Source organism: Salvia splendens, chromosome 14, assembly GCF_004379255.2.
Source record: "Salvia splendens isolate huo1 chromosome 14, SspV2, whole genome shotgun sequence".
Taxonomy (NCBI): Eukaryota; Viridiplantae; Streptophyta; class Magnoliopsida; order Lamiales; family Lamiaceae; genus Salvia; species Salvia splendens.
Window position 1 is genome coordinate 4,643,634 of NC_056045.1, and position 70,808 is coordinate 4,714,441.

At 39.8% G+C, this 70,808-nt stretch overlaps 5 protein-coding genes and 2 long non-coding RNA genes across 10 annotated transcripts; 4 read left to right on the plus strand and 3 right to left on the minus strand.

Moving 5' to 3' along the window:
• The first annotated feature begins 8,107 nt into the window (after positions 1–8,107).
• Positions 8,108–14,976, plus strand: LOC121763436. The gene is made up of 9 exons (XM_042159446.1): positions 8,108–8,654; positions 9,313–9,413; positions 9,503–9,875; positions 12,441–13,268; positions 13,360–13,411; positions 13,582–13,643; positions 13,740–13,846; positions 13,917–14,004; positions 14,349–14,976. The coding sequence occupies exons 1-9, from the start codon at positions 8,511–8,513 to the stop codon at positions 14,652–14,654; spliced, it is 2,061 nt and encodes a 686-aa protein (XP_042015380.1). The 5' UTR covers positions 8,108–8,510; the 3' UTR covers positions 14,655–14,976.
• A 1,577-nt stretch (positions 14,977–16,553) lies between these two features.
• Positions 16,554–23,989, minus strand: LOC121765553 (E3 ubiquitin-protein ligase makorin-like). Of its 3 annotated transcripts, XR_006042843.1 has the most exons (8): positions 23,825–23,988; positions 22,286–22,373; positions 21,417–22,201; positions 21,277–21,346; positions 18,671–18,759; positions 17,845–17,911; positions 17,618–17,690; positions 16,554–17,021 (listed from the first exon to the last, which is right to left on the minus strand). XR_006042843.1 is itself a non-coding variant. In XM_042161751.1 (7 exons), the coding sequence occupies exons 1-6, from the start codon at positions 23,833–23,835 to the stop codon at positions 17,642–17,644; spliced, it is 1,092 nt and encodes a 363-aa protein (XP_042017685.1). In that variant the 5' UTR covers positions 23,836–23,989; the 3' UTR covers positions 16,554–17,021; positions 17,618–17,641. The 3 variants fall into 3 exon arrangements, 2 of the variants coding, with proteins under 2 accessions (XP_042017685.1, XP_042017686.1); XM_042161751.1 differs by lacking the exon at positions 17,845–17,911 and having other exon boundaries at positions 23,825–23,989; XM_042161752.1 differs by lacking the exons at positions 16,554–17,021; positions 17,618–17,690 and having other exon boundaries at positions 17,842–17,911; positions 23,825–23,989.
• Positions 23,990–26,807: 2,818 nt separating this feature from the next.
• Positions 26,808–28,553, plus strand: LOC121765474 (splicing factor 3B subunit 6-like protein). Its single transcript, XM_042161653.1, has 2 exons — positions 26,808–26,905; positions 28,001–28,553. The coding sequence occupies exon 2, from the start codon at positions 28,009–28,011 to the stop codon at positions 28,387–28,389; it is 381 nt and encodes a 126-aa protein (XP_042017587.1). The 5' UTR covers positions 26,808–26,905; positions 28,001–28,008; the 3' UTR covers positions 28,390–28,553.
• A 279-nt stretch (positions 28,554–28,832) lies between these two features.
• LOC121765475 lies at positions 28,833–29,273 on the minus strand. Its single transcript, XR_006042835.1, has 2 exons — positions 29,241–29,273; positions 28,833–29,126 (listed from the first exon to the last, which is right to left on the minus strand). It is a non-coding gene; the product is annotated as an uncharacterized LOC121765475 (long non-coding RNA).
• Positions 29,274–33,638: 4,365 nt separating this feature from the next.
• LOC121765473 (ADP,ATP carrier protein 1, mitochondrial-like) lies at positions 33,639–50,872 on the plus strand. Its single transcript, XM_042161652.1, has 5 exons — positions 33,639–33,746; positions 45,218–45,721; positions 45,817–46,188; positions 46,285–46,556; positions 50,506–50,872. The coding sequence occupies exons 2-5, from the start codon at positions 45,224–45,226 to the stop codon at positions 50,528–50,530; spliced, it is 1,167 nt and encodes a 388-aa protein (XP_042017586.1). The 5' UTR covers positions 33,639–33,746; positions 45,218–45,223; the 3' UTR covers positions 50,531–50,872.
• A 563-nt stretch (positions 50,873–51,435) lies between these two features.
• LOC121765472 (pheophytinase, chloroplastic-like) lies at positions 51,436–54,716 on the minus strand. 2 transcript variants are annotated; one of them, XM_042161651.1, is made up of 6 exons: positions 54,563–54,716; positions 53,006–53,774; positions 52,529–52,755; positions 52,255–52,446; positions 52,005–52,161; positions 51,436–51,826 (listed from the first exon to the last, which is right to left on the minus strand). In XM_042161651.1, exons 2-6 carry the CDS (start codon positions 53,756–53,758, stop codon positions 51,608–51,610), a joined length of 1,548 nt encoding a protein of 515 aa, XP_042017585.1. In that variant the 5' UTR covers positions 53,759–53,774; positions 54,563–54,716; the 3' UTR covers positions 51,436–51,607. The 2 variants fall into 2 exon arrangements, with proteins under 2 accessions (XP_042017585.1, XP_042017584.1); XM_042161650.1 differs by lacking the exon at positions 54,563–54,716 and having other exon boundaries at positions 53,006–54,468.
• An 8,358-nt stretch (positions 54,717–63,074) lies between these two features.
• Positions 63,075–65,610, plus strand: LOC121764598. Its single transcript, XR_006042570.1, has 2 exons — positions 63,075–63,319; positions 64,974–65,610. It is a non-coding gene; the product is annotated as an uncharacterized LOC121764598 (long non-coding RNA).
• The last annotated feature ends 5,198 nt before the right edge of the window (positions 65,611–70,808 follow it).

Sequence of the window (70,808 nt, forward strand, 5' to 3'; positions counted from 1 at the left end):
AGTGCAAATCAAATCGTCAATATGTCATTCAATCCTCTTTCCGCAATTCTCAAAGAAAATAAACTCGAGGGCCAAAATTACATAGAATGGAAACAAAATTTGGACATCGTTCTCACAGCAGATGAGTACATCTTTGTGCTCACCACCCCGCGACCTCCAGTGCCGGCGGCTACCGCTGCGGCAGGAGTCAGAGATGCACACAGACGGTGGCATAAGACGAATGAGATGGCTAAGTGCTACATGTTGGCATCTATATCTTCAGTATTCAAGCATCAGCATTCAGCCATGGAAACAGCCGCCGAGATTATGCAGAATCTCAAAAATCTTTTTGGTCAGAATCGAACGGCGAAGTCTCAAGCCTTTCGGAGTATCATGTCGAAGACAATGAAGGAAGGCTCATCTGTGAGGGACCATGTCCTCGAGATGATGGGCCACCTCAACCAAATTGAGGTCTTGGGAGGGACGATCGATCTCGAGTCCCAGGTGACTATCATCCTTCAAAGTCTTCCCCCTAGCTTCCAACAGTTCAAGCTCAACTTCGAGATGAACAAAAGGAATTACACCTTGGCAGAGTTGTTGACTGAACTTCAGTCGGCAGAGGACCTTATGGTCCAGGCTAAGGCGGCCATGATAACTTCGGCGCCTCGTTCCTCTGGCTTAAAGCCTAGCAAAGGAAAAAGGGAGGCACCGAACTCAGGACCGGCCAAGATAGCTAAGGGAAAGAAGAAGAAGAGGGCTAACAAGAAGCCCACGGAAAAGTGTTTCAAGTGTGGAGAAAAGGGGCATTGAAAGCCAGACTGTCCTAAACGGGGCAAGGCTACAGGTATGCACCAAGCTCTAGTTGTCGAGTCTTGTTTGACTTCGACATCAATTTGCACTTGGGTTATTGACACAGGAGCCACTGATCATATTTGTTTTGATCCTGACTTAATGCAGGTGACAAGACGGCTACATGATCGTGAGATCGAAGTCCAGCTGGGCGACGCTAACAAAGTGGCGGCCGTTGCAGTGGGAGACATTTATTTGCGTTTTAGTAGTGATAGATTTTTTATTTTGAAGAATGTTTTGTTGATACCTTCTTTTAGAAGAAATTTAATTTCAGTTTCTAAATTGGTTTATGATGGATATTCGATTTCTTTTAATGACAACTGCGTTATTAAGAAATATGGTTCTTATATCTGTCGTGGTATCATGAAAAACAATCTGTACACAATCACTTCTACACAGTTTAATAATCGCAAATCAGAACTCAATACAACATCGAAAATTTCAAAGAAACGAAAAGAACCTTCAAATTCAATGAACGAAACGTACTTGTGGCACCTTAGACTTGGTCATGCCAATGAAAGGAGGATCCATTCTCTTGTTCAACAAGATCTTATCAAAGGTCTAGAGGAGGAACCTTTTCATAAGTGTGAGTCATGCTTAGAAGGCAAGATGACCAAGAGGCCTTTTAAGGCTAAGGGCAATAGGTCCAAGGAAGTACTTGAGCTCGTTCATTCCGATGTATGTGGACCAATGTCAACTGAGGCAAGAGGTGGTTTTCGATACTTCATCACATTTATTGATGACTTCTCGAAAATTGGATATGTCTACTTGATGCGTCACAAGTTAGAGTCTTTTGACAAGTTTAAAGACTTTAAGACTCTTGTGGAGAAGTATCATGGGAAGAATATCAAATGCCTACGATCCGATCGTGGAGGCGAATACCTCAATGCCGAATTTTTGGACTACTTATCGGAAGTGGGAATTCAATCCCAACTGACTGCGCCGGGCACGCCCCAGCAGAACGGCGTGGCTGAAAGAAGGAACAGGACCTTATTAAACATGGTTCGATCGATGATGAGTTATGCACGTCTGCCTATTTCATTTTGGGGACATGCCTTGCTTTCCGCAAGTCACATTTTAGACAATTTACCATCAAAATCCGTACCTAAAACTCCATATGAGTTTTGGACTGGGCGTAAGCCCAATCTAGCACATCTCAAGGTTTGGGGTTGCCCGGCTCATGTATTGGAAAAGGGTCCAACTAAGCTAGGATCTAGGACGGAGGTATGTTTGTTTATAGGTTACCCCAAAGGAACGAAAGGTTATGAATTCTTTAGTCTCCGAGATAAGAAAGTCATTGTGAGCACTCACGCGACATTCTTAGAGGAAGACTATGTAATGAATCATAAACCCAGCAGTGAAGTGGCTCTTGATGAGCTAACTTCAGTCACAAGTTCCATTAACCAAGAACAAGTACCAAGTGTACAAACAATTCCCGAAACTTTAACTTCTACTCAAAATATTGTAGTGCCGCGCCGCAGTGGGAAGGTCTCACATGAGCCCGATAGATACATTGGTTTGGGAGAATCTATGGATCACTCATCGGACAACAATGTATTAGATCCCTGGAACTTTGCGGAGGCGCAGACAGATATCGATCATTGCGAATGGGTAAAAGCAATGGATTCGGAACTACAATCTATGATAGACAAAGACGTCTACGATTTGTCCGTCCTACCCGAAGGTTGTACTGCCATTGGGAGCAAGTGGATATATAAACGTAAACGTGGACCCGATGGACGAGTTAAAGTCTTCAAAGCAAGACTAGTGGCCAAGGGGTATACCCAAAAGGAAGGCATCGATTATGATGAGACCTTCTCCCCAATGGCCATGCTCAAATCGATCCGGATACTGTTGTCTATTGCAGCTTATATGGATTGGGATGTATGTCAGATGGACGTTAAGACTGCATTTCTAAACGGCAGTCTTGAGGAGACCATCTACATGGAACAACCCGAAGGATATGCCATAAAGGGCAAAGAACACATGGTTTGGAAGCTTAAGAAGGCCATTTATGGCCTCAAGCAAGCATCCAGATCGTGGAACCAATGTTTCGATCAAACTGTTTGCAAGTTTGGATTCGAAAAGTGCCCAAGTGAGAGCTGCGTGTATAAGAAAGTTGATAAGGGGAATGTGGTGTTCTTAGTTTTATATGTAGATGACATTCTTCTAATTGGAAACAATAAAAAGATGTTGTCATCAGTTCGAACATGGTTATCAAACCAGTTCGAGATGAAGGATATGGGAGACGCGGGACACATCCTCGGGATCAAGGTTCTTCGGAATCGAGAGAAGAAGATGTTGTGCTTATCTCAAGAATCTTACATCGAAACAGTACTTAGTCGTTTTAGCATGCAGGACGCCAAGAAAGGTTTCTTACCTTTTAGACATGACATCCATTTATCTCAAGAGATGTGCCCTAAAATGCCGTCTGAGATACAAGCAATGAGAAGGATTCCATATGCTTCGGCAGTTGGAAGTCTCATGTATGCTATGCTTTGTACTAGACCAGATATTTGCTTTGCTGTTGGCATGGTGGCAAGATATTAGTCGAATCCAGGCCAAGGACATTGGACTACCGTAAAGAACATACTCAAGTACCTTAAACGGACTAAGGACTATGCTCTAGTTTACAATGCAGTCGAGCTATGTCCTTTGGGATATACTGACTCAGACTTTCAAGCTGATCAGGACTCGAGAAAATCTACTTCAGGATATGTGTTCACCTTAGGAGGTGGAGCCGTAATTTGGAAGAGTGTGAAGCAGAAATGCATCGCGGACTCGACCATGGAAGCCGAGTATGTGGCCACATCAGAGGCTGCAAAAGAGGCTGTATGGTTAAAGAACTTCCTTATGGATTTAGGTGTGGTTTCGAATCTGCCCAAGAGCATCACTATTTATTGTGACAATTCTGGTGCTGTGGCAAACTCGAAAGAACCAAAAGCTCACAAAGCGAGCAAACACATAGAGCGGAAGTATCATATCATTAGAGATATAGTGCAGAGAGGAGACATAAAAGTGGTCAAGATTGCGTCAGAGAACAACCTGACATATCCTTTTACAAAGGCTTTGGCGGTAAAACCGTTCGAGTGCCACATTGAAGGGATGTGAGTTCGACTCATTCAAGACCTCAACTCGCTTTCAGTATAAGTGGGAGAAATTTAGACGTGTGCACGCTACTATTTTGTATACTCGAAAGCTGTTTTGAGTATAAGTGGGAGATTGTTAGGGTTTTGTATACTAGAAATCACCTTTCGAGTGATTGGATACTGTAAAACTCTAATGGTTATTTTCCAATAAATGCAACAGATTATTTTTGTCATAATGTTGTTATGTTTTACATTTAATGGTTGTTTATTGCATATTTAAATGTATGAGCAAATGTAACAAAGTCTAAGTCTTTGTTTTAGTAGACCGGTTGTGGGCGTCGTCCAATTTAAGGTAACACGGTCAGTTCTAAACAAAGAAAAATAAGAATTTCACAACCTAGATAGGCCTAGACTACCTATCGCGAAAGGTTGCAATGTCAGTCCGATTATTTCTAAACCTTATTGAAATAAGATGACGTTGGTGTGGTATAGCACTGAATGGATCTAACAGCAAGACGAGTCTTTATGCTATCTACTGAAAGACGAGGTCTTGAGAATTAATTTCTTAATCAATGTACGTTAGCATTGAGCATACGATATTGAGTATCCACTACTTTGACTTACCAAAGGTGCGGGTTTTTTGTAACCCAACGATCCAGGTATATTGGGTAGTGGTGATCATTATCTAGAGGTGCTAGGATTGCTATTATGTTGAAACGTGCGCGAGGAGAGTCTCGTTTGATAACATCCACAAGAGGAGCTCGAAACGAGGTTTTATTATTCGGAACCTAGCTAGTTGGAGTTTGATTACTCTATGAATAATAAATAAGAGTTTCTTGCTAAGTCCACTCTTGGAATTCGAAATATGTTAATTAATTAAGTCTATAACAGACATTAATTAATTAATGGATGTTTCCATCTTAAGCGCGGGAAATAAATCAAATACAATTAAAGGAAACCCGGAATACTTGTAATTTCGGATTTGGAAGACAGTGCAATATTACTTCTGTAGTGGCTACTCGTAATATTCCAATATAAGCTTATATTAAATTGTGGGTTCAATTTAATTAGTAAAAAGCAAATTGGGTGAGGCTTGTTCCAGATTCTTCCTTAGATCCCTGACTGGGCCCAATATGTGACTTAAATAAATAGGAGAATAAAGGAGACAGAAAACACAACAATTATTTTGTCAAATTTTCGTCCCCCCTATAAAGAGTGATTTTCAAAAATTGTGCTCTCCTCCGTGAGCTGAGTTCTGTCTTCCATTATTCGAGTCCTAGTACGTTGATGAGATTTGCCCACACAAATATCAACGTATAGTCCGGGACACCAGTCAGAAGATCCGAGGTCTTATATTGAAGATCTTCACGTGGAGACGGAGCAAGCCATCATCGATTCTTGATTGAATCAACGAGGTAAATTGGCTAATTCCGTAGTAAGCATGTTTTAGGAATTTTATGTGCTAAAGCATGTTTTAATTCAAGTTATGAGCATGATACATGTGATAATTACGCGAATAGATTTTGTCTAAATAATCTGCTAAATAGATCAAATTCATGTGATCCGTTTTGTCCGCACGCTTCCGCTGCCAGCCCCTTCAAAGTGAGTATAGTATATACCTTTTGCTGATCACTGATAATTGTAATGCCTACTCTTTCACCCAATGTCAATTCCTCAATCAGAATTTTAATAAACCAAGTCCAGCATACTTCATTCTCAGCTTCAACCACAGCCCGAGCAATGTGGTACATTTGATTATTTCCATCAGTCCCTACGGCGGTGAGCAATATCCCACCAAGATATGTCTTGAGGAAAGCCTCATCTAGACCAATTACAGGTTTACATCCCTCATTGAATCCCTTTCTCGGGCCACTAAAACCAATATACACAGCTTTGAAAACAACACCTACATCTACATGTAGTTCAAACCTCCATTTTCTGTCAGACTTACTCAGCTCCAGAATATAGCTCCCCATCTTTGCATAATGAGCGTCCACCGTTCCCCTCAGCATGTCAATTGTCTTTCTCTTGGAAAGGTATAACCTCCACTTGGTTGCATCAAAGGCAAACCGTTGCATCAAGTCCTTACCCAACCCTTTACAATTGAACTCTAGCCTGATCCTAAACACATGCAAGTATTTTCTGGCAATCCAGTTTGAGGTCACAATTTTGTTTCTCATAGCCCTAGGACATGTGTGCTCTAGTTCAAATTTCTTAATCACTACAGAACCATTCATCTTCACTAGGCTCCCAGAACAGAACCACTTACAAGGACTTTTGCAAGCTGCCTCGAATGCCTTCCTACTTGCTCTTTTGAAGTGAATCTCCCAACCATTCTCCACTGCATTGTCTGTTAGAGCATCCCTTGCTTGAAAGCTATCAACAAATCCCATTCCAATGCACAATTTCAAATTTTTATGATCACACCATGGATCATACATCACTTTACCATGCCTTTCCAACCTTCTTCTCCCTTCATCTTGAGAATTAGTTGAACTAGAGTATATGTCACCTTCTTCAGAATTGTCATCCTCAGACACATAGTCACTTTTTTTCCCTCCACTGACTAGGCCATAGAAGATGTCATCAGTAACAACAAACTCTATTTCTTTATTTTCTTTTGCCTTCTTCCTCCCCTGTGTGTATTCCTCATCCTCAGACACTAACTCCTTAGCATCCATGTCATCATCAGTTTCCTCATCATCAGAAGATGGTATATAACTCTCATCCTTCTCACTGTCATATCCCATACCCACTCCCATATTTTGATCAGCATTATCTCCCACACTCTCAGGATTACTAGCTCTCATTCCCACATCACCCAACACCTTAGCATCAGAATTCCTATCAGCCGCATCCTCAACAACACTCTTACCCACATCCTTAGATACATAATCACTAGCTCACACATCTTCACCCACACTCTTACCAACCTCCTCAGCTGCAGAATTCCTAGCCCCCCCACTCTTACCCACACTTTCAACCACTGACTTCTGCGAAGACTGGAACAACCTCTTCTTCACACTGCTTTCAACACTCTTCACCACACTATTTTGGGAACATACTGACGGTAACTTGCCAGCCTTGGAGGTTGTTTACTTTCTACTCCTGGTGGTACACTTTCTATTATTCACAGACTCAACATTACTCATTCTGACTGACTCAAACTCTACCACTCAATGCCTGACAGCTTCATCATCCATGGTGTCTCCCCCACCCACGGATTTATCTTCATCAATATGCTCTAGGCCACCCTTCTTCCCACCAACCACATACACATCACACACTTGAACTTTAACTGTGGTTAGAAACTTCAACATCAACATCAACATCAACATCACCTCTGCATCACCTATGATGTTAATAAACTCCATTCCCCACTTCCTCTTGAAACAAAGTCTATCCTAGGTATCTAACCCTAGCTTGTTCAGTTCATCTACTAAGTCGAAGTAGCCAAATCTTTCTGGATCGAACCCACTACCTTTCCACATTTCCCCACCTATGTATTTCTCGCAAATCCTCTCATGTGGAATGAAACTCCCCCCATGGTAAATCCGAAGCCGAAAAGGCTTGCTGAAAAAATCAAAAAATAGAAACAAAGCATGTTTAAGCTAATGTAAACTAAATTGATGCAAAATGGTGGCCAACCAACGCTTTTGCAGTATAAAGGGCAAAAATATGCTTACGGGTTCACAATCGGCTTGTCTGGGAAGAAGCCCTCCCACATATCCACGTCGAAGAAACCTTACGCTTGGTCCGTCGCCTTACGCAGTTAATGGTCTGTCGCCTTAGCACAAATCGTCGTCATTTGCTCGTCGTCGCCTCAAGATTCCTTAGCGTTCGTCGGAAGTCGTCGATTTAGGTTTAGGGTAATTCAATTTGGGGATGTGGCTGATTTCATCCCTATTTTGGTATTTGTTTTTTTAAAATTTTGTTTTTAAATTTATTTTTTTAATTCTTCACAGTCACTAAATTGTTGCCCATGTAAGCGGCCACGAGACGCCACATCATTTAAAAACGACACGTCAGCTCACTCTTTCACCGGAAAAACAATCATGGGAAATCGGCGACTAAATGCAAAGTTGATGACTTTATACTCTAATTTTAAAGGTCGTGGGAAAAATCGGAATTCGGGTTTCGTCCTTAAAATAAAGTTAGGTTATTTTTCACGTAGTCACAGTTCGCAATTGCGTAGGGTTTCGTCCTTGTCATCACTACCCACAACTGCTCTTCATTTGCCGGAGAATCGGACTGTGTATCTCCGCCGCCATGCCGCAACCACTTCCATCAACTTCTCTCCACAATTCCACGTTAATCAATATTGAAATTGGATTAATTTTTGTCTCTGTTTCCTGAAAATATTCCCCAAATCAATTTCATTCAATACTTTTATATACTCTCTTCAAAATAAGTAGTATATAATCTCTTCATTCTATTTCTATTAGGTTCACACTCCATAGACATTTCTTAATTTAGCGAAAATAGACAAGTTACTCCTTTTTCCCTTCATTTTTCGGTTTCTTGGATGGCCCCCGATTGAGCACTGTAGCGACTTGTTAGCGAATTGGTATTAGGGTTTAGGGGCGAAGTTTTATGGAATTGCAGAGTGCAGTGATGGAGGGAGATGATCAGACATTTAAGGCAAATTTCTCGAGTGAAGGAGTTTCTAGGCTTCGTGGTGTCGTTGAGGAGAAGCTCAAGGAGTTCATGGGTGATTACACCGATGAAACTCTCGTGGTAGGAATTGAAGTTTATTGGATAATTTAATTGACAGTTTTTATCCGAAATGTGTGTGTCTGGGGATTATAGATGCAAGCTCTGTACGTGGCTTGTATCTTAAATATGTGTGGAATGTGGAAGAGATGTTGTAATTTTTTAATTGAATAAAGTGAGTTATGGGCTAGTATAACGATCATGTAAATTAGTGTTATTTGAATGAGCTGGATATTGGTACTATTACCAGATTCTAGTTTCATTCATTTACCAGCTTCACAAAGATAGCGGAACTCATTGCTGCTTGTTTTAATGAGACTTGAGCATTTGTTTTAGTGTATACATTTCTTGCTCTGGTGTAATTGTCTATTGGACTACTTTATTTTGCTCTCTCCCCTGTCATTTTTCAAACTTTGACCTCTACTCTGTTATACACTGAATTCCTTTCCAACTTATTGAATATATTCATTTTGAGTATGTATGTGTGTTTTCTATGTTTTAATTTGTACCTTGGATGTGTCAACTTATATACCATTACAAAATTTTGAAATGTTTTCTCTTTTTAGTTTTTATGCAATTTGATTCTGCTTGTGTCCACTCAGACCTGTGTGTGTGTGTGCGTGTGCGTGTGTTTCTTTATTGCATCCTACATATAGCTGATCTTGTATAATTTGTAATCCAGGAATATGTAATAGTCTTGCTAAAAAATGGTAGGAGTAAGGATGAAGCAAAGAATGAGCTGGATGTCTTTTTAGGAGATGACAGCGACTCGTTCATATCTTGGTAAGATTACTTCAGTTTGCATATTACGATGATATGCATCTGTTCTAATATTTGATAACGCTTCCCAACTGTTGTGAACTTTTTGCAAGGCTATGGGACCATCTGGGATCTAATTTGAGTGTATACGCCCAAGCACAAGAACTTCAACCAGGATTCCCCAAAACAGAACCTTCTGCAGGGGATCAGCCTGGGAATGCTGGATCTGATCAGATGGAATCTGAAGCTGATAAAGGAAACTATGTTGAAACATATGGGCACCATAAAAATCGGGAAAATAAAGGGCACCTAAGGGGTGGTGATGAAGCCCCCCTTCCTCGATCAGAGATGAAGTCTGTGGCCAAAAATGTAAATATCAGAGATGAAGATCAGCCTAGTGATTCTCAATCTAAACCACACCGTGTTCTTCGGTCAACAATTCATAAAAAAAGAAGGCGAAATGATGAGGAGCAACATCAAAGAAAGGTGACATTTTCATGCTTTTTGTACAATTTTAGTATGTACTTTTTGCACTAGTAAAGTTCTTGTGTCCTTCTATGTGAGATATTTCAAAGGGGTCTAGAACATTATTTGGTTTTGCAGTTTTGCACTTCATGGCTCTTGAGGACAGTTATAAAGTTGGTTTTAGTGGACCTTAGATATATTGACCGTATTCCTCAGTCTGCATATTTTGCCTCCCCCTCTGCTATCTATTATTTATTTGGTATCTGCATATTTCACCATCTGGGTATGCACCTGAGAAGGAAATCCCTTGAAGGAAAAGAAAGTATACTTAAATAAAACATTAGTCAATGATTCATCTGTGTTATGTTGTTTGAGACTGTTTGTACAACCTGTGAGACATTAGCTGTCATTATGTTGTACAATCGGCATTGTGTATTTTCTGATACTATAGTTATCTTTTTATTTTAGGAAATAAAGGAAGATGAATGCTGTTGGTGAATGTTTGTGTATCACTGAATATAAACATTCAAATGAATCCTTTCTAAAGTGTTGTGTACAATCTAAGAATAGTGTGTAGTTTTCTCTCTTTCTTGTCTACGTCAAGTACCTTGGCTTTGCAATATAACTAATTTATATACTACCCTTACATATATTGAATTTTGAGGACTCTAGTGATGAAAAGAGCATGCACATCATGGGATATATTACTACGATTCATTAATACCATAGACTTACTCTTGGTTCATTTACCCGAGTTTGTATTTCTTCTGAATCCTGTAAACTCTGATGTCTTAGGGTAAGTACTCTCTGCATCTACCTCCCAATTTTATCATATACTCCCTCCGTCTCATTCAAGATGACCATCTTTCCTTTTTTGTTTGTCCCAATCAAGAAGACCACCTTCTAATTTTGGAAATAACCTCCTCTCTCCTCTCTCTCCTCATTAAATTATTCAACTACATTTTTCCTCTCTACTTTATTCCACCTAACAACACTTCCTAAAATCTCGTGCCACTCAAGAACGGAGGGAGTACCTCGTTCTGGGCAATTGAGTGGTCTGGTTCCGTCCTAATCCCTTGCCCTGCCTTTCGAGCGAGTTTCTTCAGTAGTGAACAATGTTATCAGTTGGGGGTTATGGTGGGTGCCGGTGGCAGTTTTTGAGGATTCTGCCACCACCACCCAGTGCCCTGGTGGTTTTGAAGTGGTAGTTATGGATGTCTCGCCCGCATGTCCTAACTTTTTTTATTAATAATTGACCCGAGAGGACCTTACTTAGAAGTTATGGTTGAGTTCTTTATCTCAAGATTCATGGCTTCTCTTCCCACTTTCCAGTCTTAATCCTTCTAATTTCTCGTCACACTCTCTCTGTTCTTCATTGACGCCCACTGAGACATCGGGCGATCATAAGCTGCATCAGTTCTTTTTTGTTTTTTTTGCACAGTTGCACACAGATTGAGTTTTTTCTTTACAAATACTGTGGTATTTCATGTCTTCTTGTAATTAATTATACTTCAGGTAAAATAAAGATAATTATCTATTTATATATTCTGGTCTATGGCTTTGTGGCTCAATATTGTGTTAGAACTTAAGATATACTCCTCCGTCCACGAAAAAATAGTCTCATTTTTCCATTTTGGAGTGTCCACGAAAAATTCTCATTTAAAAAATGAAAACTTTCGCATACTTTACCCACTTTTTCTCTTCCTCTCTCTTACCTTTTCCCCTTCTCTCTCTTACTTAATCAATTTCTCATTAAAATCTGTGTGTCCAACAAGGGGCCTAATTTTCATGAATGAACGGAGTTTAATTTTCTATTTTATTTTATCAATTTCCGTAGTTTTAACATCTTGATCCTTAAACTTGTAAAATATTTACTCCCTCCGTCCCGCTTTAGCATTCCCAGGCACTTTTAAGCACTCATTTTGTAAAAATGATAATAAATAATGTAAGTGGAGAAATGGTAAAGTAAGAGAAAGAATAATGTAGAGAAAAGTCTTATCTACGTTATTCTCTCTCTTACTTTATCATTTCTCCACTTTAACTATTTATTATCATTTTTACAAAATGAGTGCTCAAAAGTGGCTGGGATTTAGCAGGACGGAGGGAGTATTATTTACGCTGCATGCATCCACCCTTGATGAAATTGGTAGGGAGCATACTTCTCTAGAGTCCATTACTTTGTCATTTGTGCAATGAGCTTCTTGGCTGAATTTGACAACTCAATTGCCTTAGGAACCAGACACGGCCCTTTACAAAGTAAGGTGCACCTTCTATCATGTCATGTGGGCTATAATAATCTGTATTTAGTATCTTCGTAGTAGATAAGACTTCATTGAGCCTGACAGAAATAATTCCCAGCTTAAGAAAAATTATTTAAATGCTGACATTAACAACTATCTTGAAGTCATAATCTTCTACCATTCTCTTTTAGAAAAAGATTGAGATCGCATGTGGAGAAGAAACTCATTTTATTGTTGCTTTGATATGGAAACTGGCCTTTGTGTGTTCCTTGATCTTTTATCTTGAAAAGATCTTAAGTCCCTGTGGTGCTTTTCGCTTCACTTATTTGTTGCTTCAAATTGGCAGAGAGAAGTGTCCCAGTCAACTGTTAGTGCCCCGAAAAGACTACTGCAATTTGCTGTACGTGATGCTGTTGCTACTTCGAGGCCACCAAATGCAACAGCAGAGCCTTCAGTCAAACGTCTACGCTCAGTGGTTTCAACAACGGAGTCATATGCAGAAGCACGCCCTCAGAGGATTCGTCACGCTTCTATGTCTGTGGCTATTAAAGCTATGGCTGAAGCAGTGAAGGATGTAGCTAAAGTTAGGCCTTCCCGTAATGTGTTTGATAGGCTTGGTAATGCTATGAATGGCCCAAACACTAGCAGTCACTGCCAATATGGAGGTGTTACTGAAGATGCTGTTGATGGAGATTTTAATGTTGAGATGGAGAGTCTTCACTCTTCTTATTACCCACGAGATGATATCAGCGTGCTACAAGAAGGGAACATGCCATCTTTTCATGAAGAAGTCATGGATATTGCTCGGGGATATGACAGAGAAAATTATGATGAAAGGGGACGAGAAGGCACAGATATTTATCCATCAGGCTCATCTAGTGGAAAATGGGTAGAGAGCTCCTTGAAGTTTCAATATGGTGCTGCTGATCACGTTGATGGAACAGCATACAGACCACGTAAAGATATTATTCGACCTGCGGCAGTGCATAGTGCAATCCCCACGGATTCTTCTTCTGTAAGCATGAAAATGAGGAAACCTCAATACCAGGAAGAAATAGAGGCAGCTGAGATGGATGATCATGAAAGAATGCGAGGTGCTGATGCTGTTTCTACAAACTCTGAAGTGTGGTTGATGAAAACAAACAACAATCATACAGTGCCTTTTAATGGAAATGTAAGAAATTTAACTAAATTCATGCAATTTAATGGAAATGTAAGAAATTTTTTTATCATTAACTTGATTCCTCTGACTTGCTTTCTAACAGGCAAAGCCTGATGCTACTCTGCACGAATCTGAAAGGAGTCAGGGACCAAGTGGTGAGCCTTCTATCGCTCCTTAAGTTTCATTTTTCACTCTATATTTTATTCTCTAGTTCAGTGGTATTCTTGGCCATAGATGATATATCTCTTCCGATGCATTACCAACTTGAAAAGAATTGCATATTTGTCATGCTCTTGTCCTCTATCTTAATCCATATTGTATGCAGGTTTACGTAATACTGGTCCACCAGCTGAAGACGCTGATTCCTGCACCATCTTTGTTAGCAATGTAACTCCCTCATATTAAGCCCCAAGTTTTCTTTTTGGTCGATTCTGTCATTACATTTTTTCTAATATCCTCCGTTTTTATGACCAACACATTTAGGTTCATTTTGCTGCCACTAAGGATAGCCTATCTAGACATTTCAACAAGTTTGGAGAAGTCTTGAAAGTTATCATCTTAACTGATCCGGCTACTGGGCAACCAAAAGGGTAAGGTGTTTCAGATGCTTCATTCCCTTAATCCAGTTTGTAGTATTTCTAAATAGTTCTCCTTATTCAGATCAGCATATATAGAATTTATGAGTAAAGAAGCGGCTGAGCTTGCTTTGTCTTTGGACGGCACATCCTTTTTGTCACGCATTTTGAAGGTATGTAATTAAGAATAATACAAGTTTTAGATGTACGACTTGCATAATGGTTTTTTGAAGCTGGGATCAGCTTCTTGCATCAATTTGTTTGATTCTGTGGTATGCCTCTAAATGCTTAGATGACTTATTTTACTTGAAACTTAACCTTACAAACATTCCTGATATGCCACTTAAGTTGTTTGCTGGGCCTAAAAAGAGTGATGGGTATGTAGATGAGCATAGGTTTGCAACTTTGCTTGAAAAATGTTTTCACAGTTAGTTTGAACATAAAGTCGTAAACATGGATTAATAACACAGGTAAGAAGAGTTAATTACTTTGAACTAAAACTTAATCTTATCTTCAGATTGTAAAGAAGACCTCTGCTCAACCTGATGTTGCATCTGCTATGACATGGCCTCGCGTTGCTCGGGCATCTCCTTTTGTTGTTCCAAGATATGACAGAGCTCCTTTCGCTAGAGGTATGCAATACAGGGGTGGTCGTGTACCTATGATGTTGCCGGGTGCAAGGAGTTTCCAGTGGAAGCGAGGGTCTGACTCAACTGTGCCCGAGACTTTAGGCCAGGCATCGAACAGCATGATTTTATCACCAACTACACGTAGTCTCACATATGTCAGAGCAGAAACCAAGACAAATGTGAGTTCAGGTTAATTTGTTTATAACTCAGCGCCGTGCAGGGATATTTTGAACACCGGCATTGTTTTTGCTTTGTCGACATGATCAGCCAATTGCAGAGGTGCATGAGTTGAGGAATAATATCCGCTTTACATTATTAGTACAGTGAAGACGGGGTGATTCTGGGCGTTGTGAGGGAACAGAAACCACCTGATTTTGTGAATGTATTGGACTGAATGCAGCCAGAGTAGACATTATGCTCTCAGAATGTTTTTGGTTTTGCACTTATCTTTTTATGATCGTTTGAATACGAAATGAAAAATGAAAAAATGGAAATAAATGAAAAATGTTTGCTGAATATCTCCTTTCACTCTTTCTACAATTGTGTTCTTTTCGGTGATACTGTAAATGATTTTATTCTCAGATGGTTGAATTCTTTACTTGTGGGTTGAAATAGTTGTCTAATTGTGATAAATTAAAGAATTAATGGACATGAGATTCTAAATTGTGCAATTATATAAACCTCTTAAACAGGATTGTATCATATTCATATGCCATGCCAAATAATGGATCTATAAAACTATGGAACCAATAACATATAGTAAAATGTATATAGTGATGTAAATAGGTAAGTAAATTCTTATTCCATCGTATATCACATAAAATGAAAATATAAAAATGGAAAGAAAATTACAATTATGAATCCATATATTAACCTCTAATGCATGTAGAGGGCAAAATAGGATATTAACGCAGTCGCGACGGCAGGCAAGGCAGCAACAGCAACAGCAACAGCATCGCTGCTAAATACAACGGGGGTTGGAGCTGGAGTGTCTACGACTGTGGAAGCAGCAGCTGCTGCGGCAGCGCTCATGGCTGAGGCGGCAATGAGGAGGCCACAGCAAACGATTTTCTTCATCGTCATTTTTGTCGATGAAGAAAAGCTGTTGCCTAGCTCTCCTGATCGAATGATATTCCATTTTTATAGTAGTTTCTGTTTCTAACATAATTTTGGCAACATCTACCATTAGTTAATTTGAATGTTTTCATGCGATGCTCCTTTCATATCGGCTAACCCTTTTCTATCTCATTTAATTAGGGGTTACAATTTGGTTTTGAACTTCATGTTTATAATTAGAATAAGGGGTGACTTAAATTTACTATAGTTGCGTTGTTTTATTTAATTTCTCTCATATTTGATGAAATCTCGGTTTTGCTTTATGAAACTATACAAGAAATTACACATCACGTTGAAGAAATGGAAGTTGAAATTTGCTAACATCACATTATATGTTAAATAATTGATTTAATATGACAAAATACTCTTTTCCACAATCAACCCTTTATTTAACTACGTCTTCTTGGATTGACTTCTAATCGAATTTGATGTAACAAATCAGATATGAATGCGGCAAGTTCAGAAATATTGTGGTTATTTTCCTGTTTCTTGATTTGCACGAATCAGGTGCTATTTTATTAATATTCATTTATTCGACTATATTTTAAAATAAAACTTTTACTAGGCTAAGTTTGTAGATTTGGCACCCAGAAAAATACTAAGTACTAACTCTGTCAATATTACTCCATCGAGCAACTCAACTACTAATAGTTATGCTAAGTTGCTAACAGTATTATTAGATCAAATAAGGTCAAATTATTGGTGTTTGTCAATAAATACGAAATTGAACAAAGTTGATTATATATCTAGAGCGAAAATTTATACCGAGGAGAATGAGGTGTGATAAAATGAAGTGCAATATTGTACTATATGGAACTGAAATAAATAAAAAAATTCAGGACGATTCTCACTCGATGCGCAATAGGCGCTGTCCCGACAGCCGTCCCGCTTGTGGGACGGCTCCCTATTGTGAGCGTGCTCTTAACAAAATTCAATCCAAAAAAAGCAAAAACGGTGATGGAGGAGGATACATCACATTTGCTACGCCAACTTTTATCACCACAATGCTAAACAATTAGTGTCTTTAAAATGCCAAACACACTTAATTTACAAAGTCTAGATAAATCTGGGGGGCATAAGTTAATTAAAAACCTCACAGCCCCATCAAAAAATGTCTTACAATCCACAATTCCGCAAGAAATGTTACATTTTTACCACCTGTAACAACACCCGCAGTCATGTGCTATAAAAGATTGCAAATTCGGCGCAATCTCAATGTCATCGACAACAATGAATGTTTATTTTCAACCAGGTGTCCAGGTCTATAGAGTGCCGATATTGCATGGCATTCGTCACCTCTAAACCACACAATTACTACTACCCCACACATCGATGTAAATTTCATAGATTATTTCAGTCTTTGATACACATTCAAAATTCGGTATATGCCAACGAATCTCTGAACCTGGAACTGGATGCTACATTTGAGGGGAAAACTATTATATCTGAAACCACCAAGAAGGAAGAGTAGTTTGTTTTCAGCATCAGAAATGGGAAGAACTTGCAACTGAAAATTGGTTCTATTACTTAAAAGAAATAATTACTTGAATGTATTAAATCCACAAAAGATAATCCAAGGCGGCGATGAATTTATACACGAGTATTTTCCCCCCAAAAATGTATCAAGGATCTCAAGTTTTATTACCGGGTATCTTAATCCGTTTTATAAAAGCCATATCTACACATTCAGGCGCCTCGCCGCTCATCCCTCCTCTCACAAACTTTTAGTTTCAATAAGTATTTGTCGTGCCTTTGGCACTTCTGTTTGATACTCTCTCTCTCTCTCTCTCACACACACACACACACACGGACGGTAAGAACTTATTTTTCTTATAAACTCAACATGAAGCATCATTAATATCTTTAGCCACCATCAGCGTGAACAGACTAAAGTAACATCCTACTACTTTGTACTATCATAAAGAATTGTATATTTCTCTCAGAGCGAGTAAGCTCAGATAGAATCTGCTGAGTAGAAATCTTAACTGAAAAATAAGTTTTCTCAAACATCCACACCAAATAAGAGTTTAGATCTACTAACCTTAATAAAAGCAATCTTAATCCATCAACTTAGTAGTTTTATGCTGGATGCATGAGAGAATGATACAAAAAACCTGGGATATACAAGTTTATATATTACTAAAACTGAAGCAATATGAAAAAAACAATAAACTGAATTGGATTTAATAGAAATATCAAGAAACACAAATAACGCATAAGTCCAGTTACAAACAACATGTAAGGGGTTGAGGATAGAAGGATACCAACCTGGGCACTCTAGATCTCTCAAAGCTTTGGTCATCTTAGTCGCATATTACTAAGAAAATCGGAGAGCCTAAAAGTATATGCAATGCAGCAAAACATAAGATGATAATGAGTGGATAAATGGAGAATTATATTGATGAAATTGGTAACAAAAGAAGGCATATTGGATGAAATTAGGAATTTGAAGGAATCATAGAAACATGATTTATAATGTTTGGTGCATTCAAGGAATGAAAGAATTGAGTAATAGTTTTTGTCTCAATATTGATAATTAAAAATATAGTTGATATTTATCAAGACTAAATTATTTTTTAGCATGACCTTTTAGATAACCTTTTCATTTGATATTATTGTCTATTGGTTTGTAAGAATTCAATAATTTGCACTTGACACATTACAAGGATACATATCTAAGGATGATAGAATATATTAGATGAATAATTTTTCTATTTTTAAGAAGCTGTTTTTGGTTGATTAAATTTATTTTATAAAAAAGTTAAAAATCACATTAGTTAATATCAAATTTATCTTGGTGATAACCATGTTCCCACAAAACACAATATAATTAAAAATACATGCAGATTATGAAAACAGTGTTGATATCAAAAGTTTATATTCACTCCTCTCTTACAAGAATACATAATATCATGGAAGGAAAAAATAGCTAATCCCATGCTTTTGGGAATGGGAATTCTTTCATAACATGGATTTTCAGAATGTCATTATATCAAGTATGAGACTAGAAATGAATGTAGAACAGTCATCCCATTCCTACGACGAAAAAATAGGCAAAAGGGAGCATAAAAAATCAGGGCAAGAAAAGGATTACCTAACATTTTTGGCAATAACTATATTTCCATCTTCTGCTCCAAGATGGCGAAGGGAAACTTCCTCAAGACGACCATCACGATAAGCATGCTGTAAAGCAGAATACTTATTATTTATTAGATATAAACATATCCCCTCATCGTGTGAACTCAAAGTAGCAGTGAAGGGTAACTAATGTTACAATGTTAAATTCATCCTGTCTACACGAACCTACACCTTGCCTCAATCTCACACTCATGTTTTTTTAAAAGCAATGCCTCCTCACACCCAGTCAAATTTCCTAAATAATTTGGAAAGGAAAAACATTCTCATCTAATAACACATCAGCAGTAGAGCATGTCCCAGACCATTTCTTTTTCAAAGTACAATCTTGTTTGGTACTTCACAACGTGGATTGAAAATTTCAGCAACTATTTAAACAAGGAACTCATTGTATCATACCAATTTGGTATATACTCAATCATATACCAATCTCAAGAGTCCAGTATCACTAGCCCTACTTCATACTCTTGGATGGCACAGGAAATTCTATCAACACTTTGAACCCAACTTTTCCAGCTTCATGATTTAAGGAATATCAACATTTTAACTATTTGTATCACTTTATTCACTTGCATCAACATCTTGCAGCATAGGTGACAATGGCAGCATCCATATGATTATGTTCTCCAAATGCTCATTATTACCAATATCAAGTTCTTTAATTTGTATTGAAATGGGAGGAATCTAGAATTTCTCCAAGCAAATTTATCAGCCATGCATATTGATGTTGTCGCTTCCCTTAATTTTTGAGTAACATTTTTGCAATCCAACAAAAGGAGCATTTTAGAGTACTCCAAAGCACCAGAAAGTGGATATATTAATTAGAATTACCCAAATAATCCAAGAATGACTAAATTAGAACTGCAGTAAGAATAGAGTAGTAGTGTAATAATGGTTGGATTTGGAAAAGTTAGGAGTTCCCATTGTCAAAATCCATCAGCACTCAGCAGAATATATAATTTATGTGCTCTACATCAAATAAGTTATTTGGGCAATAATTAGAGTTGGCGTTCTGAATTTTCTGGCACCAGTTGGATGCTCCTCCAGCAGCAATAGTGTGCTTAGTTTCGTCGAGCCCCTCTCATATAACAGGTTTTTTTGGTGGTGTGTTAAGACCTTAGTACAATTTTTTAGACTTAATGATGAAAGTCCAAATTTTATCATCAAGTTGAACATGGAACACAAGAAATGATCATGTTGCAAAACTCTTCATGCTGAAAATGATCGAAGATTAAAAAGCAACACGTCAACACACATGGCACAACCAAGGGTGCACTCACTACACTGCATCTAAATTGGCCACAAAAAAGAACGCATTGAGTACATTTCTTATCAACAACTCCTAAAGAAACATCGAACATTTTGCTAAATTATAGTGTTTCATATTTAAAATAAAGTTATACTTCAATAATTACAATAGGACTACATATAGTTGTGCACCACACCATAGAGAAACAATCATCTCTTTTTCAGTACATCAGCCTGAACTGGGCTCAAGATAGCAACATATGCTATGAAACATGTGACAATGGGGAAGAGCAAAAGTCAATATAACTGTACTAAACACTCTTCAAATGAAGGACTAGAAGAAGTTGGAGGAAAGTCGAGATGCAAAAATTGTATATTCCTGTCGCGTTGAATAGGATTCTCGATGAAGAGCTTACCATGCAGGCAAGGATTTTATACAGTGATAAGAAAGCAGTCTTTTTCAGTACTAGGTTAAAACAAACACAATATCTTTTCCACTCAACTTGAATAGATGTTATGTAAAGACTAAAGCTTTGCAACTACTGGACCAGATTAAAGGCTCTTTGTTGTGTTTGATGGCTGCACAAAGAGGCCTAGCCCCTAGCATGTAAAAATATAGAAAACAGAACTGCACAGATACAGAGAATGGCAAGTCTACAAATGATAATTTAAAATATGGGTTGAGCACATCAAGAAACTGAAGATGGGAATAGAAGAAGAGGAAGACATTAAACTAGAATATCATTGAATAATATAAAAAAAGGCCACCAATAAGGTTGCACACTTGCATCTTATGTCAACAATGAAAGTGACAGACACTATGAAACTATGGTTTATCACACAATTTGAAGCAAGTATGCAATGAAGATGAAAAAACAATTCAGCTATAATGTGATAGTAAGCTGTGTGAGTGTCTGCAAGTAGTAAGCAAAAAGAAATTTGATTGACATCTACAGTAGCAAAGATGCCAAAATCAATTCTCTGTATTTTCAAAATAAAATTAAGGTACTTTTTTCCACTCTTAAAATTATGGCACCATCAAGCCAACTTCCTGTAGCAAAATTATCATAACCGCTAAAGCAACTATAGTAGTACTAACGAAATTTTCATAACTGATCTGCTAAAACACAAAACTACCCACAATATCTCTCGCTCTCAGGAAAGTTTAAGTTGGAAATTTATGCTAGAAGGCTAGTGACACACAGGTGAGTTTGCAATAAAATAGTATACAAATCCAATTTGTAAGAAAGTTTCATCAATGCAGCAGACTTTCTGCATACCTTTTTTTATTAATGGAGTAGGAGAAAATGCACGCACCTTATAAAAACAACTGGTGCCAAATGGGCAGGTCCCATTCCCAAAGTCAAAGTGCTTGCAATCAATAGATCTGAAAGATGCTTCCTCTCAGTGTGAGGAATAGAAGAAAGCAGTAAAGCAAAGAGGGAGCTGCACTGTACCTCAGCTTGGACTTGTAACTGTCAACAATTTCTTGCTTATCATCTTTTGAGGAATACCAAATGACACTAGGAATCACAAAGTATGAAAGCTTCCGACATATAGGGCAGGATCTTAATGCAGAATTAGCATCCATGCCAGATGATCGTGAAGTACTACGCCAATTCCTAATGCATGCTATACAAAATGGATGATCACACTCTGACAATATTCCAAATTTACGTTCAGCAACCGTAGGTTTTGAGAGGATCTTCTCAAGACAAACACTGCATTCTATTTCTTGACTATGTGTTAATGCTTCTAAATGTTTTTGCCTTTTTTCACATGTGTTCAAGTGTTCTTCTCTTTCTTGAGGCCTAAAAGGATGCAAGCAATGCTTCCCACAGGTAGGACAAAGATCCCCATGAACTCTAGGGCAACTCACACCATGTGGACAATCCCCGGCAGCAGCAAAAGAGCATATTGGTTGGTCAGCAGGATCTACATCCCTAAAGTCTGCCAAATCATCATCGCCTTGTAGAGTTACTAGATTATCACAATTCCCAGAATTCTCTCCCCATGCTGGTATACTAGGAGGATGAAGTGGAAAGTTATAAGATGAATGTTCAACACTAACACCAGTAAAAGCAGTGGAACCTAATGTCACAGCTCTAGTAGAAACCTCCTTGGCTGAAGAAAGCTCAACTGATGAAGGTAAAGCCGGCGACTGTAACCGAGAAACTTTGATGTGATCATATCTACATCGAGTGCCATAAGCACAAACTCCTTTCTGGTAGAACGTACATATCTACAGTAATATGCGCATCCAAAATGAAAGTCATATAAAAACATTAAAATGGCCAATACTTCTAGCAGGTTAACAGAGACTCACATTATTAGGTGGGGCCTTCCAATCATGTGAATACTCACAGTGTTCCCCTTTTAGACATGCACCATTAGCAAAGAATTTGCAGAGAACCCTGAAGGAACAAAAATCATCATAAACAAGTTTAAAAGTTTTATTAACACAGTAATGGATCTTTCTTGTTATTCAATTATAAATGGCTAAAGTCAATGACCACCAAGACAAAACTAGAACCTTATTATTAAGACACAGAGCCCTGAAGGCACAATAAATCATCAACAATCAATTTAAAGAGAGCTCTGTCAAGTGATGCAAAGGCTCCAAGATAAGTAAGTCCCATTTAACAAAATAAACTTGATGCCAAGATGCATTAAAGGGTTTAGCATAAAGGTAGAGTTTCATGACTGCATGTGATTAACCACTCCAATAAGTATTCCAGTGAAATCAAATTTCCAAAGGAAGATGACAATGTGTGTCATTTCTCAGTCCAATAAGGTGTTTGTAACTTCCTTCCTTATGACTGATAAAAGTTTTGTATTCGTTCTCTTTATTCTCAAGACAATAAAAGGAGAAGCGGATAATGAACTAAATTATGGAAGTGATAACATAAATTGTGCTATCTTGAAATCAATCATTAAGTAATAGCAATAGTCCTAGCCAAAGTCCAGTAGAAGTTCAAGCAACTACCTCCGTATTGATACCAAGGGAGGGAAATGCAAATATTCAACCTAGTTGAACCAAGTTCAGCTCTGAAAGCTTTATGTATCCATGAAAAGAGAACAAATGCCGGGACAAAGGCTTATCTAAGTCTACAACTATGCCCTTGAACACAGAAATATATATAAATAAACCAAAACCGAAGCATAAGGTCTTTACTACATTAGATATCTCATACTTTTGTGGGTCTACTTCAGCAAAGACTTGGGGCATTGTACACTCTAAAATGGAAAAAAAAGGTACATGGAAAATGCCATACTAACTACCTCCATACAAACTTATTGATAGGAAACTCATATAGCATATAAGGGAACAACTCAACTTTCAATTGCAACTAATAATTTTTCATAGCATGTATACAACTACTATATGCTGGAAAATATGCTCAGATCATATTCAGAAAGATCAGAACAGCAGGCTACTTTCAGTTGACAATCAATCAACACACAGTGCATAATTTCCAATCAAGTCTAACAAAAAAACCTTTTCCAGCTTGGATCAATCCTATTCCAATTTACAGTATAGACCAATCAAACCTTTAAGAAATAAGCTCATGATATATGTATACTGAATAACTTTGGTTGACGAAGTAAATTTATTGCTGTTCTACTAATTTAATTAATTTTTTCCTTCTCTTTAAATTTATCTACCTTCCACTCAACCTAATTGGTATGAACGAATCCAAATCCAAGAAATCAATGAAGAGAACATCCAAATAGTTTCTATACAATCGGCGTAGGTGTAATTTATGAAAAAATATCAATTGGATAAAAAATCATTAGAAAATCAGAAGAAATAGGAGTAATTAATAAATCCAGATAATAGGATACGGTTTCAATATCTGCTCACCGTTTAGACATGCTGCTGCAAATCCTTTACAAATCTACGAAATTTTTTATGATAACGATGAGAACTTTTACTCGGTGAAGAAAAATACGGCGATTCCGGAGTGAATTTAGGGATTTTGGCGGTTCGGATGTTGGGTGAGATGGTTGCCGCTATGGTCCTCCAAATTTAAGATTATATCTCGAAGGCCCCAAAACGTGCAAATATTTTATTTTGGGGAGATAATCTGGAATAAATTAGTAGCAGTACGGTTTAGAGCATCTCCTATGGCGCCCCTCCGGTAGGACGTCCGGTCGGACACCGGGAAGGGCGACGGGACGTCCGCCGTTGGGAGGTCGGAGGTCGGATACGGACGTCCCGTGAGGACGTCGGGTGTCCTCGGACGTCCCCGGGAAGGGCGGGTGGACGGGCGCCACTGTGGCGAAGGTCGGACGTCCCGGTCGGACGTCCGATATTTGATTTTTTTTTTTTTTTTTTTTAAATTCTATATATACGGCTCGTTGAACTTCTTTTCATTTGCACCACTTGTGTTAACAAGTTTCTCTCTTCTTTTACTACAAATTTCATTTCTACTTAATGGAGAACGATAGGAACTCCCCGGCCACGAGCGAGTCGCAGACTCCGGCGTTTCCCATAGATCTGGAGGGAAACGTTAGCGGAAGTGCGTCAACGGTTCCGGGAATGTCGGGGATGGGTGGGATGGGTGGAATGGGTGGAATGGGTGGGATGATGTCCCCTTATATGTACAATTGGATGGGTGGTATGGGGGGTATGACCCCAAATATGATGATGCCGGGTATGAGGATGGGGGGCATGACCCCAAATATGATGGGTATGGGTGGGATGATGCCGGGGATGATGCCGGGGATGATGCCCGGGATGATGCAGGGGATGATGCCGGGGATGATGCCCGGGATGATGCCTGGGGGAGGGGGGTGGCAGGGGTCATGAACCAGTAGCGGACGATGTGTATCGCCCGGTGATGGCTACGCTGTCTACGGATACCCCCTCCACTTATGTTCCGGAGACTCAGTTCACCGGCTTGGAAACTTTCTCTTTGAGGAGTTGGGGCTATCTCCAATCAGGGAGACTCCCGATGATGTGGGGGCAGCAGCAAGGGGCAGGGGCAGGGGCAGGGGCAGGGGGATGGGACGTGGCAAGGACAAGGGGAAAGCCCCGGACTCTTCCTCTCGAACGGTGGCAGAGGAGGAGGATGAGGAAGAGATGGGAAAGAGGACGGTCTGGAGCCCGTGGGAAAACGTTGCGCTTGCAAAGGCTTGGGTGGCAATAGTCGAGGATCCCTATGTCGGTGCCAACCAGCATATTGACAGACTGTGGCATCGTATCGCTGAAGCCTACCACACACACAAACCGGCTGGGGCGAAGCGTCGCGTTCCGGAACAGTGCCGGAAACAGTGGGAGCGGTTGAGGCCTAAGCTTAGTCGATTCGCTGGTATCTACCAAAACAACCTCCGCCAGGCAAGCAGCGGTATGTCCGAGGAGGATGTCCGGAGCCGTTCCTTTTCTCAGTACCCCGACAGAGCCTTGAAGTTCAAACAATTCGACCAGTGGGAGGCCTTTCTCGTGGTGAAGGATTCCCCAAAGTTCTGTGGGGGTGTCGAATCGGGCTGGAAGCGGACGAAGATCAACGCTTCCGGTGAATACAGCAGCAGTGCTGGTTCGCACGAGCTCCCAGAAGCCGATGAGGTTTCCCCGCTACCTCAATCAGACGCTCGCCGTCGTCGTCGCCCGGTTGGGCAAAAAGCAGCGCAGCGGAGGGGTCGGGGAAGCAGCAGTGGAAGCGGGTCGTTCGAGGTCGAATCGGGGGCCCCTGCTGAATCGGAAGATTTCAACCGCCTCGCCCGCGCACAAATAACCCAAAATTATATCCGGACCATGCATAGGTGGCATGGCGCGACCGATGCGACGTACAAGAGGATGCTGAAGGAAATCATCGATGGATGTCGGCGCGATTTGGGGATGCCACCCATTGGAGATGATGGCGCCGAGATAAGCGGAGGGGACGACGGGCCAGGCACGGGCGACGGGGGCGGCACTGGTAGCGGCGACGGCACGGGCGACGAGGACAGTGCGGAGTGAGCCGGGGATGTTGGACTATGTAATTTTTTTTCATGATTATGTATTTTTTCTTTTTTTCCTAAATTTGTTTTTTTTTTTTATGTTTTATGACTTTGTATGTTTGCCCTTTTCAAGTATTTCCCGTAATTTTTCCGTATTTTGCTTTCCCGTACTTTTTGTTTATGTTAAAATTAAATTATTGTGATTTTTTTAATTGCGGGATGTCCTAGTGGGAAGGGCGATGGGAAGGGCGGATATGCAGGGGATGTCCTAGTGATGTGGCAGTGGGGTGGGATGTCCTAGTGACGTGGCAGGAGGTGTTTTTGGGATGTCCTAGTGGATGTCCGAGTGGGATGTCCGCCCACTGGAGATGCTCCTAGATAAATACTTCTAAAATATAATTTTGGATTGAGTTATGGATTTATTTTAGTAAGATGTGATTAACTATTACTAATTATCCTATGATTATTAAATTATGAGATTAAATCTTAGGAATCTAATACACTACATATTTGATTTCGGGATACAATCGTGCAAACCGAACACATAGAGGGTGTTCGGTTTGCAAGATTGTATCCGAGATTAATTTGTAATGTGTTTGATTCATGAGATTCAACCCCACAACTCAATCCTAGATGAATAATCATGGGATAATTAGTCATTGCTAACCCTCCATTAAAATAATTTCACAACTCAATACTAGATTGTATCTTGATATTATTTTATCTTGGAAACCGAACACCACCATAGAGTACTATAACTATGCCTCTAATGCAAAAAAAAATCCCTTACTTTTTTATTATCATCTTATTTCTCTTACATTATCATTTCTTACTACTATTTTTTAGTAGTATTACAATTTAATAGTACTCCTAAATGCTAATATTATTGTGCTATAAATATATCCCTCGATTTGCTCACTCCGCCGTTGATGTGTGTGTTCCAATAGCGTTAGGTCAAGGCGGACTACTCTCGATCTCACATCGTCTACGACTCTACGCTTAGGTAACTTCTCTACTCATTTCTCCCAAATTCCTTGCTTCAATCATTTCAGCTCGATTGATTTCGTAATTTCCCTCGATAGTTTAACTTTGTGTCAAATGTTGTGTTTCTGCTGTTTACTAGGTAATTTTCGGCTTGATTTATGCTCAACTTTCATATTCTGTACCCAAATCTTAGATCTGAAGGATGTGTATGCAATGATGCAGTTTTTTTTCACGATTTAGTATCTCTCTCATCATGATAGCATCTTTACCTAGTGATTGATGTTCATGTGCTGTCGATTACAACAAAACTTGATTTCATGAAGTTGTTATGGTTGAATTTAATCGATTAGCTTCGTCTATTCAGTTTTGTAATGTTTTTGATAAGTAAAACGTGTTGGAACTTTCCGTATATTCAGTATTAGTTCTCAGTTTGGCAGGTTCTAGATATAGCAATGGTCATATTTCTCAAGTGATTACTCAAGATTGTGTTTTTTGTCTAAATTTTTTTTGGTGGTTTTTGGTGATTATAGGGATATAACAAATCTATCTTTGTTGCTGGCTTATCGAAGAATGAATCTCAAGTAATTTATTTGAGTCGGGACTTGTAATTTTCATAATCATGGCATTTTCTATTCAGAATTTGAAATCAACATTGCAAATCCATCACATTTGCTTTGATGATTATTCTTATTATAGTAGTATATCATAAATCATTTTTGGATAATCATTTAGCTGGTATATGTTTTACATAATAATGTGATTTTGGATATTCACATCCACGTCCACCCCCTCCTTCCTCTTCTGTGCATTGTGCACGCATGGTGTGTTATACCTGGATCTCATATCCAGTTTTGCATTTTTTTGCTTACGTAAAACTTGAGAAGAATCACAGGGCTTGAGATCTTGTTCTTGTTCTTGTTCTTGTTTTGGTATGTCTCTATATAACAACCTTAAGTGAATCATACTCCAAATGTCAAATACAGTTAATTTTTTTTATCTTTGTTGCTTTCTTTTTGTGGTGATACTCTGTACCATGAACGCACAGGTGGATGTATATCTGTATGAGTGGTATTGTTTTTATTTTGCTTAAAATCAGTTTCTATTATTGATGCAGGTGCTAAAATGGCGGCAGCAATCAGCCTCCGCAAAGGGAACACCCGGCTCCCGCCGGAGGTGAACCGCGTGCTCTACATTCGGAACCTTCCGTTCAACATTACGAGCGAGGAGATGTACGACATCTTCGGCAAGTACGGGGCGATAAGGCAGATCCGCATTGGCACCAACAAGGACACTCGAGGCACCGCCTTCGTGGTCTACGAGGATATCTACGACGCCAAGACCGCCGTCGACCACCTCTCCGGCTTCAACGTGGCGAACCGGTACCTGATCGTCCTCTATTACCAGCAGGCGAAGATGGGGAAGAAGTTCGACCAGAAGAAGAAGGAGGAAGAAATCCAGAAGCTCCAGGAGAAGTACGGCATCTCCACGCCCAAAGATAAGTAGTAATTCGTTTCATGTTCTGTGGAAAATAGATAGCTTAGGAATATTGAATATGTGACTTTGTAATATGCTAATTGAAGCAAACTTTACTTTTTTGTGTTAATGATGATATGGATTTCTGATTCTTGCATTGATGAATCGAAGATTATTGTTGAATTTCGATCTAATCTGTGGAATAATTACAGTTTTTTGATGATTAATTTCAAACTGATAGATATGTAATTACAATCTCTTTGTTCTTGACAAACTGATAATGAATCACAATCGCTTTATTCTTGACAAGTAGGCAACTCCATTGCAGTTTTATAGTTAAAAACCATGATTTCTCCATTGCTCTCTACAAAGATGCCTTAGTGAGAGAGCAAGAGTGCTTGTGCACGAGCTCTAAGGGCATGTGCACCCTAGTGGCATGCGTGCATAAGGTGTTAAGTACGAAGATGACGCAGTGAATGGAAGTGAGATAGACTGGATTCTAAAACAAAAATCCAGCTTTGGAGATGAAATATCTACTTAAACGAAGCAACACGCACGCAAGAAAACGTGGAACAGTAATGGACAAAAACTGAAACGACTAACACTGGAAACAATATATACGAAGGTAGAACTGCTTGAATGTGCAATGTAAAGATCGAAAAATCAATATTGAGGCATTGGTTGAGGGAAGTATCGTGGCTTTCTTTCTGATAACCAAGATCAGTTGCTGATTTGAGTGCTCTCCCGTAGGTTTGTTTCATTGCTTCCTACAAATGCAAATCATTTATGTCATGGATGCATAGAGGGACGTAACAAAGTATAAGTGTCCCCAACTTGGTAGCAATAGTGCCAAGAAAAGGTTTAATTGCATTGGGTGTTACCTGAATTTAAAATCTTCAGTTGGCCAATTCTAGTTGTGCTCTTTTAGTTCAAATCTTCAGGTGACCAATTTAAGGTACACTCTTTTAGACACGAAAAGGATGAAATTGCATCATCTAATTTCGTGAATACAATTTTTGCAACAATCTATATTTCTAGAGTTAAAAGGCATAAAGGGAAACCTAGATTTTGCATTAAAATCCGTGTCGGTTTTAATAATGAATCAGTTAAGGAAAGTCTCCTTACTTGGCTTTCTTTTTGATAAGGCCATCCACAATAGGAATAGCCTAACCACAAACTTCTCCTGCCACATCATCAACACTAGAAATCCTCCTGCCACATCATCAAAACAAGCAAATAGTTCAGCCATAGCCTAGCCACATCACTCAAAATTATATAAAACAAATAATTAACAATCACACAAAATACGGAATTAAATTTACCACACACATACGGGAAAATTCATTAATAATATTAAAATTTTAAAAAGTACATTAATTAAAAAAATACACTTCATTAAAATTAAAATAACATTACAACATCCTCATTAATGAGTTTGTCCGACATCGAAAGTGGAATATAAAACATTCAAGGATGTCTCTATAAAAGAGAAACAACCAAGAATGAGTTTGTCCCACATCGAAAGTGGAATATAAAACATTCAAGGATGTCTCTATAAAAGAGAAACAACCAAGAATGAGTTTGTCCCACATCGAAAGTGGAACATAAAACATTCAAGGATGTCTCTATAAAAGAGAAACAACCAAGAATGAGTTTGTCCCACATCGAAAGTGGAACATAAACCATTCAAGCGCACCGCCTAGCTCCGTGAAACCGCCGAGCGCTCGGCGGTTTTTAGTTCCGGAAACCGCTAGGCGGTTGCAATAGATCGCCTAGCGCCGGCGCTCGGCTAAGCGGTGCGCTAGGCCCTATTGTGGATGCTCTAATCAAAATTAGTTGCTGACTTGAGTGCTCTCTGGTATATTTGCTTCATTGCACCTAACATGAGGCGGACTGATATTATTAAATTGAAATGTTTTGCTAGCATTAATTAGACTTAACCTTATATATTGAGGTTAAAGGAAAATGCTACAACAACAATGGTAGTAGAATTAAAGATTTGTGTTTATCACACCAACTAATTCAGTAGTAATAGAAGAAACAAATAGAGATCACAAAATGAATGTAGCTTCGTAAATAATCATACCAGCTGCTCGACTCACAAGTAAATCTAAACATTGGGACATCAAATATGAAGTCACTAGATTACATATCCATAGTCAATCAATACCCAGTAAGCTAGTCGAGTTATAGCCAAATGCCAAGCGAAAGCAAGTCTGTTATATACCTGAGATTGTTATAGGAAGTGCACCATAAGCAAAAGCTCCTCTAGCATGGGCATCGATGTCTTTCCAGAACCACTAATTGCGCATCGCATCTGGGAGAAGAAACATGCTTTTAAAGATACTAATATGGTCAAGCTACATACTTCTCTTACTCAACCAAGGCATATGCTAATACACATAGCATAACTCTCTTGAAACTAGAAGTTTTAAGTGTTTCAAGATCCGAAAAGAAATTTTCTTCCCCATTTGATAAGGTTATATATTTCTCACTCGATTTCCACAAGTAAAGGAGTTAGCAGGTATAAACATGCCAGTTACATTGAACGTAAAAGTAGTGTGGATAAGGCCATGGACACCAGATAGTGATGGAGAAGAGGAGTTGAGGAAAAGCAAAAACATGTGATACAAATATGCATGATATTAAGCATGGTAAGCTTCCACAATGTAATTGGTGAAGAGTTTCACCTTAGTCCTTTTAGTTCTCTATTCATGTCAGTAAATATAAGTTGAGTGAAGAGTAACTGTAACGTAATGCAACGAGCGAGAAGGTACTGTTACAAGCAAACTAAGAGTAAACAAAAAGAATAAGTGAGTGCTAAACACCAATCCATAGTTAGTAGCTTCGGTTGAGTCTATAGCCAGCCAGACATTAACATTTCTATAGTTTGGTCAACTCACACACGCAATGTAAAAATGTAATTCTATATACTCCCTCCGTCCCGCACTACTCGCACTTATTTCCTTTTTGGGCGTCCCAAGTTACTTGCACTCTTTCCATTTTTAGTAAAAAATTTCACCTACAGCCGTCATTTTTGACTTTCCTATACACTAATTCCTTAATCTCCGTGCCGAAAAGGAAATAAGCGAGTAGCCCGGGACGGAGGGAGTATAATTTAAGTAATTACAGTAATATTAATTGATTAATATTTTAATAATCTTATAAAATAGAATGACTTATAAAAGTAGTCTATGAAATTTGCATGTTGCACTTTGATATCTATAGAAAAATATCACAAAATTTTTCAAAAATTTGTTTTTTTCTAGACACTTTAAATTTGGCCTAATAGTCTAATATAGAAAACGGTATATTAGTCTCAATTCATTCTTTCATTTTTTTGTCTCTCTCCTCTACTTTCTCTCTTTGATAGTATTTTTAATCAAAATAATTGTGTTAACTTTTTTTTAATCAGTAATCGTACTATTGGTTAATTATAATTTTCAAAATATTAATTACTAAGAGGATTATGATTAATTAGATTGAGTTGATTAGATTAATTAAGAATCTAATTAATTATTCACTCATATGATGCTTTGTATAAGTTAAGCAAATATACTTATTTATACACTAATGTATTCATCTTTGCAAATAAAATAATATGGAAAATATTATACAATCTTGATAATATATATAGTCTAAACAACTTAAAGCACATTGAAATTAGAGTATAAAATAATCATTGCAAACTTTCAATTCTTGATCGAATCATTGTATAGCAGTATTTGTTATTTTTACAGGAATCATATAAAAATTTACTACTACCATAGTTATTGATATCATAACATTTGTTCAGTAAAATTTGAAAAAAAATAATAAAAGAAAAATTATTTCAAAACAACAATCCTAAGTTAAATTATCTTTATACAAATTATCTTAATAAATTTGATTAATAATCTATTCTACACGTTTGGTAGACTATAGGATATATTTGTTTTATTTTTTATGTTGTTTGATAGGATTTCAAAATAATAGAATAAAATAGGTAAATGACAATATTATCCTTTTAATTAACTTTCATAATAATTAGAGTTATTTTTAAAATTAGATAAAATGATGTGTTCTAGTCCCCATCTCCGTTATGCAGTCTCCTTCTCCATTGCTCCATTCTTTCAACTCTCAAGTCTCCATTACTCATTTCTAAATATAGTAAAGAAAACTGGGGCTCCTATTCGCGGACGGACTGAAATGGCAAAACAAGACTCTTATTCGCAGGCGGAGGGAGTACTCTGCATTGGTATATCAAAACACATTTTATTAGCCAAGTGATCCGAAGGTTTCAAGAATGCAATAATGAATGAGTTAGGCTGCAGAGAAATAGATCTTCTACTTCACTATTTATATTTTTAATAAGCAAAGTCCACCGATCTCTACTTATTTAATAGAAGTCGTTGGGAATTTTAAATAATTTCGGATGATCAGTTGAAGACTTGAACTAATCTTACGTAGATTCATAGCCCAACATATGTTAAACAAATCTTGAGACTCTTTTGCATGCGAGTATATCTCCTTAAAAAAATAGCACTCTATCATTTAATTAAATAAGTCAATAAACTAATTTATATAAAGACTATTCATAGCCTAACATATGCTACAGTCATTAAAATAATGTAAAGTAAATTTTCATGAAATTTAAAAGGATTATACGGATGTAGAGAACTGAAAACAAGGGATATTTATGTAAAAAAAATATGTTAATATGAGAGTATATGTGTAAAAAAGAGATTTGTCAAGTTTTAAAATTGATGGTGATAAATAATCAGACCATGGAGACCAGATTATTTATCTATAATATGAGAGTATATTATATCAGACCCATCATTAATCATAGGCTTTAAAAATAAATAATTTATACCACCAAATAATCAATAATGTAGAAATACCATTATCATGGCTATCAAACTATGCCAAAACATATTATAGTATATCCTGAATTTAATACTTCATGTAATATAACATAGCTATGTTATCATGGAGAATAAATCTTTTGGAATAAGTAGAAATTTTATTAATCAAACCTTTTGGAATAAGTAAAAATTTGACTATTATATTTTCTGTTAAAAAAATTAACACAATTATTTAGTTTAAAAATTGCAGAGAGAAAAAAGACAAGAACATGATTTATGTTAGAAATAAATTTCCTCTTCCTGAAAAGAGATCAACTTATTAACCTTATAATGGCGTATTAGCAAAAAAAATAATCCCTTAATTTTTTATTATCATCTTATTTCTCTTTTTTATTCTCTTACGTTATCATTTCTTATTTTTTAGTGGGCTATAAATAAATCCCTCGATTTGCTCACTCCGCCGTTGATGTGTGTGTTCCAGTAGCCTTAGGTCAAGGCGGACTCCTCTCGATCTCGCATCGTCTACGACTCTACGCTTAGGTAACTTCTCTACTAATTTCTCCCAAATTCCTTGCTTCAATCATCGCAGCTCGATTGATTTCGTAGTTTCCCTCGATAGTTTAACTTTGTGTCATATGTTGTGTTTCTGCTGTTTACTAAGTGATGGTTTGGCGAATTTTTGATGGTGATGAATACAGGAAAATACAGATCACGACACAGAGATTTACGTGGTTCGATTTACTGAGGTAAATCTACGTCCACGGGAAGAAAAGTGGGCAGAGTTGTATTGCTTGATCTGTTTTCTACAGCTTACAATACAGACTTGCTATTTGATATTTGATCTCTCGAGAACTTAACCCTTCTTTATCTGATCTGAGTTCTATTTATACATTGAACTAAGATCGTGGCTTGCATCACCACTAATGATGGTTGTGAATGTCGTGGAGGTCATGGAGATCCTGCATGGGTCCACTATCCTGCATGAGATCCTGCATGAGTCCACTATCTCTGTGCTTGATCCACTATCCTGCATGTGATCCTGCATGAGTTGACTATCTTCCAGTTCGGTCGAATACTGAGACCGAACTTCTGAACTATTGCCGAGCAGCTTTTGCCGATCTGAGAGTAGAGCTTGATTGGTCGGCTTTTACCGAGCTGTAGGCTGGAGCCGAACTCTTTGGTAATGCCGAACTGATTGGTTGGCTTTTACCGAGCTGTAGGCTGGGGCCGAACTCTTTGGTAATGCCGAACTGATACTCTTCCTTGGGCTTTGGGCTGATGGGCCGTCACTGCTATTGGGCTTGTTTAGTACGTACCCCATCACTACCCCCCCCGAAAAGCGAAGTGAATCACTTCGGCGAAGCGAGTCACTTCGGCATTCTGGATAAAGGTACGGGGGAGGCTGACGTCAGGGGACGTGCCTTGCGCGTGACTGCATTAAATGCGACAGTAAAATCCGGCCGTTGAATCCTGAAAAGGTGGGATTCGAAACGGTGCGATGATTTTGAAATCTTCTCCGAATCTGATAAATACGTCCTTTCTTCATCAGTTGAACACTTTTGCTATTGCTTCTTCTGCAATCTCTCTTTTTTGCGTAAAAATTTCCTTCCGCTTTTGAGAATTTCTTCAGAATTTCTTCAAACTTTCAAAGAGTAAGAACCATGTCTTCTTCTTCTTCTTCTGAGTCAGGTAGCGGTAGGAAAGGGGATAAGGGGTCTTCTCGCCGGAAGGAATCCGGGGAGAAGACCGTAGAGTATTTTCACAGCATCTTGAGTAAGGATACTGTGATATCCTTACACGAAAAATATTTTTTTCCTGGGGGGAAGGTTGCGATTCCCGACGACCTTCATAGGGCTGACTCGCCGCCGGAGGGTTACGCCACCGTTTATGAAGCCGGCTTGGAATGCGGGCTTCGTTTCCCTCTTCCCCCTGCCTTTGTAGAGCTGCTAGATTTTTTTCAACTCCCTTTAGGTCAGGTGACTCCGAACTCTTGGAGGCACTTATCGGCCTTTGCTGCCGAACTGCGTAGGCTAGACAAGGATCTGTCTCTGAGGGCAATCCTTAATTTTTTCCAGTTTAAGAGAAAAGGATCTTGGTTTTACTTGATCCCTTTACAGCCTTTTAGGGCCTTCTGCAAAACCAAGTGGCCAAAGTGGCAACATCGCTTCTTTTTTTATAATAGGACAGCGGCTCCGGGCTTTCCTTGGAGAGGGCCGAAGTCCGTGATTCCTCATCCTCGGTTAGAACCGTTGGACGAGCTCGAGGGCGAGCTCAATAAGATTCCTATGATTAGGAAGCAGTACCTGGAGTCTGAGCTCGTCAAGGGCGACTTCGTGTTCGACTCCTCGTATTCGGATGAAGAGACCGAGGGTGAGGAATTCTTTTTTGTGCCTTACTGCTTTTGTGGCGAAAACTAACTTTGCTTTCTTGCTTTTTGGCAGTGTATATGCTGAATAAGATTAGCCGCAAATCCTCCGAGCTTAAGGAGCCGGAGAAAGAGAAGGCTACCAGCTCGGCGCCTGATGCCGAGAAGAATCCGAAGAGGCAAAAGACCTCTTCGGATCCAAAGAAGCCGGAGTCGACTTCGGCAAGTAGGAAGGGGAAGACCCAGAAGCCCCCGAGAGCGCCAGAGAAAGACGTGGTCTTGGCGCCTCCTTCGGAACATATCTGTGAGCCCTTTTTATGGCCCACGGACTTCGCCGAGGTGAATTCTCTTCTTGATTTTCTGGCCTTGCTTTTTTCTTGTATTTTTTGTGGCCCCTCTGTTGACTTTTTGCTTTTTCCATTTTCAGAGGAACGATATGCTCTCCAAGCTCGTCGCCGTTGAACTCTCCAAAGCGTCCAACGACTATGCTGAGATGCAGAGGAAGTTGGCGGCTGCTTGTCACCGGGCCGAGCAGGCTGAGGCAAACTTTGAGAAAGCCAGAGCTGCTAGGATTTCGGCCCAGGATGAAGCTCAGTTTGCCAAAAACCAGCTCGTCATCCAGCGAGAGCAGACGAAACGGAGGGATGCTGCCGCCGTGGTTGCCCAAGGAGAGGCTCTCCGTGCTTTCGCGGAGAAACTCTTTCTGAGCAACCAATTTTCAGCCTTTGTCGGTGATCTGCTGAAACTGATGACCGATAAAGCCGAGCAGGGTCCCGAAGTCATCCTGCCGCTGTACGGCCGAGAGATAGCAGCTCGGCTTCAGAGTCTGCCGGTGCTTGAGGAGCTTGCTTCGTCCTCGGTCCTGCTTTCTGCAGACCAAGTTCGTAGTTGCCGAGCTGACCGCGATGAGAACATGGAGGCTATCTTTGCCTCCATAGGGTCAGTTTCACCCGCTCCAATTTTCCATGGAGAGGGTGAGACCGAGCAGCATGAGCGGCAGACCGGCGATGAGCAGGCCGAGCAGGAGGCGCAGCAGATCGGCTACGGTGGCGCCGAGCAGGCTGGGGAGAGCAGGGAGGCCGAGGCTGAAGCTGAAGTAGACAAGGAGAAGGAAGCTGAACCTCACCGAGAAGGCGGAGACGAAGCTGGCGGAGTATGATTTCGTCTCCCTTCTCTTAGTTTAGTTTCTTCCTTCTTGTAAAACGGCCTTGAAGCCCTTGTGTAGAAAAATTTTTTTTCTTATGAATGAAAAAATTCTTCTTTCTGCTCTTGTGTCTTCGTATAGCCTTTCGTACTCTCTTTTACTCCTGTTGTGGTTTACTACCTGCTCAGTAATCTGAAATGCCGAACTGACATAGCTGCTCTATATTCTGAACTCTTAAGGAGCTGGAGGTACTTCACTGGAAGCGGCTGTACTCTTCGGCTTTAGACGAAGCTGAGAAAAGAGCCATAGCTGACCAGGTGAAGAATGACGAACTCTTGGCTCGTTCAGTGAAGCTGGAGGCCGACAATAAGGACTTAGAGTCCGAAAAGAAAGATCTGGAGGCCGAGCTGAATACCGCCGTCGCTGAGAGGACTGCGTATGAGGATTTCATCTGCAGGCGCGGGGGAATGACCATCTCTGAAGTTCAGGAACGAGTTGACGAATTGTGGGAGGAATATCATGTACTCCGGAGGAACAATGCGCTGGAGAGCTCGGTTTGCCAACAAGTCGTGAATTCATTGCGGCGCTATGCTTCTCGGTACGACATCATTCTTTCCCGGCGTCCTTCAATCGAGAGATTCCTTAGGCATTTCCCGCCAACAGATGCTCGCACTCCAGCTCAAACTTCTGATTCACTTGCTCAAAATCCTACTCCAAGTCAGCAACGAACTCAGGAACAACCGGAGACGTCAAGTCGAAGACGGACTGAAGTTCGCAGAGGAGCGGTGACTATGAGTGAGCAAGATCGGCAAATGATTCGTGAAGAGACTCTTCGCCGCCGAGGTGCTAGAGCTTCTCGGGCTCAGGGAAGAGGCGGCAGGTCGATCAGAGCATCTCGTCAACCTGCTTATTCTTCAGCTGCCCGGAACGCCCGAACTCGGCTTCATGGGGATTTTGTGAATAGGTGGCTCAACTTTAGCAACCCTGGACAGTAGAATAGTCCTTTGTAATAGCGTAACGCCATTTTGTAGGGTAGCGGAGTTGTATGCCGAACAAGATTTAATAAATGAAATTTTCATTTCGCTTCTAACACTGCGTATTAACAGCTCAGCGAAATAATTTCATCGTACTTGTCCTCGGTCTTATGAAGTAAACTTCTTTGACCGGACTTGGTCCTCGGTCTTTATGAAATAAACTTCTTTGACCGGACTCGTCTTTGGTCTTTATGAAGTAAACTTCTTTGACCGGACTCGTCTTTGGTCTTATGAAGTAAATTTCTTTGACCGGACTAAGCTTGTGTCCTAATTTGGCGAGTTTTATCGCTTGGATCGGACTTTCCCTTGTCCTAATTCGGCGAGTTTTATCGCGTGGATCGGACTTTCCCTTTGTTGCAGTTCGTTTCAGACGAACTGCTTGTTTCTTAAGCCGAATTGTGGTCTTGTATCCTCCTTAGAAGCTTGGACTCACAATCGTTGGCTTATTGTTGCAGTTCGTTTCAGACGAACTGCTTGTTTTTTAAGCTGAATTGTGGTCTTGTATCCTCCTTAGAAGCTTGGACTCACAATCGTTGGCTTATATATGTTCTAAAAAGGGGATCAGCCTTTGAAGAACAAGATACCTCAGTAACATTTGTAAGAGACGACACGCACATAGACAGACAAAACGTACAGACAAACAAAACGCACATAGACAAACAAAGCAAGCACATACCCCTAGGACCGAACTAGACACAAGACTGACTGACCGGACTGTCTCTTACAAATGGAACTTGTTGAGGTTGGAAATGTACCATGTTCGGGGTGCTTGTTCTCCTGACATGTGAGTCAATTTGTAAGACCCTTTGCCGAGGACTTCTGACACCCGATATGGACCTTCCCATGTGGGTTCGAGTTTGCCCAGCTTTTCTGCTCGGCTTACTTCGTTGTTTCTCAAGACGAGATCTCCCACTTGAAATTGCAGCTTTTTCACCCTTTGGTTATAATACCGGGCTACTTGCTCCTTGTACTTGGCTGCTTTTATGCAGGCCAATTCTCCTCTTTCTTCGGCCAGATCTAGTTCGGCTCTCAGTCCGTCCTCATTCAGTTCTGCTGAGAAATTAAAGAGTTCAGGGACTGGGTATGCCGATCTCAACCGGAATCACGGCTTCAGTGCCGTACACCATCGAGTTCGGCTCCGGTGTGACTTCGGTCATTTCGCCTGCCTCTGACTCCGGCTGCTGTGATTGCTATGCTTGATGGTGCCGATCTGATTGCTCGGCACTTTTAAGCGCAATCTGCAAACACTTGCTCTTTTTTGATCACCTCGGATGACCGCTATCCCTCCTTTAGTGGGGAAGGAGTTCGGCGAGGAAGCCTCTGATCGCTATGATCGGGCTTCTTTTTGTCTTCTCTAGATGAGCTGTCTAAAGACCGTTTTCGACGGTCTGCCTCATCGGCACGAGAAAACTGGTCCGCAATGTCCCACATCTCTTGAGCTGTTTGCGGACTGCATTCCACGAGCTTTCTGTAGAGAGCTCCGGGCAGGATTCCATTTTGGAATGCCGAAATGACAAGTAGATCATTGAGATTATCTACTTGTAGGCATTCCTTGTGGAACCTCGTCATAAAGTCGCTGATCTTTTCGTCGCGACCTTGACGTGTAGAAAGCAGCTGAGCCGAAGTGATTCGGGCTTCCGCTTTCTGAAAGAACCTCCTGTGGAAAGCATCCATTAGATCTCGGTAAGATCTAATGCTGCCTTGGGGGAGGCTATCGAACCATCTTCTTGCGTTCCCGATAAGCAGCTCGGGAAACAGCTTGCACATATGGACCTCATTGAGACCCTGGTTCGCCATGTTATACTGATAGCGTCCCAAGAAATCATGAGGATCCACTAACCCGTCATAAGTCATCGACGGAGTTCGGTAGTTCGGTGGCAAGGGAGTTCGGGTGATATCGTCCGAGAACGGAGTCTTCAATGCTCCGTACATGGCGAACCCGACATCTCTTCGGTATGGAGGAGATGGAGTTCTCCTGTGATTCCGGTACCGAGGAGGAACAGGAACATGTCGGGGTTGAGGATTCTTTTTCCTGGAAGACACAGCACTACTGCGGTAGTGACTTTCATGTCTGGATGAGGAGGGAGAATCCACCGTTTTCGTCTCTGGCTTTTGGCTCTTTTGCAGGAAGATTAAGAACTCTTCCTGCTTCTCGGCCAAAAACAATTTGACAGCCTCGTTCAAATCGGGCTGCTGGGAAGACTCGGTGCGATGAGTCTTTGAGCGGCTTGTTCCTTCTCCGTGAGAACTGGAAGTAGATTTCTCCCGAGGCTGTTTTCTAGACCTGCGGGCTGGACTAGCTTCCTCAGGGTTATCACGAACGGTATTATGGGTGTTATGTGATCTGGTATGCATTTTTTTTTGGTGGAAGAGGATCAAAAACTCGCTTTATCACAAATTTGGTTCTTATTTTCCCACAGACGGCGCCAGTGATGGTTTGGCGAATTTTTGATGGTGATGAATGCAGGAAAATGCAGATCACGACACAGAGATTTACGTGGTTCGATTTACTGAGGTAAATCTACGTCCACGGGAAGAAAAGAGGGCAGAGTTGTATTGCTTGATCTGTTTTCTACAGCTTACAATACAGACTTGCTATTTGATATTTGATCTCTCGAGAACTCCCTTCTTTATCTGATCTGAGTTCTATTTATACATTGAACTAAGATCGTGGCTTGCATCACCACTAATGATGGTTGTGAATGTCGTGGAGGTCATGGAGATCCTGCATGGGTCCACTATCCTGCATGAGATCCTGCATGAGTCCACTATCTCTGTGCTTGATCCACTATCCTGCATGTGATCCTGCATGAGTTGACTATCTTCCAGTTCGGTCGAATACTGAGACCGAACTTCTGAACTATTGCCGAGCAGCTTTTGCCGATCTGAGAGTAGAGCTTGATTGGTCGGCTTTTACCGAGCTGTAGGCTGGAGCCGAACTCTTTGGTAATGCCGAACTGATTGGTTGGCTTTTACCGAGCTGTAGGCTGGGGCCGAACTCTTTGGTAATGCCGAACTGATACTCTTCCTTGGGCTTTGGGCTGATGGGCCGTCACTGCTATTGGGCTTGTTTAGTACGTACCCCATCACTAAGTAATTTTCGGCTTGATTTATGCTCACCTTTCATATTCTGTACCCAAATCTTCATCTGAAGGATGTTTATGCAATGATGCAGTTTTTTTTCACGATTTAGTATCTCTCTCATCATGATGGCATTTTTACCTACTTTTAGTTCACCTTTACCGATCTGATGCACATCTTGAGTTCCCCAGGACTTAATGTGTAATTCTACTAGCGATTGATGTTCATGTGCTGTCGATTACAACAAAACTTGATTTCATGAAGTTGTTATGGTTGAATTTAATCGATTAGCTTCGTCTATTCAGTATTAGTTATAGTTTTGTAGTAATGTTTTTGATAAGTAAAACGTGTTGGAACTTTCCGTGTATTCAATATTAAGGCCATCCGCAACACTGTCTCTTATCCGTCTCTTAACCGTCTCATCTGTTAACTATTCATGGGTCCCACTATACTTTTCATTCCATCTTTTAACTAAGAGACAACACCTGCAACCAGTGTTGTTAAAATCGCGCCCGAGCGCGCCTGGGCGCAAGGGTCGAGACCGACATCGCCCCGATGCGGCGGGGTCGTGCGAGATCCGTGGAGCGACGGTGGGGCGAGCTTGGGTTGTCCGGGTCGCCGTGGAGCGTCTGGGTCTCCACCCCAAGAGCCAGCGAATCCCGTCGCCTGATTTTGTAAAATTGAAAATTTAATTAGGAAGGAGAACACAAGACTTGGGCGACTAAGTGGAGAAGAGGCAGAGAGAAATTGCTGTAAATGTGTATGCAAAGAGAGGAAATATGGAAAGAAGAAAAGGGGATGGTGCGACGGCGTGGAGAAGAAAGATGAATAGGGAAGTAGACAAGATCTGTTTTTTTATTCAATACTATATCTCTATAGTAGTACTCCACATTGGAAGACGGTAAAACATTTGACGTGTCAAATGATAGAAAAAATAGAGATAATTTTGATAGTCCGTCTAGTTGAACTAATCACAGGAGTATTTACTTTATTTTGTTCTCCCTAACATATTTGTAGTCCATGGAGAAAGTACTCTATAATTTTCATTTTATCTCTAATAAATTTAATTTATTATCTAACAATGTATCTATAATTTGTTTAAATTTTTATCTTACAGAATACTTTTATCATAATTTAATTACACCCTTAATAATTAAAATCAAATCATCACAAAATATTTACTTATTCCAAATTATGAAAACTAGCTTTAGTTCCAAACATTCTTAAATATACTAAGATGCAGAGTATTTGTGAAACTTATTAAAATAGGTTTGTCATTGGTTCGAGTATATGAAATTGATAGTGAAAATAAATTTCTACAATTTCAAGATATGACGATTCGTCTATAACAATTATTATTTAATGCTTTTTAAAATTGTAATGTTTGTTCTATGTAAAATTTAATAATTCACTATTATTACTATTCCCATCCTCCAGACTAAGATGACACATTTTTTGATTGGCATGATATTAGGAGTTGTTGGTTAATATGTTTAATTAGAGAGAGAAAAGGTAAGTGTAAGTATTAAATGAAGAGAAAAAGAGTTGAATATTGAATTGAGGAGAGAAAAAAGTGGTCGAGTGTATTACTTTAAGAAATAAAGTTCTCAAAAATAGATATGTGTCATTTCATTTGGGATAAACTAAAAAGAAAATTGTGTCATCTTAAGTGGGATGACAGGAGTAAATTGTATCAGACGGTGTCGACTTATCATTTGTTCAATTATCATTTTGTCTATGTATTTCAGACTGACTATCACATATCTTATTTCACCAGAAAATAGATGGGTGAGACAATTATAAATTTTCATCTTTCGTGATTTAATTTTTTTCAATTTAAAAAAATGAGTACTACCAAAATTTGACCATCTATCTTAATTTATTTAGCAAATTACCCAAAAAAACACTTAAAATAATTATTTCTAATACTAAAAGATAGTTGAAGAGGGGAAGTGTCTAATATAGGGTAACTTTTTTTGGAACTTTGATGATTTTTGATAATAAAATTCAGTTATTTAGTTATGTTATGTTGTTTAAAAATTTATATTTTTCGTCCAATCTTCTTTTTTTAATATGGAGTAATGATGTATGTAGATTTATTTGATGTGATAAACATTCAAGCAACAAACTTATAAAAGAGACACAAATATAATCATCATTCGCCTATTCTGGCGTCCCGATTCGTGGGTCTCTCGCCCCGTCGCCCTGCGACTCGGGGTCCCCCCTCATCACCCCGGGGTGCCCCGCGACCCTAACAACACTGCCTGCAACCCTACATCTCTTATCCGTCTCTTAACCATCTCATCCATTAATTATTCATTCAATTTCATTTTTTATTTTTATTTCCAACAAATTCAATTAATAAAAACACACTTCATTAAATAAAATAAAATTACAACTTAAAATCCTAAAAAAATACATAATTAAATTCGTGGCAAAATAAATAAGAAATGCATAATTTAAAATACAAATTTATAGAAATTATAAAAACTACTCTCTTAGCGGATCATCCCCCGAAGGCGGTGGCGGTGCACCGAATGGAGGCGGAATACCAAGTTGTCCGGCTAGATACACAATGACGGCATGATGGGCTTGATATTGGGCGGGCGTCATTCGGGAAGTGTCCGCCATCGTGGCGGTGAAGTACATGGACATTAGGGAGGATGGCGGCCCTTGGGAACCCGCCTGACTTGATTCATATCGGCCCCTCCTCCCTTTAGCCGCCTTCGCCGCCTTGGTCCCTTGCGGCTGACGGCGCACACGGGAGAACCCCCTGCATCGTCTGCCGTGCCCTCAACCTCCTGCGAGGCAACCTCCTGTGCGGCGCTGCCTGAACCGCCCCCACTACAAGAGTATTGGCCACCCGCTGTGTGCTTCGTGCGTTTTGAGGTCGAGCCCGTGTTGGACTGGACACCGCCGACTACCTTTCGACGTCTTTGACGGCCTCCCAAATATCGACATGTTTGAATCTTTGTCGTTGTCGTCGAAATAGACCCGCAAAGCCGATCTAAGAATGTCGGCTCCAGTGGCTCTGCTTTGGTAATGAGCCGCTTCATTCTTGTAGATGCCGTAGAATTTTTTGACCTCTCTGTCGACTCGGTCAAAATGACTTCGGAGCATCTTCAATGTGCGGCGGCGGGACCCCTTCGGCTTAATCTCGTTGTAGGCCTCAGTGACCTTTTCCCAAAAGCACTTCCGGGATTGTTGATTCCCGACGATGAGATCGTACGAGACGCTGATCCAGGCGTTGTACAGAGCCATCGTGCCCTTGCGGCTGTACGGATGACGGCCTATATCCTCCTCTTCCTCGGCCGCCTCCTTCTCTTCCTCCTTGACGTCGATGCCCTGGAGCTTCCACCGCTTCGTCCTCCTTCCGGATTGGGTTCATCCGGATAATCCTCCATAATTTCGGATAATCCCTGCGAATACCTCGGAGTGGAGGGACGAGCGTATGCATCCACATCAAAATGGGGTGGTTGGTACCCCGCCGGCGTCGACGAATCGGAACCGGAACCGGAACCAGAACCACCCAAGACATTGTACATGCCCCCAGTCGTCAAACGCGTTGATGTCAAACCCGCCGGAGCCGCCAGAGTTTCCGTCGCCGGACATTTTGTGTTGAAAATTTGAGAGGTTAGATGAAAATTGGAGAGGAAATGGAGATGATTTGGGAAGAATAGATGTGTGTTTGTGCGTAGAATAAGGATAAAATAGGAGTATTTAAAGAGTAAAAAAAGAAGAAAAAAAACGGTCGAAAACGGTAACATTACCGTTTGAATTTTTAATTTTTTTTATAAAATTCGATTTTTTTTAAAAAAAATGATTTATTGCGTCAGCGTGACGAAGCTCACTCGCGGGCCGGCGAGTGGGCGTCACGTCGCGCGGGCGCGTGGCGAGCTGGCGCGCCAGCCGTCTTGGTGGGACGGGCGTCTCGGCGAGACCGGGACAAGACGGGACGCTGCAACGCGTCTCACTGCCGTCTCGTCTCGAAGGGACGAGATACGAGACACCCGCGCGACGCGTTGCGGGTGCTCTAATTCTCAGTTTGGCAGGTTCTAGTTATAGCAATGGTCATATTTCTCAAGTGATTACTCAAGATTGTTTTTTTTTTCTAAATTTTTTTGGTGGTTTTTTTGTTGATTCTAGTGATATTGTGTATACTAAAGACAAATCTTTGTTGCTTGAATAATCGTGGCTTATCAAAGAATGAACGCACAAGTGGATGTATATCAGTATGAGTGATATTGTTTTTATTTTGCTTAAAATCAGTTTCTATTATTGATGCAGGTGCTATATTATGTTGCTTGCCTTTTCATTTTGACCTTTTCTATATTTATGAAGCGTACATATTTTTGTATCCTGATGTGCACTTTTTTCATTTGAAAAGGTAGCAATGACTATGGACAAGCCACACTACCCCACAACTGCACAAAAGTTGTCTGGACAACTTTTGAGATCAACCCCCACTCAGCGTTTCGGAGCATTTGAAGGTGGTCAGCCTCGGCCATCTTTATATCAGTCACAATATAAATATGGGAACTACAGTAATGCTGCATTGACATATCCATGTCAAATGACATGCGATCTGTCTTTGGTCAAGTGTACTGCTTCCCCAGTTTTTGCACAAGCCCCTGCAGAGAAAGGATTTGCGGGCTTCGCCATTGATTTCCTCATGGGTGGAGTCTCTGCGGCGGTGTCCAAAACAGCTGCAGCTCCTATTGAGCGTGTGAAACTGTTGATACAAAACCAGGATGAAATGCTAAAGACTGGTAGATTGTCTAAACCATATGGAGGCATTGGTGAATGTTTCTCAAGAACAATTAAAGAAGAAGGATTTGGTTCCTTGTGGAGAGGAAACACTGCTAATGTGATCCGTTACTTCCCAACCCAGGCAAGTTATATGATATTTGTTTTCTGTTCACTGGTAATATGTTTCTTTTACCCCCTAAATTATATACTAAATAAAATCTTTTGAATCATTTGCAGGCCTTGAATTTTGCATTCAAAGATTACTTCAAGAGGCTTTTCAACTTTAAGAAAGACAGGGATGGTTACTGGAAATGGTTTGCTGGGAACCTGGCTTCAGGTGGTGCAGCTGGTGCTTCTTCTCTCCTCTTTGTTTACTCTCTGGACTATGCTCGTACTAGATTGGCTAATGATGCCAAGGCTGCAAAGAAGGGAGGAGAGAGGCAGTTCAACGGCTTGATTGATGTCTACAGGAAGACTTTGGCATCCGATGGCATTGCTGGACTCTATCGTGGATTCAACATATCATGTGTAGGAATCATTGTTTACCGTGGTCTCTACTTTGGAATGTACGATTCCTTGAAGCCAGTTCTTCTCACCGGCTCGCTGCAGGTATCTATAACTCTAAATATTTGCATATTCATCTGCATTTTAAATATTCTGGATTATACTGACCTAGCTGTCTTTGAAATAACTTGCTGGTTTCAGGATAGTTTCTTTGCTAGCTTTGCCCTGGGTTGGTTGATCACAAATGGTGCTGGTCTTGCATCGTACCCAATCGATACTGTTCGCAGACGTATGATGATGACATCTGGTGAAGCAGTGAAATACAAAAGCTCGTTGGATGCGTTCTCACAGATCTTGAAGAACGAGGGTGCCAAATCTCTGTTCAAGGGTGCTGGAGCTAACATTCTGAGGGCCATTGCTGGTGCTGGTGTGCTTGCTGGATACGACAAGCTGCAGTTACTCGTCCTTGGAAAGTGTTAGGATTCGCACACACAAGGCTTTCACACACTCAATAAGATCACACACACACTCACTGTTGTATGAGATCACACAATGCAGAAAACACACACACTCACACTTTGAGTATTGAAGATGATAATCTTGGAGAGAAAACTGGAAAACTCTTTATTGATTAAACTCTACTCTAAACTACATACACGGTGAGCTATTTAAAGCTCTATAATCAAGTAGCAACTGCTACTAACTAACTACAAGAAGAATCAAGAAAGCAAGAAGAATAACCGCTACATCTCAGCTAACTAACTGCTGCTCCAACGGCTAGTTCGGCTAGGTTGCTTCTTCCTTCTCGGTTTAAGACCGAACTCCTTCCTCGGCTCAAGACCGAACTCCTTCTCGGCTTACAACCGAACTCTTCCTTCTCGGCTCATTCCAGCTCAACGCCGAGCTTCCTTACCGAGCTTCCTTACCGAGCTTCCTTACCGCTGAGCTTACCGACTTCTGCCTTCTTCTTCTTCTCGGCTAGTTCCAGGCTAGTTCCAGCTCGGTAAGCCGAGCTTACCGAACTCCTTTCTAGCCGAGCTTCTTCCAACTGAAATGAGCACTCCATTATTACAATTCTCCACCTGAGGGCTCATCTCAGTTCTTGCACAAACATTGATCAATTTCTTGCAATGATCAAACTTGTCTCTACCTAGAGACTTTGTTAGCACGTCAGCCGGATTGTGCAAGGTGTTAATCTTAATCACCTTCACTCTCCCCTTTCCATCTGTATTCAGCTTGGATTTGTCCACCAAAATCCATGTTTTGTTCTTGAGTAAAGACTCTATTTCCTCATTCATGGCTTCAATCCATCTTTCTCTATCTTTGCTCTGCATAGCTTCTTTATATGTGAGTGGATCTGCACCATCAATACCTTCAGCTGCACACAGAGCATAATACACAACATCAGAGAACTTTGTTGGTGGCCTTGTTTCTCTTCTAACTCTGTCCCTTGCAAGCTGATAGTCTCTGATAGAGTCTGATATAGACTCACCAGCCTGGTTGCCCTGAGTTGGAGCCTCTTCTTTATCTGAATCAGACTCACTCCCTGAGTCAATAACTCCACCTGCTCCTAGGCCAACCCCCACAGGCTCCACCTTGAAGAAATCACCCTCATCTTCACTGGAGTCCAGCTTATCTTTCAGGTATGGCATCTGATCCTCCAAGAACACCACATCCCTACTCACCAAGACCTTCTGCTTACCGGGCTCAATACACCAGAGCCTATACCCCTTAACACCCCTCTGATACCCCAGCAAGATACATTTCAGAGCCCTAGCTTCAAGCTTACTTTGCCTAGCATGAGCATAGGCCACACACCCAAACACCTTGTATTTTGAGTAGTCACTATGAGCTCCATACCACATGTAATCAGGAGTTTCAGATTTCAGGGCAGTAGATGGGCATTTATTGATGAGATAGGCTGCTGTATACACAGCCTCACCCCAGAATCTGCTGCTCAAACCAGACCCAAGAAGTAGGCACCTCACCCTCTCTAGGATTGTCCTATTCATCCTCTCCACAACACCATTTTGCTGAGGATTACCAGGAACAGTCCGGTGCCTCTTCATACCCTTCTCTTTACAAAACAGATCAAACTCAGCAGACAAGAACTCTAGGCCATTGTCTGTCCTTAAGCATTTAACACTTCTACCCTTCTCTAGCTCAACCTCCTTACACCATATCTTGAACTTTGTGAGTGTTTCAGATTTTTCTTTAAGAATATATACCCACAACTTCCTTGTATAGTCATCAATGATAGCTAGATAATACTTTCCTCCACCAATTGAACACACCGGTGAAGGCCCCCAAAGATCACTATGTATGTAGTCTAAAGGGGCTGTAGAAGAGTGAATACCTGTAGGATAGGGTGCCTTCTTAGCCTTTCCAAGTATACACTGCTCACAGGGGTCCATCTTGTTGAAATCTCCAGAGATCAGACCCTTCTTGATGAGTTCTTTCAAGCTTCCTTCGGCTGGGTGGCCCAATCTCTTGTGCCATAGCATTATGGAATCATCTGACACTGCATTGCTTTCTCCATCAACAGCCTTAGCCTTCAGATAATAGAGAATATGCTCTCTGTCAGCCTCCATCATCACTGCATCTCCAGATTTCACAAACAATTTTCCTTGACTCATCAATATGGTGAACCCTTTCTGCTCCAGCATTCCCAATGAGATGAGGTTCCTCTTTACTTCTGGAATATACCTCACCCCAGTTAGGATCTTTATAGAGCCATCTTGTAGGCTTAGCTTTACCTTCCCTATTCCTTTGATCTGACAAATGTGGTTATTACCAAGAACAACCGTACCCGATGCTTCTTGAAGATCATGAAACCAGCTTCTATTGGGGCACATATGGAAGCTGCACCCCGAGTCCATTATCCACCTATGACTGACCCCACTATCACTGATATTCATGAGTTGAGCCGGGGGATCAGCACTCTCCACACAATCAGATTGATTGTGTCCCTCAGAGGCCATCTTTCTCTTCCATGCATGACAATCTTTCTTCAAATGTCCAGGTTTCTTGCACCAATAGCAAGCTCTGGTTTCCTTCTGAGCATCTGAACTTGAGGGTTTAGGGCCCTCAAACTTCTTCTTGAAGTTCTGCTTCTTGAACTTCTTCACATTCAAGGCCTCTGCAGCTTGAACATTGGAGCTTGCAGAGCCTCTGTTGGCTGTCTTCTGGAGTTCTTTGGCCATCAAGGCTGAATAGACTTCTGCATAGGTGATAGGTTTATCTCTTCCATAGATAATTGCATCACTTAGCTGGTCATACGAGCTAGGCAAGGCATTCAATGTGAGAATGGCCTTATCCTCATCTGAGATCTTGACATCAACAGATCCCAGGTCATCAATGATCTTGTTGAACTCCTCTAGCTGCTCAATGATGGACCTATCTCCAGAAAAACTATAGGCATACAGCCTCTTCTTGAGATACAGCCGGTTAGCCAAGGATTTGGCCAAGTAAACTTCATCTAACTTGTCCAAGATCTCCACCGCAGTCTTGGCTTCTTGAACTTCCCTCAAGACCTTATCTCCAAGGCACAGAATCACTGCAGAATGTGCCTTGAGCTGCATTTCCTCCATCTTTGCCTGAGCTTTTTCATCAAGCACTGGAGCCTTTCCTTTCTCCTCTGGTTTTGCAAGAACTGCCGCCAAGCCTTGTTGAATTAAAACCGCCTTCATCTTCATCTTCCACAGGCCATAATCATTCTTGCCTGTGAACTTTTCTGCATCAAGCCTTGCTGCCATCTCTGAAACCGTTTGATCCTCTGCAAATCAGCTTCAATATCCCTTTCCCACAGACGGCGCCACTTGTTAGGATTCGCACACACAAGGCTTTCACACACTCAATAAGATCACACACACACTCACTGTTGTATGAGATCACACAATGCAGAAAACACACACACTCACACTTTGAGTATTGAAGATGATAATCTTGGAGAGAAAACTGGAAAACTCTTTATTGATTAAACTCTACTCTAAACTACATACACGGTGAGCTATTTAAAGCTCTATAATCAAGTAGCAACTGCTACTAACTAACTACAAGAAGAATCAAGAAAGCAAGAAGAATAACCGCTACATCTCAGCTAACTAACTGCTGCTCCAACGGCTAGTTCGGCTAGGTTGCTTCTTCCTTCTCGGTTTAAGACCGAACTCCTTCCTCGGCTCAAGACCGAACTCCTTCTCGGCTTACAACCGAACTCTTCCTTCTCGGCTCATTCCAGCTCAACGCCGAGCTTCCTTACCGAGCTTCCTTACCGAGCTTCCTTACCGCTGAGCTTACCGACTTCTGCCTTCTTCTTCTTCTCGGCTAGTTCCAGGCTAGTTCCAGCTCGGTAAGCCGAGCTTACCGAACTCCTTTCTAGCCGAGCTTCTTCCAACTGAAATGAGCACTTCATTATTACAGAAAGAAATATGGATCCGGCGGCGCTTAAAAATGCTCTGAGGATGATGATGAATAATGAGGGCGTGGGTTTTTCACCGGTAACAATCGGTTTTATACAATTTTGAATAATATGTTGATGGGGAAGTATGTGTATATCCCCAAAACCATCTTGCTCTTTGATTATTTAATATTTTGATGGAGTAGTAAACTTTGCATACGGTAGTAGGCTGACACAAACAAGTGTCAATGCGGCTGAGGACCTGATTTTCGGATTTAATATTTGGTGTAGTGAAGTTTGAAGGTAGTTCTGTTGCATGTATATTACTCACTAAACATTTACTGAGAGCTCCTTATGAATTTGTTTCCAAATAATGGTACTTGCCATTTTCTTAGCTTGAAGAAAGGCAATTAGTTATTGAGATATCTTATATCTGAAGTTTGATGACAGTATAACATGTTTTTGGTCTATTAAATTTTGAGAAATATAATCAAAGCTACTTTTGTTAGATTTAATTTACAGCCTTCAAAAAAGTTTTACTTTTAAAAGAGGGCCAATCGCCATGGTTTGAAAAACTCGAAATGATGTGATTTTCAGAAATTTCGAAGTTTGGGAGATTCTTTCTCCTTAATATAAAGAAAACAAAATTGGGGTGAATCATGAAATTTGTAGTCATACTTTTCCACAATTGAAAATACTAAAGAATTTTGTGTAACGAAATTTTCTATACTTACAGTAGAAAGAATCAGCCTGCCAACTGGAACCATGCGTAGAATTAGTTGCTCAAATAAAGTTATATGATCCTAATGCAAAAATGTGACATCAGTGATTATTTAAATTTCAATCAGCATGAATTAAGCTTTATTAATTTTTTACTCCATTAAAGACTCAAAATACCAGCCATTTTAAAGGAAACAATTAACTAATATCAAATTTCAATCCTCACCACTTTGGCAAGCTCAAGTCACAAAATCAGTAACTAATTTCCCATATTTGATAACTAAAGAAAACTAGTCTTGTGACTAAAATTCACAACATTTTCTATAAAGTGATTTGATAGGATACTTCAGTAGGCAGACTAATAACCAAAAATCATGATTATACAAAAGGCCATTATTTCTACCTGTTTCAGATGAAAAGAGCTTTCAGCTGATAATTTAACCAATTCCAGACAGATAACTTGGAGCCATAGAACTGCACCTGCACCGATCTTCTAGAACCTTCTCTCGTAAATTCCAAGTCCTTGCAGACGCCATGCTCGCTGCTTTCCCCATCGAGCAAAGGCAGCATGGCCGAACCATCCGACTCCAGGTTCCGGATCCAACCACGCAGGAGAAAGTTCACAACCTGAGTATATAAGCATGAGATATATTGAAGAGATAAGAAAATTTGATGGATATTGAAAGCCAGAATCATGATCTGTTTATTTCAAATATCATCATCTTTTCAGGAGTTTTGGAATCTTAATCAAAACACACCATAAATTTCCTGATAGTCACATACTTAAGGAAAATTGGCAGCGTACCTCAGGAACCTCGTCATGGGGGCAGTGACCGGCAGGGCTTATCTCGTAATATGGAGCGTCTGGAACTCGACGTTTCACCTGCAAACCCCAGACAGGCCTCACCCAAGGGTCGTCCTTCCCGTACATGAGACAAATGGGTGTTTTGTTCATCCGGCACCTATGTTCACAAGAAAGAGGACATCTCAATAAGCGACACAAGAACAAGTATGGTAACATCACATAAGTACTGCAACTCGGGTTTTGCACAGACCTATCTAAATTTTCCTCGAAGGTTAATCGCCCCTGAGGAGCAAATATAATAGAAGCAAACGATGCAGCAGCCGCTGGATGTCGTGTGGTTTCAACGATACGAGAATACACTTCATCAACATCAGTTGTGTGATCTGCGTAAACTTGCTTCAGTATCTCTGTGACACTTCTTGGATCACTTATTTTCTGCCATCTAGAATGATAACAGAAATGTTACATGCTTCGAGAAAGAGAGAAAACGAATGGATGTTGCAGAAAGGATTCAACGAACTTACAGAATTTCGATAAACTTTTTGAGGCTAGAAGGGAGAGGGAACGTTCCCGCCCAGGGAAAGAGTCGCGATAGTCTTGGAGATCTTTCACGATTAGGGAGAAATCCCCAAAACGGCGTTGCATTGAGCAAAGTTACACCTTTTACCCATTCAGGGTGGCATGCTGCAAAATACAGAGCCACAAACCCTCCAAGAGAATTTCCCACAAGATAAACAGGTTCTTTAATCACCTGCAATACTGATGCAATACTTCATCTCTTTACCATATTGGTTCAACTATATAGTTTTCACGAATGCGGAAGATCAGATTTTCAAGGGCAGTGCAGTTGTAATAAAACTAGTAAAAACAGAAGTATATCATGTAGTAAACAGAGATGAATGAAAGAGTAGAGGGTAAAAGAAAAAAAAAGGGCATCCACCTTAATTTCTATAACAAAATAGTTCAAGAAACGATGAAATCGTCAAGAAACTCTCAATTACCTCTTGTATAAAACAGCGTACTTGATCCCTCCATAGATCAACTGAAAAGACTAGTTCTTCGGCCCAAGTCTTACTCTCATCTCCGAATCCCCACACACTTGTTTCTCCATCTAACGAGCCCTTTTCTCTATCTTGTGACTGCAAAGTTGGATCTTCAACCGGTAATGACATGCCCTGGCCAAGAAAATCTAAAGCCCACACTTTGTAATCACGACCAAGATCTTTGAGCTGCTTCTCATAATGAAACGACCCCACACCGAATCCAGGAAGAAAGAGAACTGGTGGGGAATCAGTATTCTCAGAACCTGATGTATCATAATGAACAATTAACTTCAGCTTCCATTCCCAGAAACGGCTGCTGATAAAATCTACACCATCACCATTTCCTCCGTCTGGCAAACTAGGAATCGACACCTTGGGGATTGACCGAACACCATCAGACACACTGCTACCACCCTCTTCACCATCAAGTATATAAGAGTTAGAAGTTTCAGCTACGACACTTGAACCAGCATGTTCATACTTGTCACGAGAGTAAACCCTCCCTGACCTTCGATGTTGGTGGAGCCTCATCGACCTCAGACTATCTACACGAGAATATCTTGAAGACGCAGACCCTGGTTCTGATAAAATATAAAAGAACCTCTCCCCCCTCAGAATGGGGAGCTTGGATCTCCGTGTGCTCAAGTGGTTAACCCCTCTAAAGTCTAAAACATAACAGCAGCGTGCAGCGTGGCAAGAAATGATCTCCATCGTCCGGAGCCCCTGCCTGGAAGTGTAAACCAAATGAAAAAAAGTCATTAATACAACAAATTCAAGTTAACACTACATGCTTACTTTCCATGATCAATAAGATACATGATTTGAGTATCTTTATCCTCATTGCTAGGAATTCTTTAATCCCACCCGTTCAATGAGATGCAAATCAAGCAAAATTAGTTGAGAGAGAGAGAAATTAACAAGGGCCTTCCAAAATTCCAATCCATCTTAGTAAATAATGGATTACTACTATAATACTATTATCAATGCAGGCTAATCCTCAAAACTAAACGCGATCATTCATTTCTCTCACGATCATTCGTTTTCTTTGGTTTTTCCATAAACTTATGTTGCACTTCCATTATAGCTCGATCTACCCCTTAATCTTCAAATCGAAGAGTTAATTCTGAGCTAAATCTTTTCAATTCGGTCCAAATAAATAATCGAATCATACAACTGTATAATACGCATTCCTCTTAAAATCTACATATCACATTTCTTTCAATCAAAATGAGAGAACTGAACTAGATATACAATAATTCCACAGTGTTGTAATGACATAGTCTTAAGATTTTGAAGCATCCATATACTGATAAAAATGCAAATTATGTCCACATATTTGGCAATTCCTCAGACAATGTCCAATGAACTTAATTCCTCAGTTAAATAAACTAATTTAGTTACAAAAAACAGAGAGTGACCAGAAAAATAAAGAAGTTATGTCACTAATAAAGAAGCAACTCATCTACAGCAAATTACTGCCAAAATAAATGAAGAAAACGAAGACACAATCTTTACCTCTAAGTATAAAGCCCAGATGTTATATAGTATTTGACAAACTTCCAAGAATCCAGAATAAATTAACTGCTTCTTTTGATTTTGAACGTAATAGAGAAAATCATACACGCAACTTAAGAGTTGCTTCAGTGTGTAGCTTTCTTTGAAAACCATATAAATTAATCTTCAGTTAAAATAGTGTTGTTATTATAAATTTTCAATCCTTTTTATTTCAATTTTAGAGTGAATATGTGAACCCCTTTGGTTGAGGGGCCACCGAAGAGATGACACCTGGTTTTTTGTTTTTTTTCCCCTTCGTTTTTTGTTTTCTGGATTGAGTGAATTACATTTTTAAGTTCTATACTTTCGACGAACACTTAGGGTCCCTATACTTGTAAAATATCATTTGTGGTCTTCATACTATACCAATTGATCGTTTCAGGTGCTTTTTTATATTTTGACTATATTTTGGACAAAAAGGCCCCTAAAAGCCTAAAAGACATTTTTATACACTCGCTCTCCAAAAGTAGGTACTACTACTTATTTTGATATTTATGTTAGTTTGAGTACATTAACTATCATTTGTGTTTTATTTGAATAATTTTGTTTGGATTGGTTATAGTGTGCACAGTCCACAGGAGCAGAACTAGTAAAAAGAAGGGTGTGGCTTAAGCCCCTAATCAATTTTTTTTATTGTTTTTCTACTTCAAAAATTTTCTAAACTTTTACAAATTATGTTTAGCCCTTACATAAATTTTGTTGTATAAGAGTAAATGATCATTATTGAATGAATGAGAGGCTGAATCTAAGAGAGTATAAGCTTAGATAGATTAAAAATGATTTTCTAGAGCTTCATACAGAAGCAACCTAAACATGCCCACGGTTCACGAACCGGCGGTTCCGGTTCGGAACCGCCGGTTCCGGTTCGGTCGTCTTCGGAACCGGAACCGAGCCGTGAGGCTATTTCACGGTTCCGGTTCCGGTTCGAAAACCGGCGGTTCCGGTTCCGGTTCGTAACCGCCGGTTTTCCGGCGGTTTTGGCGGTTCCGGTTTTCGAACCGGCGAAACCGGCGGTTCAATTATTATTATTTTTTTTAATTTGAAATTTGGCTTTATACAATAAATTGGAACAAGACAATGCATAATTCAAGCACAAATAAGACGAATAAGGAGGAAATGAAATAAATTTTATTGATTTTGAGTTGTAACGGACAACGATACATTACAATTTACAATACATAAGTATACAATACAATACAACAACATACAACAATATAATATAATTTACAAGTGTCGTCGCCTCGTGGGACTCGGAAGGTAAATAAAAAAAACATGAAATGGGGGGGGGGGGAAAGGAAAAATTGAAAAGGGCTTGGGATCAACTTAAACTTTCAAAGTTAAACTTTTCAAATTTAAGTTGAGTTGCCTACGTATCCACAATTTTATTGAGGAATCAAAGCCCACGTAGTTCTCTTACCTTAGGATCAACCATTTTTTCTTGCAAAATGTTGCCCATTTTCTAAGCAAACACATATCAGCACGCCATATACACATTGCTGCATTTCTAATAGGGGCAATTTGATCTTCCAAAGCAATCAATGCATCTCGAACACACATAGTCAGAATATTATTCAAGCATGGAAAAAATTAGCACTAATAGATAGTTTGTTCTGATTTTTTCCATGATAGATGCTTGAATAATGTTCTGACCATGTGTGTTCGAGATGCATTGATTGCTTTGGAAGATCAAATTGCCCCTATTAGAAATGCAACAATGTGTATATGGTGTGCTGATACGTGTTTGCTTAGAAAATGGGCAACATTTTGCAAGAAAAAATGGTTGATTCCGGCCAAAACCGCCGGTTTATAGATGAGGATAAGGGGGGGTATTTATAGATAAAAATGGGGGGAAAAATGGAAGAATTCGAATGTGAAATTTGAAAAAAAAAATTGAATTTTCGCAAAAAACCGGCGGTTTTGGCGGAAAACCGCCGGAACCGCCGGTTTTCCGGCCAAAACCGCCGGTTTCCGGGCCGGAACCGCCGGTTCGGTCAACGAAACCGTCTGCAAAAGCTGCGTCATGTCGCCTCGTTTCTCGCGCCGCATCCGGAACCCCTGAACCGGCGGTTAACCGTCGGTTTTCACGGTTAACCGCCCAAAAACCGCCGGAACCGGCCGGTTTTTCAGCTGAAAAGCTGCCGTCGGTTGCCCCATCCACATGCCTTGAAATTAGCGCCCGAACCGGCGGTTCGGCCGGTTAACCGCCGGTTCCGAACCGTCCGGAACCGCCGGTTCGGTCACGGTTCCGGTTCGAAATATCTTGAACCGGAACCGGACCGCAACCCGAATTCCGACGGTTCCGGTTCGGGAAAAAGGCCACGGTTCCGGTTCGGAACCGGAACCGCCGGTTCCGGTTCGGCGGTTAACCGCCGGAACCGGAACCGGTGGGCATGTTTAAAGCAACCTAGTTGACAATAAAAATGAAATAATAACAGTATAATATTTATTTTTATTGTTATCACTCTATACTTTTAAAATATTAAAATATTAAATTATTTGCACTTAAAAGCAACGATATTTCAAAATTTTCTAAACACTTATCAGATTTGAACCTTTTTTTATAAATCATCTTATTTGATTCATTTTAGTTTGAGGAAATAGAATATGTGCTTTATAGTAAATCAATTTTTATTAAGTTAAAATCCAAGATTAAAACTATCTATGCATACTTTTTATACTATAACTGATCTAAACAAAAATTATTCGAATAAAATATAAATCATAGTTAAAGTACCCAAACTAACATAAATATCAAAATAAGTAGTAACTACTTTTCGAGAGTGAATGTATAAAAATGCCCTTTAGGCTTTTGAGGTGTTTTTGTCCGAAAATTTGGCCAAAAAGTGAAAAAGCACCTGAAACGAGCAATTGGTATAGTATGAGGACCGCAAATAACATTTTGCAAGTATAGAAACCGCAAATGTTCATCGCTAAAAGTATAGAGCCTAAAAATGTAATTCACTCTTCTGGATTTGAAAGTTTTATACACTCCATTTATAATAAAATTGTTTCAATTTGGCATTTTGGTCAATCTAAAAAATTAGTCCAAAAAATTTTCACAATAAAATCCGTCTTCTCTCTTGCTTTATTATATTTTTAGAAGAAAGGAATATTACACGTCAATATAAATAAGTTACTCCATCGGTCTCATATTAGATTCTGGACTCATTTGATAAAATGATATAATAAATAGTTAAATTGAAAAAATGATAAAATTAAATTAAAAAAAGACATTTATTATTTTACTCTTAAAACATGCTAGAGTGTTTGTTGGGAATCGAATTTCTCCTAAACTCGACTTCTAGTCTTTTTTTGTTTGATTTGAATTTTGTTTGCTTGTCTTTGGATTAATTTGTGTAGTAGAAAGCCGCCTATTTAACTATTTTTGCTATAATTTCCAAAAACACAATCTCTATATAAAGATCTTCCCAAAAATTACTAAGCTTTCCCTTCTCCATATGAGACGTTTACTTCGCATATGGATAGAGCATGAATGTCACAAATTTGAAATTGCTCAATCAATCAGTCATATCTGATTAATTTTATTTATCATCCCAACATAAATCAGTAATTGGATAGAATGCGATAAACTTCATGCTAATCACAACGAATCAATAATCAACGAAAGAAAAATTCGTAAAGCTAATCACACCCAAACACAACAAGTCATTTCGGATGCAGAGAAATACTCAAGAGAGCCATAATTGGATAGAAATTGCAATAATTTTCCCTACCAAATTCAAATTTTTACAACGCAGAAAAAAAAAGAAATGAAACTCATCTCTCAATTTCCCCTCTTCCTCAATTAAACTCAAAACACCACGCGGAACTGCGGCGCGTCAGAGCCACTCGCGGGCAGAATCTCCCACCGGCATGGCTCGAGCTCGTCGGAGACGGGGCAGTAGCCGGCCAGCGTCACCTTATCGGCCGAGGCGGCGACCGAACCGAACTCGAAAACCGAGATATCCGCGTCGGGCCGGCAGACCTCCACCGCGCCGTTCATTCCGGGGGCCTCAGCCGCTTCGAGCTTCGGGCCGGCCGGAGCGGTTTGCTCCTTTTTAGGGGCGCTGTTGCTCCTCCCTCCGGTGAACCAAGAGAGAATTCCCATGGTTTATCGCTGCACTAGGGTTTTTCGTTATCTCAACTCAAATCGAAATTATCGAAATTCCCAAGCATTTGGTCTTCTGTTGAGGAGTTTTATCTCTGTGGGCCATGGTTGAACAGTCATTAGCCCAATGGAGTATTATTGATGAGACGTTCCCATTTTGAATGGGCCATTTATGGGCCTTTTTGAAACTTAGGCCCCATTCGAACTCCACCTTCGAATATATTGAATTTATTTGATGTTTTGCAATTCACATGTTTTGAAACCAATTTCCCTCGCCGCTCAATAGCTCTCCTCCTTCACCGGTGGCGCGAAGTTGTCCTCCGCCGTCCTCCGCCGTAGCACGCATTTTTTTCATCTGCTATTGCAGGACTCTGCTGTTTATCGACTTCGCATCTTTCTACGAATCTGTGCGAGAGCAACTAAAGTGATTGATAACGGGGATTTTCGAGCCGTTTCGAGCAATTGGATACAAAACTACTCAAGTGCCCTTCTCTGTACAGCGCCTCGGCACCGAGACTTTTGTCACCGTTAGCGTCGGCAAGGCTTTTCAAATATACAACGTATATACGTTGCTTTTGTTATTCTCTATTTGCGTATTCATCTTTGAAGAATCTGACGTTTAATTTCATCTTCTGGCAGTGTGCGAAGCTCAATTTAGTACTCGTTGGTAAGCTTTTTGAGGAGAAGTTTCTGCCAGTATCAATCTCATTCTTTATTTATTCTTCCGGTTATTTTTACCTTAATTTCATTTTTGCCTTAGTATAATAGAGCGAAATGACTGGAAATGGGGATCTACCTAAGTCAATTTCTAGTTATCCGTTGATATTTTGTAATGGTCCAGATCATAGTTTGGAGTTCTAGTTATTTGCATAGTTTGGAGTTTGTACAATATATGAGTTTGCATTTTATCACTACCCTATATATAGGGATATATTAAGATGACAACACTCTTTATTGTGACACCATACTACCATTTTAGGTCATTGAATCTAAAAATCGTGTGCTTGTCAAGCTGCCATGCAATGTTGTCAAAGCAGTATAGCGGTTCATGGCGGTTCGCCCGAAAAATGCCACAGGGATATAGCGTATCGGTATGGCGGGATATAGCGGTCATTAATTAAATATATAAAATAATATTTATATATTCATATATAATTCAAAAAATTAGAAAATAATAAAAATATAACATTAAAAACTCTAAAAACATGTAATAAAGCATAAATAGAAAACAATTATATAAAAGTCTAGAAATTAAAGTCTTTAGCTCAAGTGTTCAACAAAACATAAAACCATGATAAACTCAATAGACATCAATCATCAAGCTCAACATAGTCTTCTAGCTCATCATCATCACTATCATCGGCATCCATTTCATCTTCATCCTCCATTGCTTCATCCTCTTGATCTCCACTTACACTATCCTCAAATTCTTCCTCTTCCGATTCTTCATCTACAAGCGCAAGCCTTTTCCTTTTCCCTTTCCCTTTTCTAGGTATGATAGGTTCTTTTTTCTTAGAAACTCTAAGACAACTTGAACTAGATGTAGAAGATTCTTTCATCTTCTTTGACCTAGTATATGTCCTAGGCTCTCCAACACCCGAAGCCTTATACACCATGTTCCAATCAAGTGTATCATCGTCATCATGAACCAAATGGCTGGCGGCGGCGGCGCGGGGGTGGCGGCGTCAAGTGGCTGGGTGGTGGCTGAGTCACTGAGTGGGGATGATTGTGAATAGGAGGGGCTGTAGGGTGCAGATTGTGAATAGGAGGGGCTATATGGCTGGGCGGTGGCTGAGTCACTGAGTGGGGCTGGAGGGTGCTGGCAGGTGCTGGCTAGGCTGCAACAGGCGGCGGCGCGACGGTGGGTGGCAGATTGTGGAAGGACTGAAGGAGTAGAGATGAAAAGCGGCATATTGGGGTTGTGGAATTAGGGTTTAGAATTATTGGGGTTAGAATTATTGGGCCTATGCAAAATTAAATTAAAAAATAAAAAGCCCAATAAAAGTCAAAATTAGCACCAAAAAGTCAAATTTGGGCTAAAATACCCCTATTGCGGGATATGGTAGCGCTATGGCGCCACGATCGCCATGGGTATGGCGGCCGCCACAGAAAAATGCTACGTATCGGTGTGGCGATAGCGTTTTCATTAAAAACTGATATGCTATAGCGCAATATCCCCGCTATAGCCGCTATTTGACAACATTGCTGCCATGTTGCTGAATCAATTAAAAACACAGGTAAAATAGGAAATCTCTAATTTTACATTACCAGATTGCAGTGTTATTCATTGAATATTGCAGTCTTACCACAACAATATTGCAGTTTACAATATCTAATACATTGGACTGCAATATCCAATACGCTAGACTGTAATCTATAGAGTGCATTGTAGCGTTTATACTATTGCAGTGTATTGTTTATAATATTGCAGGCTACATGTTGTCACTGTGTCACTTTAAGAGGGGTTGTCATTTTAATGTACCCCTATATATATAGGGTGCTGTAAGGTTGAGATTATTTAGCTAAATTGAGAAATGAGATGCAATCTCAGCCACTAATCCACAAGATTAACTAAATGTCAACAGCTATCATATTATGTCAACACGGGGGTATAAGTGTCATTTCATTTCAATAGCTAGAATATCAAATGTCAACAGCTCGTATTAAAATGTCAACGCCTAAAAATTAACACTTACAATTCACATATCAATACCGAGAATATCAAATGTCAACAACTCGTATTAAAATATCAACAACTAAAAAATAACACTTACAATTCACATTTGAATATCGAGAATATCAAATGTCAACAACTCGTATTAAAATGTCAACAACTAAAAAATAACACTTACAATTCACATTTGAATATCGAGAATATCAAATGTCAACAACTCGTATTAAAATGTCAACAACTAAAAAATAACACTTACAATTCACATTTGAATACCGAGAATATCAAATGTCAACAACTTATAGCAAAATGTCAACAGTATGTCAATAGATTCTATATAAAATGTCAACAGCTTGTCAATGAAGCAGATCACGACGTCGGTGACGAGGAACTCGTCGGATTGACCAGATCTGGGAATATCACCAAACACCTGGAGTGCTTTTTCCGCAGGATTCAGAGAATCACGAGCCTTTCCGATTCGTGGAGCTCTTCGTTTTTCTGATCCTCGTCTCACGATTCTCCGCTCAATTCCATGTTAACAATAAACTGAAATTAGATCCAACAATTACCATCATGGACAAATTAGTTGAAATTAGCCACTCCTAATTAATAATAATCCCCCTAACAACAGCAAGCCACCGATTTTTGGATTTTGGGATCTCAAATGAAAAATTAGATATCAGTTGAAATCAGTTGAAAACAAATGAAAACTAGTTTCTTCACTGATTTTGAGCAAATCGGTGGAAAAATGTCCGAGTAACAACAGTAATCAGATCCAGCAGCCGATTTGGAGCAAATCGGCAGAGAAATCAGCTCGCACCGAGAGAGAGGCGATCAGCAGGACTAGATCGGCGAATCTAGAGCGGGTGCGGGGTGAGGAGGAGCGCTGCCGTGATTTGAGGCGGAGCATGAGCGAGAAGTGCCGGAAAAGAGTGGAGGAGGAGATGAGCAGACGGTGGAGGCGTAAGGGAAGAAGAATGGGATGGGAGAAATAATTTTCATTTGTTTTCAACTAAATTTACCATTATGCCCTTTCATAATTAATTAATCTTAAAATAAATTTCATGTGGCAAATTCTGGACCACTCATTTAATAACAATGAGTGGCTGATAATGCATCTCATTTCTCAATTAGCCTAAAAAATCTCAATTGATCATGGACCTATATATATATATCATGATAATCTACAAACCCCACTATCATCCAAACCAATGTTATCAATCTCGTATGACGGTTTATGGCGGTTCGCCTAAAAACCGCCACAGGGATATGACGGTCAATAATTAAATAAATAAAATAATACTTATATATTTATATATAATTCAAAAATTAGAAAATAATAAAAATATAACATCTAAAACTATTAAAACAGTTAAAAAGCATAAAATACAACTCTAATCTCCATGTTTCTTGCATAATGCCCCATTCCTAAATGTAGTACACACGCAATGTTGTCAAATGACAGATATGGCGGTGCTATGGCAGTGCCATGGTACTATGACGTTTCCATCACCGAACGCCATGCCATAGCTGCTATTTGATAACATTGATCCAAACTATACAAACTTTAATCCTATCCACTATTATTAATTAATCAACGGTTAATCTAGTATTTGGTTAAAATGTTAATGCTTCCTATAAATCGGTCAATGAAGGGTATTTTAGAGACTGAACGAATTAGTTGAAATCCTTAATTACGGTGAGATTATGTAATCCCGATAAATGCGTCGTTCTCTCTTCTTCCATTATTCACGTAATTAATCAGCTTCATCTCTCTCTTCGTTCCTCATTCCAAAATTTTGACTTCTCACCTTCTTTCTCCTTAATCGGTGGCGAGTGAAAGAATCAATTCCCCTCAGCGGTGATACTCGAATCCTCGGTGACGGCGTCATGAGTTCCAGTCGATGACGTGTTCCAGTTCCGTCGGATTCAACGAAAGGTGCGATTTCCGACCTTAAAACCTAGTTTCCAACTGTGTTGAAATTTTTAATCCTGCTTTCCGTCCCAAAAAAACCCGTTTCAGTGCTAGTGACATTTGATTTCTGGGGAGATTAATTTTTAATCCTGATTTCGAGTTCCGACCTTAAAACCAAGTGATATTTTTACTCCTGCTAGTGACACAAAGTTTCTCATACATTTATAAGATTTTTTGAGTTAAAATCACAGTTTTGCATTGTGTTAGACATTTTTATCGGCTATTTATTTGCTGTTACCCAGATGTTGTTTTCTGGGGAGATTATTTTTTCTGTTGAATTTTGCTGTTACTGATATGTTGCTGTTGAAATTGCTCCATGTTTTTTAATATTGGTTGTTGACATTGCACTATTTCTGTTGATATTGGCTGTTGAGATTATGTACAGAGAATGAGTGCTTTACTGATATGTTGCTGTTGAATTATGTTGTTCACTACTTTGCTGATGTTTCGCAATGTTTCTCGTGGTGATAATAAGATGTCAGTGTGTGGTTGTTTTGTTTTTTTTTGGTGTTCGCATTGACATTGCTTATGATTTTTTGCCTGAAATCTTGTTGTGTTGAAATTGTATTTCGATTTTGCCTGAGTGCTTTACTGAAATTTTGATTTCGATTTCCGACCTTAAAACCTAGTGAAATTTGTACTGCTAGTGACACAAAGTTCCTCATACTTTTATAAGATTTTTTGGGTTAAAACCATAGTTTTGCACTGTGTCAGACATTTTTATCGGCTATTGACATTGCACTACTTTTGCTGTTGACATTGCACTACTTTGCTGATGTTTCGCAATGTTTCTCGTGGTGATAATAAGATGTCAGTGTGTGGTTGTTTTGTTTTTTTTTGGTGTTCTCATTGACATTGCTTATGATTTTTTGGAATGTTTATCATCTTTGTGATATGGAGATAGATGTGATTGTTATTTTCCACTGAGAGGTATCAAATGAATGTGATTTCATTTATGCAAAGTTGCCAGCCAATACACTGAATGTGATTTCACTCTTGCAAAGTTCTCCGTCAGTGTGTTGTTGTGTTGTGGTGTTAATAACATTTCAGTGGGTTGTTGTGTTGTGCCTTTCTTGTTGCGCATAATGACATTGACTAACTTGGTCTACATATTGACATATGAATGAAATTTTTTTGTTTGGTGCTCTCCTTGACATATGAATGAATACTACCATATTTGACATATGGTAGTGACATGTTGGCCTGAATGTTGACATTTTATTACATAGTTCTGTCGAAATCCTGAAACTTAGATGCATTTTGTTGATTTTATGATAAAATAGTCTTTGATATTTGTGGGTTATGGAAATCATTCGATGCATTTGACACTATATGATGTGGTAGTGACCTGTCGGCCTATATGTTGACATTTGTATGGGAGATAATGTTGCTGACTTTTGTAGTTTAGTCATTGACATTTTACATTTGTTGATATTGCTAGTTGATATTGCTACATTGTGTTGGCATAGTAGGGTAAAGCTGTTGTGTGATCATTCCCTTTGAAATTTTGTTTGCATTGACATTCCAACTTGCTAATGGATGTATCTCTTGACATTATTTACATATGGATCAAGGCTGGCATAAAAGAGCTTACATTACCTCTGACCTTTTTTTGCAGAGGGGTTTTCTTGGTTTTTATCTCAAGTCAAAGGGACTGCGCGCACTGTCTGAAGTAATAATCTAGCAGTGTAGAACGCACGACTTGCCTTAGAAGACAACCAAGACCACTAATGACTCGGCAGTATTCCTGATGAGACACATGGAGACTTACATGGGTAACCCTCCTAATTTAATGACTATTGGTCTTCAAGGAGTTAGTGTGATGATTCTGCAGATTTTGAGGGGGAGGTATTGCAAGACCATGCTCCTTGCACCGTTCAACATTGCCAAAGAAATGTTCACGTTCTACATGAGTAATTACATTAACGTGACTCCTAACTTCAGAACAGATTATGCGAAACTTCAGAACAGATTATGCGAAACTTCAGAACAAATTATGCGAGACAAGTGAATGGCATGTTGAACAAGGCTCCCAACAACGAGCAACACAATGAGCCGGCGAGGAAGAAAAGCAAGTTGAATTGAGTTGATTTGGAATTGACTATATGTTTTTTAATGTTAATGGTAGTTTTTGGATATTGATATTGGAATTTTTTTTGCTTGAGAAGCAGTCACTTTTGTTAAATGAACTATCAACATTAAAAATTTGTTTCAAGTTATGAAACATGGTATTGGCATGGTGTTGATTTGTTACATGATGACAAAGTGTTCAAGTTTCATTATGACATGGTGTTGATTTGTTTCACTATGACAAAGTGTTGATATTCAGGTCGTTTCTTTGTTGAGGGTTTGATTATGGGAAAAAAATCCTGGCTGAGAAAAATTCATTGAAACTGCGTAAGTAAAAAATATTTTGACATTTGTTGCTTAAAAAATTTGAAAAAAAATCGAAACTGCATCAGTTTGTTGACATGTATAGTTCGTACACGTGTTTGTATGTTGCCGACATCAGTGAAAAAGAGTAGATGTTGTTGTATTCGTGTTGACATGGTATTGATATCAAACGAAAAATGTAGATATGGTTGTAGACTTTGAGATTTGTTGTTAACATTCGACAAAATGCACTTGTTTTTTGTTTACATTCTGAATCAATGGATAAAAATATGGTAGACAACTAGATTAAAGTTTAAGCAAAATGAATGTGTCCAGTTAGTAAAAATATTGATATAATCTTGAAAACAATGGGTAAACAAAAACAACATTAAGTAAACAAAGTGTCAACATCGGCGAAATGTTGATATACTCTTGAAAATAGTATGGAAACTAAAAAGGCAGACAGAAACAAGAAACTATTATTTGGATTTTCCTTTCTCCTTACCACAATTCTTTACATCGTGATGACCCAATTCTCGACATTTTGCACATTGTCGCATAGGTTTGTTCTGTAATATGATAGCCTTCTCTTTCGCAGATATAATTCTGCTCCCACCATCACTTCCGGATCCCTTTGTCTTCACTACATCGGGAGGGTGCACGCTTACAGCACTCGGCCGAGATGACTCGTACAAATTCTCAATCCTTTGTCTTCACTACATCGGGAGGGTGCACACTTTCATAATAATGATTCACGTATTATTCAAATTAGAATGAAGAAGTAAGAAATATCCATTCAATACAAACGTGGCCGATGAGCTTAGCTGGAGAAAAATTAGCAGATGCGTTGATCTTACGCCAGAGAAGATTTAGAAGATCAATTTCAGCCGGAGAAGATTATTTCGGAGAGAAAATATAAAATATTGATATTGAAATGTTGATTTATTGATGAACTACGTCAGCGAAGATGTGAGATTTAATGGCTGAATGATTATACGATTGAATGTAATCTCTTTCCAAAAATGTGAATATTGGTATTTTGGGAGATTAGAGATAAATTAGAGACGATCATTGACTTTTCATGGAGTAAGCTGTTACAAAATATTATTGTTAGTGGTATGACAGTTTGGGAGTGAAATTAGGGATGTATGTAATTGATGACAATTTCGAATTCAATATGCACCCCTGTTCACAGAATTGTAGCTATCTGTTGACATCGAAATTCAGCACATTACATGATGTAGATCTGACATAATTAGTGGATGAGATTAAAGTTTGTAGTTTTTATTATAGAGAGGTTTGTAGTTGATTACCTTCTTTTATATATATATATATATATATATATATATATATATATATATATATATATATATATATAATGGTCCTTGAACTTATATAATTCCAGAATAACCTACTTCTGAGCACATGGATATGCTCGTGAACTTGCTTGAATTAAAGGTTGTGCTCGTTGCATCCAAACAAGGACCATTCTAAAATACCGAGCACGGAGCACCAATAGGTGCTTGCTGGGTGGTTCCAGTAATCCGAGCACATATACGTGCTTGCCAACCTGGCCGAACAATGGCTGTGCTCGTTGCATCCAAACGAGGACCATTCTACAATACTGAGCACCAATAGGTGCTTAATTGACCAGGTAGCCGAGCACCAACAAGCACTCAGATGAAAATTGCCAACGAAGCAAATATCGACCACCTAAAGTACTCAGCAAGTGCTCGGTAAAGTGTGATATACTGGGCATTTTCCCCTTTTTGCCGACCACATTGGTGCTCGTTAAACACCTCCTTTTTTGTAGTGTACAATTCATTATTCAGATTGTTTATATCAATTCATTATTACTTCATTCATTCGGTCTATTACTGTCAAAAGGGTCGATGAAGTGGCTGTATTTTCATTGATATTCAAAACTGTACATTAAGCTCTATTATATAGAGACTACCGAGAATTATACAAGGTAAACCTAGATTCTATATTGATTACAATTGATTCCATATCTTCTATACTTGGCAAGATATAATCACTCCAATCTCCCTGATATTACGTGATTTTCTTCCAACACTCCCCCTCAAGTTAAGTAATGGGATTGCCGATACTTAACTTGCATAATACCTCTTGAAAGGATTTTGAGTTCACTGCCTTGATCAAGATATCAGCCAGCTGGTCTTCGGACTTGACATAAGGCATCTCCACAATCTTCGCCTCAATGTTCTCCTTTATGAAGTGTCTGTCAACTTCTACATGCTTCGTCCGGTCATGTTGGACTGGATTCTCCGATATGCTAATTGCTGCTTTGTTATCACAGAACAACTTGCACGTCTTAAATGAATAAAGGTCTAGCTCCTTCATAAGTCTCCTTAGCCAAAGTAGTTCAGTCACCCCACTTTTAATGCCTCGAAATTCTGCCTCTGCACTTGACAGGGACACTACCTTTTGTTTCTTACTTCTCCATGTCACGAGGTTACCCCCTACAAAGGTGAAGTATCCTGCAGTGGACTTCCTATCGTTTGGGTTTCCTGCCCAATCCGCATCTGTGAACCCGTGTATCTCCAAGTGTCCATGCCTTTCAAACATCAGACCATGTTCTGCCGTTCCCTTCAAATATCGGACAATTCGCAAGGCTGCCTCCCAGTGTTCTTCCTGCGGTGCATGCATAAACTGACTCACTATTCCCACAGCGTAAGCAATATCTGGTCTGGTGAGGGATAAGTAAATCAATTTCCCAACCAATCTCTGGTATCTTCCTCTGTCTGTCTGTTTCGCTCCTTCCTTCATTTGCAGTCCATGATTTGCAATCAAGCATCCAAATTTCAGCCAATAAATCCAGTATATACTTCCTCTGATTTATGAAGATTCCCTTCTTAGACCTCAATACCTCTATGCCCAAGAAGTACTTGAGAGGTCCCAAATCTTTCATCTCGAACTCGTTAAACAAGTTCTTCCTCAATTGAGCAATCTCCTCCTCATCATCTCCAGTAATGATCATGTCATCCACATATATAATTAGGCATGTGATTTTGCCATTCCTCTTCTTGATGAACAGTGTATGATCAGAGTTGCTTTGTTTGTACTCGTACTTCTTCATGACCTCCGTGAATCTCCCGAACCAGGCTCGCGGGGATTACTTCAGCCCGTACAATGTCTTCTTCAGTTGACATACCTCCCCTTCTTGAAAGTCGTCGGTGAACCCAGGTGGGGGTTCCATGAAGATAGGTTTCGGTAACTCTCCGTGTAGGAAGGCATTAGTCACATCAAACTGATGTAGTGACCAATCCTTGTTGGCAGCAATTGAGAATAATACTCTGACAGTGTTGATCTTTGCCACGGGTGAGAAGGTCTCATCATAATCTACTCCATAGGTCTGGGTGTACCCTTTCGCCACGAGTCTCGCCTTATATCTCTCTATGGTGCCATCTGGCCTCCGCTTTATTGTGAACACCCATCTGCATCCAACAGTTCTTGCCCCTTCTGGCAGCTTGCCTTTCATCCATGTACTATTCCTCATAAGTGCCTTCATTTCTGTGAACATAGCATCTCTCCAATGTTTGTGTTTCATTGCTTCCGTTGCTGACTGCGAAATCTCCTCTTCTTCATATAGTGCAGCTTCGAATGCCCGTGCCATTTTGGTCAGATTTCCTTGCACAAAGTTTGCTACCCCATAACGGCTTTTCTTTCCAATCTTCTCAGGAGAGTATCGTTTTGGTGGAACTCCTCTCGTACTCCGAAATGGGAGGACATATCTCCCAGTATCACCATCAATTGCATCATCTTCTTCCGGAGATTCTGTATCAGGGTCAGTAGAAACTGTATTTTCACTGGGACTCGGTTCAGGAATTACCTCGGATATCGTTTGAGGATGATCGTTGGGTCGTGGGTGAGAGGACTCTGGCGAGACCTGCTCGGCGGCAGTGACAACAGGTGGTTCTGTTAGATCCTCAATCGACGAATTTGGAAGTGGCACAACCCAACTTAGGTAGTCCTCAGATTTACCTGGATCACTCTCCCCCTGACTACTAAGGTGGGTGTGGTAAAAGAATTCTGTCTCTAAGAAGTTACAGTTCATGGTGGTGACGACTTTTTTTGTGGTTGGATCAAAGCATCTATATCCCTTCTGGTTTAACCCATACCCAACGAAGACACATTTGTTCACACATGGGGAAAGTTTCGTTCTCTCGTGTTTTGGGATATGTACATAAACAGTGCAGCCAAAAACTTTGGGTTGAAGGTTCAGGTGTTGGGGTATTTTGGTTTGTTTGGATAGGATGTCAAGAGGGGGTTTTTTTGTTTAAAATTTTTGTGGGGAGTCGGTTCATGAGATAGACGGATGTGGCTATGGCTTCCGGCCAGAAATGTTTGGGAACTTTGGACTCAATCATTATGGCTCGGGTTATTTCTAGGATTGTCCTGTTTTTCCTCTCTGCTACCCCATTTTGTTCGGGTGTGTAAGCACAAGATGTTTGGTGAATCATTCCTTTTTCTCTACAAGATTGGGTCATAGCACTGTTTACAAATTCCCTTCCATTATCCGAACGAAGGGTTTTTATGGTAGTTTGGAACTGGGTTTAGATCATTTGGTAGAACAGGGTAAATTTATCAACCACCTCAGACTTATTTTTTAAGATATAAATCCATGTCATTCTAGTACAATCATCCACAAATATAACATAATATCGAAAACCACTCCCTCCCACAATCGGTGCGGGACCCCACACATCAGCATGTACTAGAGAAAATATGGCATTCATTCGAGTGTTTGTAAGTTTAAATGATTGTCTGTGGCTCTTGGCCAAAAAACAAGTCTCACACAAAAAATCGGAAGGAATGGAAAGTTTTAGAAAAAGATGTTTAAAGTAACCAGGAGATGGATGTCCTAGTCTTCGGTGCCACAGCCAAATTTCTTGTTTCGTGGATCCGTGAGCCAGCATCGCACTGCCATGTTGAGCTATCTCGTCCACATAGTAGAGTCCTTGCTTCTCAGTGCCACGCCCAAGAATCCTCCTCGTCCGAATATCCTGTAATATACAAAAATCGGGGTGCATTAGAAGAGTACAGTTTAACTCCTTCG

What these genes read in the sequence shown, in the direction of transcription:
- LOC121765473 (XM_042161652.1), top strand. Translation starts at nt 45,224, where the DNA reads ATGACTATGGACAAGCCACACTACCCCACAACTGCACAAAAGTTGTCT. An exon ending in TCCGTTACTTCCCAACCCAG is followed by an intron (nt 45,722 to 45,816) that starts GCAAGTTATATG and finishes AATCATTTGCAG; the next exon opens with GCCTTGAATTTTGCATTCAA. An exon ending in CAGTTACTCGTCCTTGGAAA is followed by an intron (nt 46,557 to 50,505) that starts GTGTTAGGATTC and finishes TTATTACAGAAA; the next exon opens with GAAATATGGATCCGGCGGCG.
- LOC121763436 (XM_042159446.1), top strand. Translation starts at nt 8,511, where the DNA reads ATGGAATTGCAGAGTGCAGTGATGGAGGGAGATGATCAGACATTTAAG. An exon ending in ACACCGATGAAACTCTCGTG is followed by an intron (nt 8,655 to 9,312) that starts GTAGGAATTGAA and finishes TTTGTAATCCAG; the next exon opens with GAATATGTAATAGTCTTGCT. An exon ending in GCTACTGGGCAACCAAAAGG is followed by an intron (nt 13,847 to 13,916) that starts GTAAGGTGTTTC and finishes CTCCTTATTCAG; the next exon opens with ATCAGCATATATAGAATTTA.
- LOC121765472 (XM_042161650.1), bottom strand. Translation starts at nt 53,806, where the DNA reads ATGACTTTTTTTCATTTGGTTTACACTTCCAGGCAGGGGCTCCGGACG. An exon ending in TTCGAGGAAAATTTAGATAG is followed by an intron (nt 52,162 to 52,254) that starts GTCTGTGCAAAA and finishes TTGTGAACATAG; the next exon opens with GTGCCGGATGAACAAAACAC. An exon ending in CCCATGACGAGGTTCCTGAG is followed by an intron (nt 51,827 to 52,004) that starts GTACGCTGCCAA and finishes TTATATACTCAG; the next exon opens with GTTGTGAACTTTCTCCTGCG.
- LOC121765553 (XM_042161751.1), bottom strand. An exon ending in AGTTACAAGTCCAAGCTGAG is followed by an intron (nt 21,347 to 21,416) that starts GTACAGTGCAGC and finishes AGCATCTTTCAG; the next exon opens with ATCTATTGATTGCAAGCACT. An exon ending in GCACCAGTTGTTTTTATAAG is followed by an intron (nt 18,760 to 21,276) that starts GTGCGTGCATTT and finishes TCTGCTTTACAG; the next exon opens with CATGCTTATCGTGATGGTCG.
- LOC121765474 (XM_042161653.1), top strand. Translation starts at nt 28,009, where the DNA reads ATGGCGGCAGCAATCAGCCTCCGCAAAGGGAACACCCGGCTCCCGCCG.